This window comes from Pipra filicauda, unplaced genomic scaffold (assembly GCF_003945595.2).
Source record: "Pipra filicauda isolate LSUMZ 115617 unplaced genomic scaffold, ASM394559v2 scaffold266_size1643727_pilon, whole genome shotgun sequence".
Lineage (NCBI taxonomy): Eukaryota > Metazoa > Chordata > Aves > Passeriformes > Pipridae > Pipra > Pipra filicauda.
The window spans coordinates 1,460,548-1,512,109 of record NW_024104383.1 but is presented as its reverse complement, the minus strand read 5'-3'; the positions used below and the strand labels follow the sequence as shown (position 1 = coordinate 1,512,109).

The 51,562-nt window shown below is 54.3% G+C and overlaps 1 protein-coding gene across 1 annotated transcript; it reads right to left on the bottom strand.

Moving 5' to 3' along the window:
• Positions 1-15,706: 15,706 nt before the first annotated feature.
• Positions 15,707-46,679, bottom strand: HS3ST6 (heparan sulfate-glucosamine 3-sulfotransferase 6). The gene is made up of 2 exons (XM_027736160.2): positions 46,321-46,679; positions 15,707-16,781 (listed from the first exon to the last, which is right to left on the bottom strand). The coding sequence occupies exons 1-2, from the start codon at positions 46,677-46,679 to the stop codon at positions 16,166-16,168; spliced, it is 975 nt and encodes a 324-aa protein (XP_027591961.1). The 3' UTR covers positions 15,707-16,165.
• Between the last annotated feature and the right edge of the window lie 4,883 nt (positions 46,680-51,562).

Here is a 51,562-nt window from a genome sequence, read left to right as displayed (position 1 = left end):
TTTCACTAGCTCTAAGGGAAAAAAAATTGCAGCCTGTATTTTATAAGTGAGTTAAAATTCATCGTTTAAGATATTATTTGTATTGATTTGCACCCAGCAATCCCTGAGTTTTCAGGCCCTGAAAGGAGCTGGATCGAGCCATTTTGTCAATTTATATTGCATATAAAATCATTTTTTTATAAAATCAATACCCTTCACTTCTGCATCATGAAAAACTTTACTCCTGATGAGTAATTTTATAACCTCAAGGTCGTGGCTATTGAAGTTTTTAGTGTAGCCTGACAAATTCTCTGTGTTGACTCTGTATTACAGGACCTTTCATTTCTTCAATTAAACAGCTGAAAACGGACACCACCTGTGCTCTCGTATTTATTGTGTCTCTAAAGTCCTGATAATTATCCTGTGCTGATGACAAACATCATGCCAGGGAACTGACAGCCTGGGGTGAAGGGGGGGGTTAGGTCACCTTTTATACAGTGTCATCCATGGATCTAACTCTGTTCCATAAGTCTGAAGTCTCCAGTATACAGAATATGGCATTTTTTGTTAGTTATGTTGTTTTAGTTATCTCAGTCCAATGGACAAGCAGAATATAATGACCACGGTGACGTGCTCCTAGTCCAGTGGGAAGGAGAACGTGTGCACTGGCTGGAAAATGCTGGCAAAGGTACAAGTCTTGTTCTTCCAGCCACGACTGCACAGGTAAACCAGGAAAACAAACCTGAAATGAGACCTGTAGGGTGTCCACTGCTGCAGAAGGTGATAAATCAGGGTCACAGCCCGTGGACTTGGAGGTTTTGAGCTTGTCCAGCATCTCAGCAAGGTTTTGGTGGGACATAAGCACCTGCTCCAGCGAGGCCTTGCAGAACCGAGCTGGGATCTTGCGCTGTCACCATGGTCAGCACTTCCATTAGGTTTTGTCCAGGTTGAGCTGCTTTTCTGCCACAGGCACAAAGGGCAGGTGAAACCCGACGCCGCCGTGTCCCGTCCAGGGCCACGGGCTTTGTTCCATTTCAAAGCCACCAGAACAAGAATCCTGTTGTGTGTCCCCACGGCCTCACTAGACAGCTAATGATCGAGGGGGTTTGCTTTGTGGGTTAGCTCCACTCCTATTTTCAATGTTCATTTTGAAGAAAAAGCTGCTCTTTCCTTTCCCATGATAGCTCCTGCTGGGGAGACGTTATCAGGGCCATCGTGACAGGATGCACAAAGGCAGTGGATGTGAGACCAGAGCTCTTTCCCTCCGAGATGTGATCAGATGCTCCATTTCTAACTTGCAGACACTGAGCCAAGAACTCATTTGATGGACGTACCTGTCTCAGGTGTCACTGTGAATTCTGCCATTCACACATGGCACTTCGGGGGATGGTCAGGGATTTGGACTCCTTTGGGTTACTGTAAAAAAATAACATCTTTTTTTGGTGCTCACAACAAATAAATGTGTAACCTGACTTTATCCCACTGATTTACAGTGTCAACTGATTCTTCCTGTTAGGAACTTTTAGCACAAACGCTGAAGAGCGCCTGCAAAAACAAATGTTACTCAATTTGTACTCAGCTTTACTCGAGTTTTCCTCCTCAAATGACCTCAAAGTGATCTCTCAAAGAAATCAGCATCGTTATCTCCCTTTGACAACTGGAAAAACAGAGGCAAGAGAAAGGCCACAAGCAGTTTCCTGAGGTCCATGTACCACACAAGACCTGCTCCCCTCTCAAGCACTGTCCCCCATGGGAGAGCAACAGTATAAATTCAATGTTTTTCTGATCTAGTGCTTGATCCCTGAAAGCTCCGAGTGATTTTAACTCTCCAGCACTTCAGCAGCACTTAGCACTCTGTTGGATTCAATCTGTGATTGGCAGAGACTTCCCATCCACTGCTGCAAATTGCCCAGTCCCTGCTAATTAGGCCTTCATGAATAGATTTATTTAAATTACACTCATTGGCATGGTCAAATGCCATTTTGTAATTCACTTTAGCAATTTGTTATGTGACCATCAGGGTTTGCATTCAGGGAAAGAGCATCCAGTGCTAGCAGAGACATTTCAGAAATCGTTTTCTAAAGGATCTTCAAAACCAGAGCAATATAAAAATATTTGCTCTGCAAGTTTTCTGCTGCCCGCAGCGTTTACTGAGAGGGCTCATTGAATATTTATACATTCTTAGGACCCAGAGAATTGGTAAAATGGAAAGGGCAGACCCATAATTTTATGTAATTGGCTTGACTGAATGCATTAAAAGCAGCAAATTGTTGAAGGTATTCAGTGTTCAGTGGCTTTGGCTGATACCTGAACTGGCTGAGCCTTGGGAGCGCTGATGGAGTAATGATGGACATCCTCAGGAGCAGCAGTGCAGGTGCTGATGCAGCCAACAGGTGCTTGGTGTGGTCAGGGACACTGAATCTACATTTCTCCCTGTCACCTCAGTGAGTGTTTGTTCAGCTCTCACTTCCCCCCATCCCGGTCCCAGCACTGGATTCATCCCAGCGCTGTTCCAGTGGGATTTCCTCGCTCCAAGCAGCTCCATGACCTCCTGCAGCATGGAAAAACACAACCCAGAGCCTTAGTTTAAAATTAAGGTGAACCGTGGCTGGTTCCCACCCCATCTGGGCTAATTCTGACTGCTCTGGGCCAGGGGAGGTGCCAAGACCTAAGGCTGGTGTATCCACATGAGCCCACAGAGAGCTCAGACCCCAAATGCGTGTGTGAGCCAACAGGACCACGTGCCAAGGGCTCTCTCTGCACAAGAAAAGCCCCACTGCTGGAAAAGAAAAAAAAAAAAAAGGCTTTTTTAAAGATGTAAATCTCTGTGGACCATGTCAGACCTGCTCTTTCCAGCTGCCCAGGAAGGACAACATTTTGAAACAACAGCTGCTCTCAAGACAACAAAATCTCCCTGTTCTCTCTGGTGAATTCAGGTGGAGCTGCTTGAAACCAGACCTGGCCTTCCCCACAACCCGGGGAGGAACAGGAGCCCCTACACCAAAATCAGGTCCCCTCAGGTGGTCATTGCAGAATTACTTCAAGAAATAATCACCAAAACTGAAATCTAAAATCTTTTGGATCGTCACTAAGCAGATAATAATTAGCAGTGAAAAATTAGTAAATAAACATATCCCAGAACTAACCCTCCTGTGTAATTTTCATAGCAAAAATTCAGAATAAGGTGCCCATATAGGAGAGCTCACTGCTTGAAAACACTGACACAAGGCTTTTTTCTTCAATTCTCTTGCTTTTTTGCAGCTCACGCTTTGATTTCCCAAGATTTTAAATCTGCTGTTTAACTCGCCTGAACTACAGAGATAGAAAGTGCTTCTTTTTGGAGCCTTCAGGCTACAGAGAATAACTTTTCCTGCACATAATTTCAAACTAATTTAAGTGACATCAGTGAAATGACTTGGATTTTCATCACTTTCCCTAAGACCAGAATTTCCTCCTCCCTCTCTGAGCAAACAAGTGATGAATATTTTCCAACAAAACATCATGAATTAAAACATGCAACAATTAAAAATAGTTTTAGTGACAGCTCCCTGCCACTGAGGAATAATGCTTTGAAGGGGGAAAAAAGAAGATATTTAGCATTGTTGGCTGTCATTCAGACATTTCCAGCTTTTCAAGTCAATAAAACCAAACCCAAATTATATCTGGATTTCAGTCTGGGACACATGATACTGAGCAGCACCAATCAGGACACACAGGATAAGTGTCTTCCAGTGACAAAGTTGGGAAAAGCCCTTCCAGCCTTCAGTTGCTCCAGTTTCCAACCACGTCTAAAATTCGACCCCTGCCTGAGCAGTTCATAAGGAGAAAAACTTGGGATATAATTCCTAAAGACACATGGGGATGGCTGCAAAAGAAAACTGGGATCTTAGAGTGAATACAATTATTCCTCCACCGCAGAATCCAGTGAACTGAGCACCAGTGGAGTCCAAAGAGCCCGTCCAAGCCAAACTTCCCAGCACAAACACACCTCTGATCTCGTGCTGAGTGTTTGGCCCTGGCGTGGCGGTGGCGAGGCTCCCGCTGCTCGGAGAGCCAGGCCCACATCCAGCCCTTCCGAGGAAACCACATGTCAACATTCCCAGAGCCCGCCTGTCAGGCGGCTCGTTAGGGAACGCTGCAGACCCACACTGACATTTGGAGTTCTTATCCCTTAGAAAAACAAAACCTCCCCCCAAAGCCTGTTCAAAGTGCAAAGGTACAAGACCCGAGCGAAACGGGACTCGATCACGACATTTTCCCTTAAGAAAATGAACACTAGAGGTCTATCTAACAACTTGTCCCGGAAATACATATCCCTGGAATAAAATATTACAGACCTCTGCACACTGTACACCTCTAACTACATCCAGACCCACGGGCTTGGCAACGTGCTTCGTGTCTAACAAGGGTTTCTTCTATTTTTTGGAATTTGTTCTTCTCTTGCTCCACATTAGTATTTCCTTTCTGGAGCTTGTCCATTTGATTGCTGTCCTGATCCACGGGGCTCACTCGTGCACTGAACTACCCAGTCATGGAATGAAGGGGAAATGGGCATTTGCATGTGCTGGAGGCCAAATGTGCCCCTGCTGGAGCTCTGCTGCAGCCAGGACAGTTCCATTAAGGGTTCCATTGAGGGCAGGAGCAGAGGAGCAGATGGAAACCCCTCCAGCTCAGGATCCCATATCTTGTGGATAAATCATGGAATGGTTTGGGTTGGAAGGGATCTTAAAGATCATCTAGTTACAAACCTCCGAGGGAAACCTTCTACTAGACCAATCCTAGACCAACTTTCTACCCATCAAACCTGGCCTTGGACACTTCCAGGGATGGGGCAGCCACAAATCCATGGTTTCAAAGAGGCAGCAGGGAACTGGGCTGGGATGCAAGTGATGGGTTTGTGAGTTCCAGCCTTCAAGACTGATTCCCTTCCAAAGTGTCTCCCAGCTAATAGCAACAGGGTGACTTTGTTACCTGCACCTCACACTTTCCTCATTGCATCTTCCACACTCAGATTCTGGAGGACCTCACTGTAAATTCCCACAGAGTATTTATGCATAATACAAAACAGTCTTTGATTGAGATTTTTAGCTTTATCACTCTTAAAATGATAAAGTCTTCCAATTTCTGTGAGTTTGTTCCTCCCCCTTCCCTGCTCTTAACACTAGAAATAAGATAGAGCCCTGCCAGCCTGTTTCAATCTCCCCATTGCCACCTTCTCCAGCAAATCCCCAGGTCCCCTTTTGAAGGCTCCCATCTCAGCCAGACTCAGTGGAGACGTGGAAGGAGCACAGAGGGAAAGCCAAAAGGGAAACTTGAGGCACAAAAGTCAAGTCAGATGAAAGCGCAGCTCGGGCAAAGAGGGTGGGTAAGCACAGAATTTCTCCCCGGGAGTCACCGGGCCGGCTCGTGTGCTTCTCCCTGAGCACATGTGCAGGGCTGTGCTGAACCCAGGCCAAGTGCAGCGCTCTCGGAGTGCGGGCCGGATCCCGGAGCACCGAGCCCCGTCGCTGACTAACATTTATTCACAGCCGCGGGCTCTGCAGAGGGGCTGCCAAGCCCTGGCCCCGGAGGAGTTTTCGTGAGCGAGCAGCCAGAGCACAGCTCCATATGGCAGCGCCGGCTCCTCACTCAGCAGCTCTCCCGCTGCCAGCTCCGCGGTGGAAACGGCCCCGCACAGCAGAAATGTTCCAGCTCAACCTTCGTGCTGCAATTACCTTGAAAAAACTGCCAGATGAATTCCTGAAAATTCTTCCCGGGAGTTTCTTGCTGCCTGTATGACCAGGGTGGTCGTGGCTGCGGCAGCAAAGCTCCCCCAGGGCAGCACCCAAGCCATTCCCAGGTGAAGGTGTCTCCTAAAGGGTGTCCAACCTTAGTGTCCAGCTCCTCAGAGCACTGGCACATCCCAAGGCTGCCACAGAGGCGATGGAGTAGCAGGAAAAGCCTCTTATGCTCCTCTTCAGGCAACCTGGCCCTAGCACAGAGCTTAAGCTTGTGCAGGGACACATCCCTGAACCCTTCCCAGATAATGCAGACACGGGACAGATTTAGGAAGGGTATAAGCATGGCTGGGACAGCAATGGATGCCTTGTGCCACTGTGCAGCTGTTGTGCATTAACAGTCTCTCTTCGAGACAGTCAAAATGGGGTAGAGCTGACCAGGAAACCTCCCTTCTCAGAGCTCTTGATGCCTCACCTCAGTAGTTTTTCTTCCATCAAAATGCACAAGGGAAGATGCAATCCCTCAGTCACAGGGGCTGCCCTTTCCAGTGCCACCATTCATCCCCACACACCTGGGACTGGTGCCACCAAAGGGTGGGTGCACCCAGAAGCTCTTCCCAAGAGCTGACAGCAGCAACCACAGCAAGCAAACCCTCGCTACAGCAGAGACACTGTGCAGGACCCCTGCCAGCCCCAGTGCCAGCTATGCCAACCACAAGGACCCTCCAGAGACCCTGCCTGAGCCCCTCAGCACCACAGGGGTCCTGCAGCAGAGGCAGCAACTGCCCACCCAGGGACCCACAGACATCTCACATTCTCTCCATCCTTCACCACCCCCTCTTCCAAGGGGTCCCACATGCAATTAGTGACAGAGCTGACACTTTGCAAAGGTCCCCAAAGGCCAAGCAGAGCACTTCGAAGATCTGCCCAAGGACAGGCAGGAGTTGATGGGGAGTGTGGCCATCCCACACCTCACCACCACCAGCTGTTCCCACCATCTCCAGCAGAGCCCTCAGTGCCATCACCCTCCTTGCAGGGCCTGGGCATGTGGCAATGCCAGCAGTGACACCAGAGGGGTGAAAGCCACAGCAGCACCTGAAGTGATGTGGGCTTAACCCTGGCAGGACCAGACTCAGCCCAGGTTTGCAGGGAGCCCAGTTCAGGCTTATGGAGCCCTTCAGCCTCCTGCAGCCTCAGCCCTGCCATGGCACGTGCACTTCCTGCCAAATCAATAGCTGTGTCTTCCTAGTAAGTAATTGTGTCAGTGGGATGTTAATGGTGCACAGTGCTCGTGGTGTCAAGGCTTTTTTTCCTTTTTTTTTTTTTTCAAATGAAGCAAAGTCATTCGTTTTCCTCCCCCTTCCCCCTGCAAGCCTTCCCAAACGCGCAAAATGGGCTCCAGACCCACCTCCTACAAGGAAATGAGAACCAGCCCCGGAGGATCACCCAGCAAGAAGCCTCTGTTCGGAGATCTGACGCCTCTTCAAAGCCGGGGGAGCAAATGTGCTCCTACCTCCTCTGATTTATGAGGAACGGCTGCGTCAGCGATGGGGGAAACACTTCAACACTGCCAGGGGGAAGGGACAGAGCCCTCGCTGCCTGTGCTGAACAGCCCTGCTCTTACGAGAGTTTGTTTTCATATCATTAGGTCTCTATTGCATTTTGAAGGAAAACAAACAACCTGGAGAGTGCAGCACACGCTGCTGGATGATTTGCTCACTAGGAAAATAAACCCCAGAGCGGCACCGCCAGGACTGGCCGATGCCAGGCAGGACATGCCAAGGGGGGCTCTTGAACTGCTCGTGCCAGCCTGGGACTGTGTCCCCACGTGTGAGGGGACAGGGGGAAAGCAGGTGGCTTGCCTGTGCTGGTGGGACACAGCCCATAGCACCTCAGCTGGAGGCAGGAGCAGAGCCAGAGCCACGGGCAGGCAAACCGGCACGCTGGGAGAGGCAGGGGCAGGGCTCGATTCAGCGAGGGGCACAGCCCAGGAGCCTTGTTTGCTTCCTCCCCGAGTTGAAAAATCCTGGGTGTAAATTTACATCTGTTTGGTTTTAATTTCTGCTCGTGTCCCAGGGTTATTTATGCTTTTGAAATACAGCAGTAGGCACGTGTGTGGTGGTGTGTTCATGAAATACAGCCCCCTGCCCATGGTGCTTATCGATCAGTGCAGTAAATAATTCCAGCAAGCACAACTCACCCGAGAGAGCAGGGGACCTGGACGAAGGCTGCCCATCTGCCAGGGCCCCCCAGGGCTGACAGAGTCGCTCCTGAAATGCTCTTTTCCATCTGAAATGAAGCCAAGAGAGCCAGTACAGCTCCCCAGTGGGTCCTGGTGGCAGCTGTGCCCTGAGCTGGCACAAGATTCCCAGCCAGGATGGCCAGTGCTGCAGGGACATGGTTTGCAGCCCTGTGCCCACCTTGGGATGCTCCCAGTTCATGCCTGAAGGGCAGTGACCACCAAAAAGCAACTGCTCGACTGCATCCAAGCTGGAGCAGAGGCACTCAAGAGACACAGCCACACTGGGAACCAGATCCCCACAGCACCACACTCCAGGACAGCCAAAGAGCCACTGCTTGGAACAAAAGCTTTCTGCAGGGACCTTTTCTGTTTTGATTTGACCATGGCTGAGGAGGTGGCAGCAATATTAACAGCCCTATCTAAGCAGTTTCTCCATTAGCATCGGTAATGTCTGTGGAATGCCTGAATTCTTGCATTTTTTCCAGGGAAAAGGACACAGGGGGCTCTACATGATGCTCTCCATACAGAACTGGTATTTCCCTGGAAGCCCTCCTTGTCCTGCAGCAAATAGAGACCTGGGAAAGCCAAGCACAAGGCTGGATAGATTTAGTGTTGCTACACTGGGACTCATTTATCTTTGCTCAGGGTGAACCCACACTGTCCTCAAGGACGGGAGCTTAACAAGCAGAGTAGGAAGATCTGAAGCAGATCTTGACCTGATCTCAACCACACAGCTGTGCTGAACCAAACAACGTTGATTTATGTCAGCAAGAAGCCAATCTCTGCTCAAATCTGTGCCCTCTGCCACCAGCATTGCAGGAGCTGCCTGTCCATGGCAGGCAGAGCTCATCCCACCAACACAGCTCTCCCAGCAGCCCAGGGCAGAGCCAGGGTGGGACATCAACAGTCTGACTCCACCATGGGACACGCACACCAAGAGACTGCACCACTGACACGGCAGCCTGAGGAGCCTCAGAGTAAAACACAGACCCTCCTCTGGGGTTCCCAGGGCTGCCCATCCCTGCAGGATGCTGTGCCTGGTTTCAGGAGAGACCTCAGCACCACATGGTACCTATAGGACTGTCCCAAGGAGAACTCACACTCTTAGCTTTGCTGCCAAAATACCACTTCCCAGAGAGGATAACCTCGCATCAAACATCTCTGCCATGAAACCAGTCTGGGAGAAGCTCTGCAATCAGGGGCACCCACTGAGACACAACAGCAGTGATGGGAGTGCTGCTGTAACACCCTCAGTGATACCGGGAGCCCTAGCCCTACTGAGCCCAGCTCAGCCACAGCCCTGCTGAGCCCAGATCAGCTCAGGGCAGGGTTTCCAAGCAGGGTGGTGCCAGCCAAGCACAAAGGGTGCTTTCAGCAGCCCTGCTCAGTTTTACCCTTGGGCAATCATGATATCCCAATGGCCTCTCACCAGGGAACAGCTCCTTCAATTTAGAGTCAGACACCCTGGAAACCCAGAATTCCCAACCTGGGATCCCCAAATCCAGGCAGCAGAAGGTGCCAGATAGCTCTGCCTCCAACCAAGCCCCAGATTTGCACCACTGCCTGCACACACTGAGGCCTTTTGCCTTCCCAGGGTCCCCCCTTCTCGCTCCACAGGCACAAGGGGAGAAGGCAGCAGACACCCCATCTCCCACGCTGTCCTCCAGCTCAGCACCTGCTCCTTCCCACCACCAAGGAACCTTTCCCAGCCCCAAGGAGCTGCCACACCTTCCACCTCCTGCAGAACACCCCAACTCACTTCCAGGGCTGGAGGAACAAGTTGCCACTGCTGGAGATGCCCCCATGCACCTGGGACGAGCAGAGTGGGGGCATCAGCACCCCCCGTGCTCCAAAGCACCCCAAACCCCACAGACACCGAGCGCAGCCACTTCACCTTGGCTCGCTCCCCATGTAGGAGCTGGTTGCCAAGTCCAGACTTGGATCTAGCAACAGACTTTTGTGTTTTGGCTCATGGACCCTGAAAACAAGAGCTTTAATCATTGCTTGCTTTTATGCTCTGAGAGCCAAAATTGTCTTGTTAAATACAGTAAGTGATCAGTACTCACAGCAAAGAACATTTCAATGACTGCTTGTATGGGTAATTATTCCAGGCTTGCCTCTCTTCCCCTCTTGAGAAAAACTACGGAATGTGGAAATTATTGCGAAGCCTCTCCGGACTTGGAACGTTTTCTGCCGGTTCCAGGCAGCGCTTCAGCCTGTGCCTTCAGCATTTTGTGCCTGGTTGTGCCCCATCCCACACGCCAAAGGGTGCTGGTCCCTGGGCAGGCTGCACCAGGATCCCATCCTGCACAGGCAGGTTCACCACTGGGCTGTACTCAGACAGGTCTAATTAACCCCAGGTTATTACTCAGACAGGTTTAATTGCCTGTCCTAAAGGTAACAGGAATCTCTGCTGTGCCAGCCTTGGGGTGAGCCTGTCCTCCCCTGCCTGAGCACATCAGCACCCTTCAGCCAAGCCCAGAAAACATAGAGTTTAGGGGGTTTTTTTTCCCTGAATTTGGCCCTGAGTGGCAGCTGTGGATCTGTGCTTGGGCCCCCAGCTGTGCCATGGCCACAGGCAGGAACCTTTCTCTCCCAGTGCTCCTCTCCCAACCCTTTCTAATATTCCACTATTAAAGTTGCCTTTTGGCTTTTATTATGATTTTTTCCAGAGATAAAAGAGCACTGTAGGAGCAGAGGGAGCCCCAGCACCAACCATGTCACTGGAGCTGACAGTGAGGAGCCTCAAGCTGGGAGCACTGTGGCGAGGCCGGGGCACACAGAGGAAGAGGAGGATGGTGCTCAGTGGTGCATCACTCAGCCCCAACTCTGAAGGGACCAGGAGAGCAGACTGCACTGATATCTGCTCTGCTGGTCAGGGGATGTTTTTCTGGGAAAGAGGGATTTTTCCCTTGGAGCAAAACACTCTCAGCCAGGTTTGCATCACCTTCTCTTGTGCAAATGAAGCTCGTCAGGAGGTCTCAAGCATCAATAAATCCCCTGGTGAAACAGAGACAGGACCCCACAGCTCCCATCCCACTCCCACAGCCATGGGCAGCTCTGCTCTTACCTCCAAGGGGGATTTTGTACAGGACAATTCTGACAGTGCTGCGTGGGATGGAGGAAGAAAAGGTTCCAGGAGGATTTGGGGTGAGCAGATAAAGCTTAAAAAGATGGGACAAGTAGTTTCAGCATAAACAGCTCTGTGCAGGTTTATGTGCACAGCAGAGTCTGTCCCCAGCTGGCAGGTGGGAAATGCTGCCACTCTGGAGCTCATTCCTGCAGGTTTATTGCAGTAGGAGAAACGGGGCAGGTCCATCAGCTCCAATGGATACCTGGGTGCCCCACGGCACCTCCATCACCTCTGCCCCAGGGTCCCACAGCTGCCAGGCAGGAACTCCTGTACTTTGGGAGCTTCCACCTCCTGTATTTGTCTCCAGACCTCCCCATGACCCAGCCACAGCCCCAGGGCTGGTTCCAGGCCCCAGTATCCCTCCAGGGCTGGAGCAGGCACTCCCAATCCAGCATTCGGGTGTGAGACCACACTGTCCCCTCCAGCACCCAGTGATGCCACCAGTGCATTTCCCCCACCAGCTGCTCTGGGTGCTGCTTTAAAGACATTTGGGTGTCACAACCAGGCCAGAGAAAGGAGCCTTTTCCCTGTGAGGGCAGAGGGCTCCCTGTGCCCTCCACCCCATTTTTCTCTGCCCTGTTTTCCAGGAGGGGTGGGGAACCCGTCACCCGCACACAGGGCTGGCAGGAAGGGAGTCATTCCCGAGGAACATTGCTTCTAAACCACTCCAATATGGCAAGGCAATGTTAACCAGCTGGGAAAGCTCTTTAAAGACCCTTAATTAAAGGCTGGCTGTTGCACAAGCCCCTTTCCCATCCCCACCAGAAGCCTTTCCCAGTTTCCTGCCCTCCATCCCTCGCACTTTCTTTCCCGCTGGCAGCGTGCTGGGGGGTGTCCTCCAGCAATCAGCCCCTGCCGTCACATGGAAGTTTGAACTCACAGCAAAAGGGGAAAAAACGGGAAAACTCCCTCCCTGTTGCCCTTCAGGCATAGCTGGAGCAGTAGCTGCCTGCATGGATGGCAGTGGTGGGGCAGAGCTGGCATGGCTGTGCCAGCCTGGCAATGGGAGCATCAGTTTAATCATCTGCACCAGCACTCACCAGCCACGGGAAACTGGGAGAAATGAGGCTGGATCAGCCCCTCCAGCACTATTTCTCCCCTCTAACACTGTCCCTCATGTAATGAGCCGTGGTATCCTTCAGTGCCCCACCATTCACCAGCCCCAAAGGCTCCAGCCACCTCCCTCCTCCTGCCTGCTCCGTGTGTCCATGGCCCCTGGAAAAGGAGCAGCAGCAGCACTACCCCATCCCACACATCTCCCTCTACCCCACACCAATGGGGGCTACAAGATTAGGGCCTGGGGCTCATCTCCTGCCAGGGGAGTGTGGCCAGAAGGTATCAATTTATTCTTCCTAATGATATAAATTAGTTAAACAAGGCAACATATTACTGTTTCTAATCAAAGAAAAAATTTGGCATTCTCTCATGACGGCTGAGCACAACCACACTGCTCCATCCCAAACACCACACTGGCCCTGCAGCCCCCAAAAACAGCAAGAAGGATGCCCCACACCCCTGGCAATGCCCCCCCTTACCAGACAGTGCCAGCTCCTGCTCCCTGGGCCAGGACAACCTCTGCATCCTCCAGAGCTTCACAATCCCCTCAGGGCTTACCTCCCTCCCAGCTTTTATAGCCCCCAGGTGCCCCATGGCCCCGGCAGCACGAGCCTCACCTGGGGACTGTGGGGTGGGATGGATGCAGCCATGCAGGGAGCAGGGAATGGGGACAGATGGGCACTTTGAGGGAAGAGCATGGCTTTCCCTGTTGCAGGTTATAAACATTCCCAGAGCACATCAAGATGAAATGTGTAATTACAAATCAGCCCTGCTGCTCCTCATCTCCAGACCCACGCAAAAGCAGGGAAGTTTTAACTTCTTCCTTGTGGAGTTTTTTTTTTTTCCTGCCTATTTTTGTTCTTTCCCTTCTGTCCTCCTAAATTCGGTATGAAAGAAAAAGGAGTAAATAAAAATTTTGGAAAGCTCTTTCAGCCCTGCTCTTCCTGGCTTATGGAGCAGTTGGAACAGAGGGGGAGGCCCAGAGCACAGGAACCACAACGCTTTGGATAGCTGGATTTTCAAAACAAAAATGGGGTTAGAAATGGAAACTTTGATTAACTGAGACGGGGATGAAAGCTTCATTTCATACTTGGCTGCAAAGCTGGATCTCCATCACCCTCTTGCTCTGACATTTCCCCCATTTAACCTGGTGCTCCAGAGGCATTTTTCCAGCTCCATGAGCACAGGGGGTCTTGCCATCAACCCCTGAGCAAGCAGATGTGGGGACATCACTGCCCAGACTCTCTTCTGCCCCAGGAAACAGCACAGCTCAGCATCACCTTGTTACAACTTTATTTCCAGAGGTTTAGAGCAGGAAGATCCAGGAGGTTGAATGGGATGACCTTTAAGTTCCCTTCTGACCCAAACCATTCCAGAATTCTGTGACCCTGGGGAATGAAGCATCCCAGTGGAGAACACTGACTCCTTGAAACCCCCGTGACACTGGGTGGACCCACACCAAGCACAGCATGAGTGGGACATGGGTGCTGTGACCAGCCTGCACTGAACCACTTCGGACACACAGTGCTCTGCTGGAGCTCTTGAAAGCAACAGAAACACCCTAAAACTGAGGTGGACACAAGCCTGAGGGGGACACAAGCCTGTGCTTGGCTCTTTGGAGCCAGATTTCATCCTCTTCCTGCCAAAGCTGCTTTTATTGTCTTGATCTAATGAAGTGCAGACTTCACCTGGACAGACCCATAAGTGGCTCCTCTCGGAGGCAATGAATAAAAATACTTGACCTCAAGAGCTGCGGGGCAGCAATTAGTTTAAGCAGGGGGTTTGTGTAACACTTCAAAAGTCTTAATCCGTGCGGTCAGCCCTGGCACGGTATTTGCCAGAACCTATTGAGTAGTCTTAATGAGTCTGCAAAGCAAGCTTTCAATACATTTTGGGTCGCTTCAGATGCTTTAAATGGCATAGTCTATATGGTATTGTGCGGCTTTAGAAAGGGCCGGGCTTTAAAAAAGTATGGCTCCCTTTCACAGGGCAGACAGAAACCATCTTTCGAGCCGGGACCCTTAACGTTTTGCATATCAATATGGCTGGGGCTCAATGCAGTCACTGAGCTGAGAAATAGGATCACTATCAGCGTTTCCAGGCTTTCACAGGCACTTGGGAAACTTTAAAGCCCTTGGCGGAGAATAATTTGGTCGAATGTCGTGGCTGGAAACAAAACCTAAACAAGCAGAGCGCAGTCCATCACGGGGAGCTGCCAGCGCGGCTGACAAGGGGCTCCAGCCGCTCCGACATCCCACCCCCGGCGGGGCGGGGGCCGGGCCACCGCCGTCCTGGGGGGACACGGCCAGGGGTCCCTGCGCTGGCCACGGGTGCTGAGCCCACCCCAGCATCGCTCAGAGGGCTCTGGGCCTTCAACCAGCACAAAAACAGTCCTGGCTTCATCTCTTCCCGCTGCTCTCCGACGATATCCCAGTTTACACCGGTCATAAAGCCCCCCCAGGCTCTGGCACAACACTGGTGGCATCTGTGTTGGTCCCTGGTGCCCCTGACACCTTTAGGGATTGTCACCACCATGCCCCGTTCCCCACAAACAGGCCACTGTTTGCATTTAACTCTGACATTCCATTAAGCCCATCCCTGCACGTGTCACTCCTCCTGGGGCTGAACAGGAACATGTTCAACCTCAGCTCCAGCCCGGAGCATTGGGACAGAAAATACCGTCACCTCCACGGGCACAACGGAGGTGCCAGCTGGGAAATGGGAGCTGTGAGGAACAGAGCACTATGTGTGGGTGTAACTCCACCCTGGAGGTGGGAAGAAAGGGGCTGGGGGTGGTTGTGCATCCCAGGAGAAGTGGGACCTGCTGCCTCCATCACCCCGGGCAGCAGCAGCGAGGAGGGGAGGCACCTTGGCAGGATGGGCAGCTTTGGGATGCTGCACAATGGAAGGAGCCACAGCCAAAGCGTATTTGCAAACAATGCAGGGCCTGAGGGCCCTTCAAAACACATAATTAGCTCATTAAAGAGACAAATACAAGTCACTAATAAGATATTAGAGGTTAATTAAATGTTTTCCCCATCTTTAATTAAGGGAAAACTAGTTAGTACAGATTCAACTAATTTCTGCAGCCTCCTGTGATGACCCTCGATGGCTGCAGATTTAGAAATCTATTGAGATTATTGAGCTGACAGGGCAGAGTTTGGGGATTTTGTCTGCTCTGCTTGGGAATTAGGGGGAAGCAGGAATTTTCATCCTAAGGGTCAGAAATGCTCTGCTCTCTCAGCTGGGTTACTCAAGGGACATAGGAAAGGAGTGAGACACAACTCCCTCTCCCTAACCCAGACCAGGCATTTATTCAAAACTACTGCTGTTAATTGTTTTCTTAACTAGGCAGTTCCTACAGACCATATTCCACCTGCAAAACACCTCCCGTGCTCAGGGGCTGCTGCTCAAGGGGGCCTCACCCACCACCCCTGGGCCCTCAGTGCCCGTGTCAGCACTGGAATTTGGTTTAGCAAAAACCCACTGGTCGCCCGCCCCAGAGTCCAGCTGGTTTCCAAAGGTTTTATTATGGATGGTGGATCCACCATCCACTCCCCCCACACACACAGAGCCCCATCCACACACCCACACGTCCCCCTCGCCACCCGGAACAGTCCCGGTCAATACAGATCAGCAAGACTTATATGGAAGAATATTTAATCTGGTCAGGGTGGGGAGAGGGGCCATCTGTGGTTTTATTTCTTAAATATTTCTCTCTACTCCAGAAAAGTCCATTTCTTGCCAGAAAAGGTCCGATATAAATTAGAACGAAGGGAGGAGGTTGCTGGTGGGGCGGCCACAAGCATCCCTGGACCACGATGACCACGAGCATCCCTGGGCAACGACCATGAGCATTCCTGGATTGTGGCAGCCACGAGCATCCCTGGACCACAGTGACCACGAGCATCCCTGGACCACAATGACCATGAGCATCCCTGGACCCCGGCAGCCCGGAGCATCCCTGGATTGCAGTCCTGGCTCCAAACAGTGCTGAGCAGAGCAGATCCCAGCGTGGTGGAGTGCCCCGGGGGTGGCTCAGTCCCACCCAAAGTCCTGCCCTGTCATCTGGTAGAACTTCATGTTGAAGGGTCTGTAGAACTCGCGCAGGCGCTGCACCACCTGCGGGTCGATCCTGGGGTGGGGCCGCCCCTTGGACTTGCCCAGGCAGCGGGGTTTGCTGCCCTCGGGCTTCTTCAGGCAGGGGAAGCCCTTGGTCTCATTGAAGTAGAAATGTTTGTCCGTCACCACCCTCTGCAGGCCCAGGAAGTCCTGGACACGGCCCATCTCCCCCGCCGGGTCGCTGACGAGCCTCTCCCCACTGACGAAGAGGAATTTGGAGAGGGGGAAGTACTGCAGCCAGTTGTCCAGGTGCTTGGCGTAGATCCCGATCCTCACCGCACTCCAGCTCGTGTCAATCAGTCCCGTGCTGGTGTTTTTGAAGGCCAGGGCCTGGAAGGAGGGGATGGAGGGGTTTTTGGAGAGGGTCTGTGTGTAGTCCGAGATGGCCCTGGTGACCGGGTTCCGAACCACCACGATCAGCTTCGTGTCCCGGGACATGTTGTAGATGCGCCGAGGGGCCTCCTTGGTGACAAAGTAGCTGGGGGTCTTCTCCATGGTGATCTGCCCCTCCAGAGTCCTTGGCATCAGGCTCCTGGGGAGACAGAGGGGCACAGTCAGGGCTCAAAGCACAGCTGCTCCAACCTGATGCCACGATGAGCAGGAACAAGCCCCAAAACCTGCCCAGAAATGCTCAGGGGCCTCCCAACAACAACCCCTTCTCTCCTTCCTCTGTCCTGCCAGCCAGGGACACCACCTTGTCACACCCTGCTGGTCACCTCCTCATCTTCAAACTCCTTCCCAGGAGTCCCCATGTCCTGGTCTCTCCATTCTGCTCACCCCGTCTCAGTGTCCCCTTTGTCCCCTCCAGAGTCTGTCCCTGGGAAGGGATTCCCTGTCACTCTGCCCCACCAGCAGCACATCCAGGCTGTTGGTCCCCCTTGGAGGCTCCCCACAACCCCCTTCCCAATCCAAAAATCCCTTCCCAGGACACTCCAGGACCCGCTACACACGTTTTGGGGTGGGACCGGTTTTCCTCCCCAGCCTCCAGGCAAATTTCATGTCCTGGAGATGCTGACCCACCACCTGGGACTGGAAAGAACAAAATCCCATCACAGGGGTGATGCCCAAGCAGTAGCTGGGGATGGAGATGCCCCCAGGGCTCCCTCCTCCTCTGCCCCCAGCCAGCGAGCAGTTAAGGCCAGAAAAATACAGTTTCCTTCTAAAAAGAGAGGCAGGAAATCTCGGAGGGCCCAGCCATTGTGCTGGGGGAAATTCACTGCCCTGATTGTTCCCTCGTGCACTTTAATGAGGCATTAATTACCAGAGAAATTACCCAGCCATGTCACCCTGTGTGACAGAACGGGTCCTCCCTGCCACCAGCACAGGCACCTGCCCCAGAGCTCTTCACATCCCCCTCTTCCACTTCCAAGAAAAATCACAGAATTCTGGAATGCGTTGGGGAGGGACCTTAAAGACCATCCAGTGCCACCCCCTGCCATGGGCAGGGACACCTTCCACTAGCCCAGGTTGCTCCAAGCCCCGTCCAACCTGGCCTTGGACACTTGCAGGGATGGGGCAGCCACAGCTTCCCTGGGATCCCCATCCCACTGCTCGGAGGGTTGTGCCCAGCAGGGAGCTGGGTTCCCACAGCAGTTGGGGACAGGGACAGGCCACGCTGCAGCCAAGGCTGTGCTGGGGGGAAGTCAGGGCTCTGCCCAGCAGCATCTGTTCCTTATGTAATGGGAAAAGCTTGAGGTTTCTGGGATTTTTTCCCCTGGACTCAGGAAAGAACACTTGATTAAAAGCACTTGTGAGTGATGCTGGGCCCCGCACAGCTCCCTCCCCCAGACAAGAGGCAAAAGCCACTTGTGGCTTTCCCCCTCCTTTTATTTTGTAAATTTTTGCACAGTGCCAGTTTTTAGAGCCATTTCTTGTTCCCGGTGTCCTCTCCTGGCAGCACTCCATTGGCACCAGTGGGATGCCCTTCCAGAGGTCCCTAAATCCTGGGGCAGCCACGGGTCCCCATCCTTTCCAGCATCTTTTCCCCATCACCCCAAATAGCAGCACTTACCAGAGAGGCTGACTGACAGAGTTCCTGCTGGGAAGCATCCTCCCAAACCAGGATCAGACCCTCACACCCACACCTGTCCCCTCCCTGCTGTGCCCATAACCAAGGAAAACCCAACGGCACAGCCCTGGACCCACCGGGAGCACACCTCCTCCCTGCTGCCTGGCTCCCCTGCCAGCCAAGCATCCTCAGTCACATTCAGAAAGTGCCACAGGGTTTTCCAAGCTGCTTCCTGCAGCTTCTCCGGGTAACTTGCTGAGGCATCTCTGCAGCGCTTCCCTGGAGGCCACTGGGATTTCTGCACAGCACAACAGCTCCTTCCTCCTGCTCACCCACCCCAAATCCTCTCAGCAAACATGGGCTTAAGACCTAAACCAGTCCCTCTCCTCAGTGGGCAATAAAATGTTTATTATCAGCAGCAAACACTTGGGATGACGTGATGGGATATCCTGGAGAGTCCACACTAAGCCACAGCAGCACTTTCCTCAGCCTGTGCTCCAAACCCTCCACCTTCCACTAGCCCAGGTTGCTCCAAGCCCCGTCCAACCTGGCCTTGAACCCTTCCAGGGATGGGGCAGCCACAGCTGGAAAACCTCTCTTACCCCCCTCTTCCTTCTTGCAGAGGGACAAGGGTCAAGCTGATCCCACAGTGCCAAGGCCATCCCTAAGGGGCCTGTGGGGCAGAGGGACCCCCAGAGCCCCCCAGGATCCCACTCACCCACACCCAGCAGTACCAGCACCTTCCCTGCTCCCATCCTGCTGACCCAGGGCTCCTCAGCTCCCGGGAGCTGCACCTACTTTAATTAACCACACCATCCAAGGCTTAATCACCATGTAATTAACAGAGAATATTTAATAAAAACCCACATCAGGGCAGCTCTGTTTGCACAGGCACCCCCAGAGCTGCGGCCCCTGTGCTGGGGTGCAGAGACCTTCACCCCCCAAACTGCCCCCCAGCAGGGACAGCTGGGTCCCAACATCCCAGGATCCTGTCGGGAACAGCGGCCTCCAAGCACTTAATTGTGCAGCACCTCCTCTTCCTGAGCAGCTCAGTCACCCCCAGCTACTTGGGAGATAATTACGCAATTTCACATTATCATTAACTCCCTAATACTTTCCCCTAAATTACCCCAGTTAATTATTGATAACCCCGCTCTCCCTCCAGATCTGGCTTAAACTGGCAAAGAGCAGAGCGGGCTTTGTTATGCCCCACTTTAATGCAAACATTGGAAACTTTAATTAAATTTGCAGTTAATTCTTATTGACCTTAAGAGAACACCAGGCAGTGCCTACAGGTACGTGACACTGCAGTGGGGGAGCCCCAGGCAGCCTTGGAAGGAGTTGGGATTTCAAGAGGAGACTGTGCCCAGGAGGAGGGATACAACCCTTTTGTGATTTTTAATTAATAAAACAACTGGCATTTGAGAGGCATCAGAGATGGGATTTCCTACACGGAGATATTCAACATGTGAAATGTTTCCTCTGCTGAGGTAACGTGCAGGAAGTTACAGCAGATAAAATGATGATAAAAATGCAGAAATGCATTAAATACTGATTAACAGCCGTGGCAGGCAGGGAATCAAAGCAGACTTCAAAAACTGGGCCGACATAACTTTCCAGAGTTAATTGGTTTGTGATTCCTCAACTCTGGGACGATTTTGTTGCAGAGGAAGGAGAACTCCTCCCAGCACAGAGCTGAGAGCCCAAGGGATGCACCCTCAGGAGCTCAACCTCACTGATAAATACCTCTGCAGCCCAAAGCATCCCTGAGTTATCACCCAGGGCAGCTTCATGAAGAAAATTAACTCTATCCCAGCCAAAACCAGGAGAGCAGGACAGGCCCTGCCTACAATTCATCCCCACTGAAAGGCCAGGCAGAACCTTAGCAGGGATACAGGTCCAGCCTGTGCTGGGAGCACGATGGGAAACCCCAAACCCCAGATCAACCCCAGGGGTGATGGGGGCCATCACATCAGGGGGATGGGTACTGCGGGCTCAGGGCTTACAGGTTCTATATTACCACCAAAAAGAGATAAAGGGGCAAAAACCCCCTCTTCTCTATTATTATTTTAAGAAAAATGAGCATTGACCAAAAAGCCCAGACAAAAGGAGTGAAAGGAGAGGATTTCTCCCGGGTGGGACATGGTTGAGAGCTTTCTGCAGGGCAAAGAAAGTGACTCTTTCAAGGCACCAAGATGGGCCATGGGACGACGTGGGGGACAAAACCCCCGGGCAGGAGACACCCCGTGCTTCCAGAGGACCCCCTCCCTCCCAGGCGGGGTGACAGAGGCTCTGTGGGGGACAGAACCGTTTTTGTGTAAATGTAAAACAGTTTGGAACCGGGAGAGGGGGGACAAGGCTCGGGACAGATTTATCCTCTCCCAGCAGACACCCGGTACCACCCGGATCTGCATATGAATCACCCCCAGGCTTATCTCAGCCCCAGGGACAAGGCTGCCTTTGTGGCCCCACGGCAGCTATGAAGTTGTTAAACTGGAACCAGTTATGGAAACTCGGAGATATCGGCCTCTTCCTTCCAGGCAGCTCCAATAGCAGCACCTTTGCTGGGAAGAAAGGTGTGAGAGAGCAGGGAGGGGGATCGGATGTCAGGAGGGACAGATCCAGCCCCAGATCCCTGCTCCCGGCTGCTGGGGGACATCCCAGATCCCCCATTCCCCAAAAATAGCGGGGCTATGTGTGGGCAGCTTTGCTTACCCCCATCCCGGGCCACTCCATGACCTTCTCTTCCCAGAGAATGCTCCGGGGCATCTGTTGAACCTCTGCAGAGCTTGGAGGGCTGAGCTGGGAAGGCTGAGCTGGGAAGGCTGAGCTGGGAAGGCTGAGCTGGGAAGGCTGAGCTGGGAAGGCTGAGCTGGGAAGGATGCACTGGGAGGGCTGAGCTGGGAAGGCTGAGCTGGGAAGGCTGAACTGGGAAGGACGCCCTGGGAAGGATGCACTGGGAGGGCTGAGCTGGGAAGAATGTACTGGGAGGGCTGAGCTGGGAAGGCTGAGCTGGGAAGGATGCACTCACCAAGCCGCCCGGGAGCAAATTAGCCCATGTTCCTTTCTCCTCCTCATTACTGTGATATTCCCCCTCTCCTCCGAAGGGGCAGCGGGTCCTGCCAGTGCCCCCCAGCCCGCAGAGCCCCCCCAGCGTTCCCCATCCCCGAGCCGCCTCCATTATTTTTTGATTCTTTCACCAATTCAAAAATGTGCAAATGAGGCCGCGGCTTCCCAATCAGGCCTGGCCGGGAGCTAATTGGCTTTAAGCAGGGAAACCTGAATATGCTAATGACGGCAGTAACAAGCCCGCGATGCGCCTGGAAGGGGAGCCAAGCCCTGGGCTCCACCACGGGCTGACTGAGACACGTCAATTAACAACAAGGAAGATAATTTATTAATGCTCCTTTGCACCCCCCTGCCCTTTGCTCCTAATTACAGTTTGATACATGAAACACCGAGGAGGTTTGCCGGGTCCTGCTCCCAGCTGGAGCATCCCGGGGCAGCCCCCAGAGCCTCCTCCTGCCCCCCAGAAGCCCCTGTCCCCATTAAGCCATAGCCCAGGACCACGACTGGGGGGTCTCCAGAGGACCCCAGAGCTCTCCCACCACCAGACCACGGGGACAGGGTCCCTGGGCTGGGATTCAGGCAGATAAAGAGGTGCAGAGGAGGAGGAAAACGCGATGGACTGGGTGCTGCTGCCTGCCAGGGTTGTGCCCCACAGGGTCCAAGCCCCCACAAACCCTTCCTGAGGGGTTCCCTCCCCGGCTGGGCTGGAGGGCAGGAGGGGAGCAGCAGTGGGGGGTGTTGGGGGCTCTGGGAAGGGCCAGGAGCTGGGGAGTTTTGGTTTTGATGTAGCATCAAGATCTGGGAGATGAGGAGGGAAGGAAAGGGGAGAAGCTGGAGCCAACATTTGCATTTCTAATGGAGTGGCTGCTTTCACCAGTCACCCAACACCCAGTTATGAACCCCCACAAGGACTGGGGCCATGGGGGAAAACACATCTGCTTTGCCCACCTACAGAGTCCCCCAGACTTCTGTGTATCCCAATTCCCTGGCAGGAAGGGACAAAAAAGGCTGTGCCCCCCCAACCCCACAGTCCCCACACCAACCCCAGCTCCCACACACCCGGCATTTCCATCCCCATCCTGCCCACGTGTATGGCCAGAGGCTGCAATTAGGGGCAGCTCCAAGCCCTGAAGGTTTTTTCCTTGCATGGTTGTTCCAAAGGCTCTGGTGAATGCACATCACAGCCAGTCATTATGGAGAGCAGGAATCAGCCTTAACAAGGACACAGCTCCTTCCCTGCTCTGGAGCTACAGCTGTTTGGCCTCAGCATCCATGGGGGTTGAGACATGGGGTCCCTCCTCACTCCTCTCCAACGTGGAGCTGATATGGGGTCACCCCAAAAATCTGAGCAGCTGAACTCCCCACTGACTGCTGGGGATCCCTCACAGTCTGCACCACTTGGATCCCCCCGTGCTTGTGCCAAAAGGGGTGACCCTGGACCACGGCACAAAGCCCTGGGACTCCTGCTCCCTGCTGGGGTCCATAAAGAGCACCCTGGGACTCTTGCTCCCTGATGGAGTCACCACCCACAGCTACAGAAATGAGCACAGGGACCCCACAGTCCATGGGGACATTTCCTACCCCTGGAGCTCACCGAGAGATGGAACCACAGCAGGATGGTGCTGCCTCAGTGGCTGAAGGGGGATCTGAAGCAAACCCACCCCTGTGTTGAGCATCATTTCCCTTGCAACAAGCACAGACTGAATAACCATCAGCTGAATAACAAACCAGCTGAACCCACTGCTTGGCTTGAAACAGGTGGGGAACAGAACAGCTCCACGAACCCCCAAAAACCCTTCAGAAAATGGGGGCTGCCCAGGCATGGTGGGGCACTGAATCCCCAAAAGCCCTTCAGGAAGCAGGGGCTGGCACGTGCCCAGCTCTGGTGGGACGCTGGACTGGGCTGGTGCACAGCAAGGGCAGGGATGCCGTGGGCACACACGGCCTCTCCATCCCCCTGGAATGAAGCAGGGCTGCATGGCAGCAATTAGAAATCCTCTTCTCTCGCTGGCTCCCCAGTGTCCCTTTGATTCCCTGTCCTGGGGGCGAGGGGACAGCCTGTGGCAGGTGTCTTGCCTGTGACCCGGGTCAATCGAGGGCTCTGATCTCCAAATGACCCTTCCCAGCAGTGCCTGTGTAGCCGCGCTCAAACAGCTTGCAGATGAAGGAGCAACAGACTGGAGATGATTTATTCAGGAATTAAAGGTTCAGTACCCCTTTTAAAGGCTGCGCCTCGGCACTGTCAGCCTTCATTGCACACAATTAAAGGGGTTTGCTGCCCCGGCCCCCGCCCTCCTGCCTTCCAGGGGAAGGAAATCAAACAAAACCAGCCCCCCCGCCAAGCCCCGGCCCCGGGGGGGTGGAACTGTTGAAGGACTTGTGAACTCGGTGCAGGAGTGGCCCTGGATTCCAGCCTGGGAAGCTGCTCCAGCTCCGTTCTCTGACAGGGAACAGCTCGGCTCTGCCTGGGATGGGGGATGCAGGCACTCGCAGGAAGGGGTGCTCGGGGCTGGAGTCCTCTTGGCCCCTGTGGCATCGGTGCAAAGCCTGTTCCTGCAGCTGGGGCTTGGAGAAACACTCCTGGACCCCTCTCCCTTCTCCTGGTTATCCTTCCTCCCGACCCCCTCCACAGCTCAGCACCTCCAGGCTCGGAGCCGGGAAGGGTCACCTGTGACCTCACACCAGCAGGACCCAAACACAGCCTGGAATTTCCCTCTCACACCTGAGAGGGGAGATAAGGATAAAACCTGCCATCATCCTGATTATTTTCTCCCCTTCCAAGCTGTGGGAAGTGTGGTGGTTGGGGGGGGAGCGGCGCTCGCGGGCTCGAGCAGCAGGAATTCAATGAAAAGCTTCCTTCCTCTTAGGAAAAGAAAGGGAAGGAATCGGCTGGCAGCGGCGCTGTGATAATCCCTTTCCAAGGCAGTAAATTTTCCTGCAGCTCCCCCGGAAAGTAATCCGGCGGATTATTGCACCTTTCAGCACCACCAGCCTTTAAACAACGCTCTGCCCTCCCCAGGCATCTTGTGCTGCCTGACCTGACCTGCTGTCTGAGCGCGGGCAAACACAAATCACCCTCTCCCGCACCCACACACAGAGGACAGATTTTATCCCCCTGGTAACTGGGATCCTTTGGCGCTCCAATAAATAAGGAAAAATTGCTCTTAGGGGCTGTGCAGCTCAGGCTGGGGAGGGGAGGGGACCCCACAACCCTGATCTGATGGGTGTGACACGATGAAGGCACACTTAAGACAATTCCAGCTATTTTTTAATGGACCAGTTGTCCCCAGTCTCAATGCTCCAAGCAAGCTGTTCAGATGCAAAATCTTTTGCTGTTAAATAAACATAGGAAAAAAAAAAATCCCCGAGACCACTCTTAAGTATGTCTAAAGTCTTTGTTTTCAATTACAAATAAAACCCCACACATATTGGTTTTCACTAAATTATTCCCTGCAGCAATGGGCTGGTTGTTCCCTGTTTCCCACCTAGATGGAGGAGAGTACAGGAAGGGCATAAAAAGGTCACAAAAATCACTTTTTTTTGCAGCTTCAAAGTTACATGGGCAGAAGAAATGGGAATTCTTCCACTTCCTGATGCTTGATTGAACAAAAGGAAAAGGAAGGGACTTTAAAACTCACCCAGTGCCACCCCTTGCCATGGGCAGGGACACCTTCCATTATCCCAGGTTGCTCCAAGCCCCGTCCAACCTGGCCTTGGACACTTGCAGGGATCCAGGGGCAGCCACAGCTTCTCTGGGCAACCTGTGCCAGGGCCTCCCCACCCTCCCAGGGAAGAATTTCTTCCCAATATCCCATCTCACCCTGCCCCCTGGCAGTGGGAAGCCATCCCCCCTTGTGCTGTCACTACCATTCCAAGTGCATCCATCCCCTCGCTGCCACGTCCTGGGGGACAGTGGCTGCAGGCAGCTCCAGCCCACGAGCAGTGCTGGCCTGAGCCGCCAGCTCCCAGCTAATTAGCTCAGACCAATTAACGAGGGCACGGTGCAGGTGGCAGGACCCGCCCCACCCTCCGCAGTGCCGGGTCCCTGGGAGCCCTCCCTGCCCCGATCCCGGGGTGCAGGAGAGGGGCACCCCCAGCAGCCCTGCCCACCCTGCCAGCCCTGCCGACCCCGGGGAAGGCACCGGGACAGGAGCCCACGCTGGACACCCCGGTCCCGATCCCGCTGCAGGTGCAGGAGCAGCGGGAGCGAGGGAGGAAGAAAGGGGGAATCCACACATGTCTGCCAGAGCGAGACCTTCCCGCTGGCCGGGGACTGGCAGCTGCTTTGATTTGATTAACAGATGCTGACGAGGCATCGAGACAAGTCCCCAGAGCCATGAATAATTTCAGGGTATTTGTGTTTATTTGATCTCAGTATGGGGCTGGCCCAGCCCGGCCGGACCCTCGCAGAGCGCTGGGGAAGGGGCTGCCGGGCTCTCCAGATGGCCATTCCAAGGCCACCATGGGCAGGGCTGGCTGTCCCTTCCAGCCTGTGCCCTGGAGAGCCCTTCATCCCACTCCTCACCCTCCTCCTGCACAGCCATCCCTCCAGGTAAGGGGGTGATGGGGCCCCCCAACAGCTTTCAGGGAATAGAGAAGGTCCCCCCAGCCTCGTGATTTTTAACGTAACTCATTCCAACATTTTCAAGCCACAGTTTCTTCTCTCTTAACCGGGCAAAAATGGGTACTTTGAACTCCCTGGTTCCTGGGTCAGAGCTGGGATTCAAAGCTGTGTGCCAGGGCCATCAGATCCTGCTGGAATCACCAAGGCTCAGATGGAGGTTGGAAAGGAATTCCTCAAGGTTGGATGTAATGGCTTAGAAATCAAAGACCCTCTGAGTATGGGGTGAGCCCATCCCCTGCCATCAGAGCAACATCTCTCCAGGGGGGACCCAGGGGGGATCCACTGCCTACATCTCATGGAGGCTTCTGCAAAAATGCTTTCCCAGCCTGGCTCTCCCCTGCTGAACAAGCACTGAGTCCTGCTCGAAGCTTCAGCCTCAGACCAGCCACGAGTGGTTCTGAAACACATCCAGAAGTGTCTCATTTCTACCTAAGAAAACATAAATCAGTCCCCGCTCGTGAGCTGGAGCCAGGGCTGAGGTCAGCAGTGGGGCCGTGGGGATCCACCAGCACCATTTCCAGTGATGGTTTTAAGCTCTCTTGGCCAGATCCACAAAGGAATTTGGGATCATGAAGTTCACCAAGATCGCTGGTACTGCAATCCTCAATGCCCCTGTGGGGGGGATCCCCCTCACCGCCCCAACCCCCTGAGGGAGGAGAACTGAGCTGGTACCTCACTCCTCTCCTCCTCCAGCCTCCATCCCATCCTGCTGGGAGCATCCCCTTGTCTGGGGACACCCCGTGCCCCCAGCACCAAACCCCTACAGCACTGGACACCCATCCCAGCAGCAGGGTGTGGGCAGGAGGTGCCCTGGAGGGGACAGGAGGGGGGACAGAGCCAGCAGTGCCCCTCCTGCCCTCTCTATGTGGTGCTGGACCAGCCCAGCTCTGTCTGAGCCAGCAGCAGCTTCAGGAATGAGCCCAAAGCGGGGCCAGAGCTGCAGGGTTTGGCCCCAGGGAGGAAAAGCACCATATTGGTGCAATTACCTGAGTTTAGACAAACCTCCACGGGTGCCTGGGCCGGGCTCAGGGGTTGGCAGAGGAGCAGCAGCATCTGCAGCACCAGCTCTTGGCTGGGGCATCAGCACCCTTGATGGGCTGGGGCAGGGAGCAGATGTGGGGCAGGGGGAGGACAGGAGGGAGGATGGAGGCAGGGGGAGGACAGGAGGGAGGATGGAGGCAGGGGGAGGACAGGAGGGAGGATGGAGGCAGGGGGAGGACAGGAGGGAGGACGGGGGGGCAGCGATTCCACAGCTGCACATGGGCAGGAGGGGCAGAAATGTGCTGAGGCAGCAATGCCACGATGGCAGAGCCCTGGTCCCCAGCCAGGGAGGATCCAGGCATTCCCACTTTCCCAATAATGCCTTTGACAGCTCGGGCAGGTGATGGCAGAGCTGCTGCTGCCTGGCCCTGGCAAGAACCTGATGGCCTGGAACAGCCAACAGCTCTGCGAGCCCCAGGTTGCCCCGGGTTGATCCATCTGAAGGTGACGGTTACTCCCGACCCCTTGAGAGGTCACCTGCAAGGATGAGGGATGGAGCCAGGCCTGCCCAGCCCTCCTCACCACACCTTCCCAGGCTGAGCAGGGCAAAGGAGCCATAACTGCACCTCAAAGGAGAGAGGTTTCACCCTGTGGTTGAAGAGTAAAGCCTGGAAGGTGCCCAAAACCATCCCCTTGTCCTCCCTCCCGGAGTGGAGGTTACAACAGATCCATCAGTCAGATCCCTGCATCTCAGTGCCACAGGTCAGAGCCTCCTCCTCAGTTTTGGGGCCTCCCAGGGAAGAGTTCAGCCTAAAACCCCCTTGCCCTGGTCCCCATCTCCTCCCCTGGCTGTTGTGTCCCACCAAGCAGGTTCTGGCTCTCCACAAACACGCCCTCCGTGTGTCCCAGCTCACGGTGGCTCCGAGCTGGAGCAGCTCATCTGTCCCTCCACCACCCACAAAAACCCAGGAAAGGGTTTGTTTGGTGTTTGTCTCGGGTCAGATGCTGCCATGCTGCTCTTGTTGGGATGAAAAATACATCCAGTTTTCCACAGAAACAACAAAGATTCCCCATCTGTGTCAAATTTGTAATCCAGCCTGGGGGAAGATGGGAAACAAATTTAGCTCTTTTTTTTTTTTTTTTCCTATCAGCAAAAGCCTCATTTCCTGGTGAGGAGCTTCGCCCTGGAGCGTGGAAGGGATGGGAGCCACCATCCCTTGCACAGCCCAGGCTGCCCTGTGCCATCCCATCCCGTGGCATCCACCAGGACACCGGCAGGAGCCGGGTCGGGGGGAAGTGGGAGAGGAGCCCCGACATGGAGCGGCTGCCAAATGGTTCTTCTCCCCAGCAACCTGCTCAACCACTTCCATCTGTGTGAGGGGCTCCCCTGCCCAGCCTGCAGCCCATCACATGGGACCTCATCACTGTTTCCTCCACAGATAAGGGAGAAGCCTCAGAAATCCAGCCAGGCTTGGCCGGGAAGGCTCAGGGATGCTGGGAATGCTGCTGGGAGCCCAGTGGGGCGGCAGCTCAGCCTCCTCCCCTCACACTGAGCCTCAGCTGGTCCCCAGGCGAAGGAAGTCCCCCACTGAGGAGGGGGACAGGGGTGGATTATGCTCTTTGCTGCAAAAAAAAGGAGAGCTGTTTCTCCAGCCCCTCGGAAAGGGACTGTGGAGACGTTGGGAAGGCTCAGAAATGTCCCAGGCCAGGTTGGATGAGGCTCGGAGCAACCTGGAGCTAGTGGAAAGTGTCCCTGCCCATGGCAAAGGGTTAGACTAGATGGTCTTCAAGGTCCATTTCAGCCCAGACCAGTCTGGGATTCCATGATATGGAGGCTTCTCCAGCTTCCTGAGGCATGGGCAGCTCCCAGCTCCCTGTCACCAGCACTGGGGATGGAGATGGAGGTTCCATCCACCCAGGGTCTCTCACCCCGGCGTTATTGCTCCCTTCCTCCCTCCCTCTCTCCAGCAGGAACAACTGGGAATTCTCTAACAAAACATTTCTTCACTGGAAAAGCATTGGTTTGTGGCAATCGTGGCTGTTTGTGGGAAAGAACTGGATTTTGACTATTTTTAGCCTGGTTTCCTAAGGAAATGTGGCTTAAGCAATCACACGGTCTGTCTGCCCGTCTTCCCCCAGCCAGGCTGATCCCACCGGCCAATTCCAGCCGGATTTGAGGCAGGACGAGGATCCAAAATAGGAAGTTTGCACATTTCCACGAAAAGCTGCAGCTGAGTGGTGGGCAGGACCCCAACCACCATCCACAGCTCAGGGGAAGGCAATTCCAACACAGCCCAGAACCAGCAGCCCCCCCACACCAGCCCCATCCACAGCAGTCCCACCAGGAGTTCCTTTGCTGGGCTTCAGGCTCCCCTGCTCCTGCTCAGAACCAGGGATCTGGGTGGGAAGAGATACGGAGGGAAGAGAACACACCCTTTGCACCTCAATCTCCTTTGGAGAAGCTGTAAAAACTTCAGTACCCTTCCCATGAAGCAGCCCCCCAGGCAGCCCCCATTTGGGGGTGTCCCTGTCCCCCATCCCAGGCAGAGCCATTCTGCCAAGCAGGAGAATCCTCCCTGGAGTCAAGGGCTGGACTCTGCCAGGCCTTGGGCATCAGACATCCATCAGAAGGGTCACAGTGCTGACCCCATGTCCCAGGGGAGTGCCAGTCTCCAGGGACAGCCCTGCTGGTTTGTCCCCAAATTGCCTTTTTCATAAGGAAAAAAATGAGCACATTCCAGCCTCCCGGTGTTAGTGTGTCTCACTGCCACAGCTGCTCTTCCTGATGGGAAGGATATCCTGGGATTGGGCAAATCCACATTCCCGTGGGCTCCTCACTACCCCAGAGCCCAGCACAGGACCACGTGGGCACTCACTGACCCGCTCAGGCAGCACTGGGAGCAGTTTGGTGTTCCTGGGGGAGAGGGAAACCAGCAATTGCAGCAGCCTGGAGTTTGAATCCATTCCCCATCTCCTACAGCATCACCCCATTCCCATCCCTGCCCAGACACGTCAATACCTGAGTGGTGATGGATGAGCAGAGGGATGATGGATGGGACCTGCAGCCTGACAGGCAGATCGATCCCTGGATCCCTGCACAGCCAGCTTGGGACTCAGGGAGCCGAGCCCAGAGCAGGGCTGTGACCAGCATGAAAGGCTGTAATAGGAAAATTTCTTCCCCAAAAGGGCTGTCCAGCCCTGGCACAGCTGCCCAGGGCAGTGAGGGAGTCCCCAGTCCTGGAGGGATTTAAAAGCCCTGTGGATGACACCTGGGGACATGGGTTAGTGGTGGCTTTGGCAGTGCTGGGGGATGGTTGGACTCGACAGTGGCAGGACCCAGGGAGCCAAGGCAGCGACCAAACAGGGCTCTCTGTGTGGCCCTGGGATATGGGAGGGGGATCTCCCCAGCCCACGGTCCCGGTAGCTGCTGCAGGACCACAATTTTCTCTTTTTTCCCCTTTTTGAATGTGGTGGAGGGAAAATCCGGGGCTGTGTGGAGCACAGGGAGCGGCGGGAGGCCAGGAGGTGTTCCTGCCACCGGCACCTCCGGCTGCTCTGGAGAGCGGGGAGGACACTGGGAGCTTGTTTGCTGCTGGACTCCCGCAGGGTGGGATGTCAGGAGCTGGCAGGAGAGTTGCCAAACTCCCCCCCCCCCCGCTGGTGACAGGCTCTGGGGTGCCAGCACGGCCCCCCCACCCGTGGGACACCTTCCTGCAGTGTCCTTGTCCTCATCCCTGCGGCCGGTGAGGGGGAGAAGGCACTTCTTGGGATGATCCCTCAATCCCCCCAGCTTTGAGCCCTGGGCTGGGCTCTGCCCACCCTCATGCCAGGGTGGTGACTGCAAAGGAAGGGGAGGCTGGAAACTGGGGAGCTGCCTCTGGAGCAATGCGGCTCCGAAGGGAATGATCCGGGAAAGCCTCGGGATCAGAGGGGCCAGTGGAGGGGCATTAATCAGAACCACAGAATTGTTTAGGGTGGAAAAGCCTCCAAAACCATCGAGCCCAACCATCCTCCAGCACTGCCAAGGCCACCACTAACCCAGGTCCCCAAGTGCCACATCCACAGGGCTTTTCAATCCCCCCAGGGATGGGAACTCCACCCCTGCCCTGGGCAGCTGTGCCAGGGCTGGACAGCCCTTCCCATGAGGAAATTTTTCCTGATATCCAGCCTAAACCTCTCTTGGCACCACTTGAGGCTGTTCCTTGGCTTGTTACTTGGTACGAGGGACTGACATAAAGCCACTTTGTGCTCTGTTTTCCAGGATGGGGGGCAGAAACGGGGCCCCTGGCAGAGCCCCCCCACCTCTGAGGACACCAGACATCCCTCCATCTGTTGATTGAATTGTCCCCTCAGATGGATGGACAGACGGACAGACAGTCCAGAAAGTGCTGGTTGCTTCTCCTTTAGGGAGAAGTGACCACAGGGATGGTCTGTCCTGTGATTTGGGGGTCAGGACGAATTCAGGATTAAATTTAATATTGGGGGGAAAAGGTAATTTTGACCTTCCAGTAAATTGTTTTTTGCCCTGCACAGCAGCAGCTTTAAAGTAAAACACAACCCCCAGAACAAACCCTTCTTGAGGCATTCCCGAATAGGGTTTTTTCCTGGTTATTGTGGAAATTTAGATCAGAAAACGTGTTGGGTAAAAATATTCAATTCCCCACAGCCTGCAGAGCCTCATCAAAAATCCATTTGAAGTATTACTCTCAAATCCCTCATGGCAATGGGATATTTTAAGGTCAGTTAAACTTATTATTCACTCAAGATTTGCTTTCAGGTCCCTGCATATTTCAAACAGATTTCCCCCCATCTTTAGCCCGACTGTGTTACAAAAAGCCCTTTCCCCCCCCCTTTCTTTTTTTTTTCCCTGAAAAGAAAAAAAATGTTGTCAAAAGAAAAGATCCTAATCAGAAACAGCTTCTGAAGCCTTAAAAGCCGCTACAGTTTGTACTTGTTACCAGAAAACATCGGCGCTATCGCTCGATCCCTAAATCCCTTGACTTCCAAAACACTGCATGGAGCTGTGCTTGGAAAAGAAGAATTAACTCGAATTTGTTTTTCTTATTTGCAATTCATTTCCTTGAAACAGGGTTTACACACAGATTTATTTTTTCTCCCTCGCTTTGTGCAAGGAAAGAAAGCACTTCAAAAACTGCAGCCTGTGTTATTTTGGGATTATTTAGGATTTCCAGCTTGATGTAGCTGCAATTTCTGCCCCTACCATGCCCTTCCCCTCAAAGGACACCAGGAACTTTGGTTGGTTGGGGTTTTTACATAAAGATCACCTAAACAGTACAATTATTTAATTTTAAGAGTGTCCCCACCTTGGGAGGAGCTCATCAGCTCTTCCAGCAGCAGAGACAACCCCCGAGGGATCAGCTCCCAGATCCATGGTACCTGCACAGGGTCAGCAGGATCTGTCTCCAAAGAGACCACACACCCTCCCTGAGTGCAAAACAACCCATATTTTAGAGAAAATACAACAATATCTACTTTTACAACCGTCCACAGAGACACTGGACAGCTGATTGTGAGGTTCTGGAGTAGCACAAAGATCAGCCTTTCCCCTAAACCACAAATATCTGTTTCCAGCCTGGAGAAGAGAAGGCTCCAGAGAGATCTTAAGCCCCTTCCAGTGCCTGAAGGGGCTCCAGGAGAGCTGGAGAGGGACATGGGACAAGGGATGGAGGGACAGGACAAGGGGGAATGGCTTCCCACTGCCAGAGGGCAGGGTTAGATGGGATATTGGGAAGAAATTCCTCCCTGGGAGGGTGGGGAGGCCCTGGCACAGGTTGCCCAGAGAAGCTGTGGCTGCCCCTGGATCCCTGGAAGTGTCCAAGGCCAGGTTGGACGGGGCTTGGAGCAACCTGGGCTAGTGGAAGGTTTCCCTGCCCATGGCAGGGGTGGGACTGGATGCTGTTTGAGGTCCCTTCCGACCCAAACCAATCTACAGTTCCATGACCAGCCTCCCCTAGGACCTATCCCAACTCCTGCCAGGCTGTTCAGACCCTATAACACATGTGGGATGGGGACAGGCACTTCCAAAGCCCCACCTCCCCTGGATAGAGGGTCACCCTTTCGAATCATCAGCTGCTCCCTGAATGGTAACTCAACATTTATAGCCCAGATAACAACTCCACAAATCCCTGAAGGTCACAAACAGCATTAAGAGCTCTGCCCAAAGCCATGAGTAACGTGGCCAGCACAGGAGGCAAATTGAGCAGGGAGGAAAAGATTGCAAGTGCCCTAATCTTGCTCCAGAGAGCAAAGACTTCAGAAATTATTACAGAGTTCTTAGTGTTTCCAGCCATCTGGCCTGCATTTCTCCATTTGCTCAATCAGACATATGTTGCTTTTATCCCTACCCCTGCCAGCTCTCCCCTGTTCCCTGAAAACATGTGCATCCTCCACTCTGCTCATTTCCAGCTCAGCTCAAAGCAGAGGCTGCGAGTTCAGCACTGTGAAGGCTTCCAGCAGGTGAACAGGCCTGTCAGAGCCTCTTCCATCTCCCACTTGTACCTAAAAATCACTGTTTGCCCAAAATAAGGCAGAGTGAGATGTGATTCCAACTTGGGAAGTCCTCTGCTGCAAAGCAGCATCACTCCACTGAAGCCAAGAGGATCCTAACAAATCCTGCCAGGCAGGGGCTGGAAGGGGAGATCTCTTCCAGCTGGGAAGCCATGGAGGATCAGAGCCCCCAGAAAGAGGGGTGTCCCTCAGATCCCACACTGCTCTTCAGCCATATAACACACAGGCTCTGCTGGACACTGACACCTGGGATAACACGTGGGATAACACATGGGATAACACATCCAGGCCGTCCCAGTCAAGGTGGGACCTCAACCCCTCTCCCATCAGCCCACTTTTTGCACCTTTCACTTCCAGTTGTGATTCCTTCCCTCTAACAAGCAGCACCTCCGACCAGGGGACCAGAAACCAGAACTGCAAATAATGGGATAGGAAGGGAGGGAGGGGAGTGTTGCACTGCTCCGGCAACACAGGCTCCCACCACCTGAGCCAACTGCATCGCCCTGGGCCTCTACACACTTCTGAGGGCAAGAGAAGGAGGAGATCCAACAGCCTGCCCAAGGACAGCCAAGGTGCCACAGAGTGCTGGAAGAGACCTGTGAGCCGTGGAGGCTCTTTGGGAGCTGCCATTGCTCTGGAGAACACAGAGCTGTTGGTTGGGGTCAGGCTGAGCTCCCACCAGGCATGAAGACTCCAGCCCTGGCTCTTTCAGCACCTGGAGATGACTTGCTTTCCCACAATCCGACCCTCATCCCCCCCAGCCAAGCACGTCTTCACCTTCCCATCAGCTCTGGCTGCACGTTCCTCTGCCACGAGGCCACGGCCACGACCTCCCTTCCAGCAGGAACGGCCTCTGCGAGTCCACAAACGGGGCAAGGAGTGAATTACATTTAATTACACACTGTCCAGGGCCTTGGGTATCCGGCCAAGTGTTCCCAGATGTGCAGGGCTCTCCCTCAAAGCGATCCTCAGGCTTCAGGGCCTCCCTGGATATTTAATACGTTGGGATCTGGGGTGTGAGGGTCAGGGACGGGGGTTTCCATGCAGATGCTACAAATCTTCTCTACTCTTACCATCACCTTTTAATAACACCATAAATCATCAGGCACTTCTCAGGTGACCACGTAATTGCCCGTTTGTGTCTCCGAGCAAAACGTATCCGGACTCTTCCTCTGGGCTGCAGGGAAGGAGACCTGCTGGGAGCAAACTCCGGGGGTTTGCGTGCCCCAGCTCTCCTTCAGCGAGTCATCTCCTGGCATCTGCGCTTCAGCTGCCGTGTGGCAGCACGAGGAAAGGCGAGTAACTGATACAGGAAGATTAAAAAAAGGTTGGATGGGTCTGTTCCTAATGTGAGCCTTGCTGCTCGCAGCCCTTTGATTGCAGCACAACTAAGAGATGGAAATTCACTGGAGGCAAAGGAATTAATTAACGGGAGAAGAAAGGAGCATCAGTCTGCTGGAGTCCTGGCGTCAATTCTGAGACGGGTTTTGAAGTGGCAACAGTTTCCCCTGTTCTTTAAAGTTGTTCTACGTCCTGCACGGGCACTCCAGGAGCTGACATGCAGCACGTGTAGTGCCTCCTGCTCATGAGGTGACTCAGGTGGCACAGGACAAACCTGCCTGTCTGTGGTGGGGACACCCAGACACTGCCCCAGCATCCTTCCTCTTCCTGCTGCTCCCACCTGCTCTCCTCTGATCCACTGAGACCTTCAAACCGTGGTGGAGCCACCACCCTTCACCGGGCTGTCAGCACTCACTTGGGGCTGAGCTGCTTTGGGAGCTGCTTTGGGAGCTGGTTTGCATCTCCAAATGGTTTCACAACTCTGCAAGAAATGAATGCTGAGGTTTTGCTGCAGGTGAGAAGAACATTAACCACCTTCAGCCAAACTGCAGTTCAAACTGGGATTGTTTCCAAACCAGCCGTGCAGATACATCCGGGCTGTGGTTCTCCAAAGCTTCCTCTGGTTCCTGAGGCAGTTTTCTTGTCTTCAGGACATACTGGCTTCACACAAGAACTGAAACTCTCCCTGTCCCATGACTCCAGGAGCTACAGCTCAAAAAAATCATCAAATCTCTTCAGATTCCCAACAAAATCAGGAGAGCTCCCACCCTGCCCTCCACCCAGATTGTACTTTAAAAGTTTATGTTCAGCTGCGTGCAAAGAGTGGGATCTGTCACTGGGAGCTTCCCAGCTGAGCTGGGGAGGGTTTCACAGCCAGATTTCTTTCCAAAGGTCACTGGTCACCCTTCCTCTTCATCCATCAGCTTGGCTCCAACTTCACCCAAGCAGAAGTGTGGGGTTTGGGGGCTGTTTTTCAGTCAGGGCTGGGTACATCACACACACAACTAATGGTCCAAGTCATTGGCCCACGATGCCACGAAACCAGAAACCCACTAACAACAAGGTTGTTACAGGCAACTTGTGCTGTGATGCTGACATGAGGTTCCCACAGCTGGACACAGCTGGAGTTAGGTGGTCACTAAATCTTTAAGCCTGAATTTGCCTTTATTTAAAGAAAGTTTGCCTAGAAAAAAACTCTTTAGAAAAGGTCTGGCCCCATCAGTGATTAATGCTGTAAAGAGTCACTCATTCCCAGTTCCTGCTCAGTAATTCAAGTTTTATGAACCTCTAAGATGACAGAGGCCTTGCTGTGATCCCTGCTCAGCCCCGTGGATGCAGCACGTCCTCACACACTCCCTGATGCTCCTCAAAGCAGAGGAATATTGATTTTTAATGCACACCCCCAGATCAGACCTGGACAAGGCCATCCCTCGTTATCTGCCTTGTAACGAGGTGAGGATCAAACTGAGAGGCAAGGACACGGTGGGTGGGTGGCACCAGCACCAAACGTCCCTCATCAGCACAGAGAGGAATTAGCCAGCATGTCACACCCAGGACTCATCCCACTGGGACTCATCCCCTCCCTGAGGCTGATGGCTCTGAGGCCACCTCTGCTCCCCCATGGGATGAACTGAAGCACCAGGGATGAGCTGGACTCGCTGATCCCTCCCAGCTTGAGATATTCTGTGTTTCTGTGAGCTCCACAGGCTCTGGGCACCCCCTGCCATGATGCCCCGGGGTCTGGGGAAGGTTTGGGTGATCGTGGCAGTGCCTAAAACAGCCCAGAGATCTGCAGTAGAGCTGGGGTGGAGGGGACTGGGGACACCCTTTGTCACCAGCTGGAAGGAAGTGAGGGATGTGGTGAACCTGGAGAGACACGATCACAGCACTGGGGACATGAGAGACATGGAGCCATCTGGCAGGGGCAACACCAGGATAGAACTGTAACAGAACCAAAACCCACCATCCTCACACCTAAGACAAGCTCTGAGCTCCAACCTGAGGTGGACACAGAGCCCAGCCATCCGTCCAGCAAACCTCCTTCTTCACTCCTGCTCAAAATAAATGTCAAAGCATGAAGGAGCCTGTCAGGGGCAGCCAGGACCCCAGGAAAACCTGGGGGACAAGGGCGGGATTGTGCCCAAGCACAGCCCCCTGGATGGGGGCGCTGGGATGCTCCACCGTCAGACCCTCATCCCCGATCTGCCTCCCCCGTCCCCGCGGGGCAGGATCGGCCCCTCCGGGCTGCCTCTCTCCCTTCTCCCGCTGGCAGCAGCCCAGCCCTGCCCGCCGGCCCCTTTGTGCGGCGGCGGCTCCGGGGCCGGCCGGTGGCAGCGGAGCGGATGCGGGTTGTCACGCTTGGGGCTCCGACACCGCGGGGGGACGTCCCGCTCGTCCCTCCCCCCCAAAACGGGCTTTTCACGGAGACAAACGATCCCTTCCCTCAACAAAACCTAAATTCTCAGCCGAAAGTACTTGGCAGCGGCCCCCTGAAATTTTTCTCAGGCTTGTGTGGCTTCGGAACGCGACTTTGAGAGACAGAGGAGCAGCCGGAGGAAGCGGCCGATGAAGAAGAAGCCGCCGCGCCCCCGGCTGCGCGTCCCGCCGGGCTGTCGCTCGCAGGGATGGAGCTGCCGGGCAGGTCCGAGCGGCTGGGAAAAGCCCTTCCTGGCCATCAGAACCAGCCCCGGCCCCCGAGAGCCCCCGGGGAGCGGAGGGGGGTCCGGCAGCCCCCCCGGCGCCGCTCTCGCCAGAGGCAGCGCTGAGCGATCGCGCTGACAGGCTCCTGATCAATGGCACTTATCGAGCCCCTCCGCGCTCCCGGCAATTGGAGCGTTTCTTTCGCTTCCACCCTTATCGACGTTTCCTCCCTGGCAGGGGGTCCGGGGGGGTGGGGGGGTTGTCACTTGGAATTACGGGGGAGCTCGGCGGGATGGGGAACAACGGCCGCAGGCAGCTGGCAGGTGGAGGCAGAGGAACCCTCGGGGCACGATCGGCACCCACGGGAGCCTCCAGAGAGGGAAAGAGAAAATCAGATCACCCGATGCAGGGCTGCTGGGGTGGCAGAGGCACTTTGGGATCCTGCCCCGACGGTGAGGAGAGGCGGCTCTGCCTGGGGCTGCAGCAAGAGGCAGGACCCTGCTGTGCTTTGCTCTGGGGTTTGATTTCACCCACAGAGAGAATTACGGAGTCATGGAATCATTATGGTTGGAAAATACCTCCGAGATCATCGAGTCCATTCCCCCAGCATTGCCAAGGCCACCACTAATCCATGTCCCCAAGTCCACACAGCTTTTAAATCCTTTCAGGGATAGAGGCTCCACCCCTGCCCTGGGCAGCTGTGCCAGGGCTGGACAACCCTTTCCATGAAGAAATTCTTCCCTAATATCCAACCTAAACCTCTCTAGACACAACTTGAGGCTGTTTCCTCTTGCCTTGTCCCCTGTTCCCTGGGAGCAGAGCCTGACCCCCCTCTCTGGCTCCCTCCTCCTGTCAGGGAGTTCCAGAGAGCAAGAAGGTCCCCCCTGAGCCTCCTTTTCTCCAGGCTGAGCCCCCCCCCCAGCTCCCTCAGCTGCTCCCGGTGCTCCAGACCCTTCCCCAGCTCCCTTCCCTTCCCTGGACAAGCTCCAGCCCTCAACGTCCTCCTTGTCATGAGGACCCCAAAGCTCTGAGGCTCTGCCCCTACAGCAGAGCCACCCTGCCCTCAGCTGAGTGCTGCTGTGGGAGCAGAGGGGGGCTGGCAGCAGGCCACCCCTCCCAGCCCCGGGGTTTGGATGCTGTGGCTCCAGAGCAGCTGGAAGCTGGGAGATCCCCACCCAGCAGCACCACACAGTGCCAGGAAAGAGGCAGGGGCGGGATGTGGCCTCTGGGGACGGGATCTGTCACTTTTCTCGTCCCTTCCCATCAATCACCAGCAGCTCCTTTTATTTATTTATTTATTTATTATTTGCACAATACAGCTGCTCATTCGTGGCTGAACCAGCCCAAAGGGTGCTGATGGAGCAGGGGAGGAGATGCCAATTCTTCATTCCAGCTACAGAAACACCTCCACGTGTGCCCACAGCCAGGTGTGCCCACAGCCACAGCCACACACACAGCTCAGGGGCTAAGGAATAAATCAATTCCAAGTGGTCACTCAGCCTTTTCCTGCCCAAGGACGTTAACAAGGTCACATCCTTATTCTCTCCAGACTAATGAGTGAAGATTACTAATAAGACCTCAGTGACAAGTGACTATATTAATGTAATTCTCTCCTGCTCATAATCAATTTTTTGTGTTAAGATGCAGAGTGACCCTGGTCACCTGGGATGCTCCTGCCACCTCCTCACTGTGGAGCTGCTGGACTGTGAGAGAGGAGTTTTATCCCCCTCGTGTCCCTGCCTTGAGGTTTCCTTGGTAGAGCACACAAATCACGCCCAGGAGGAGCCCAGCAGCTCATCCCCCTCCCCAAGTGCTACTGTTCCCCAGGGCAGCCTAAACCATTCAGTGCTGGTGTTTTAATAGCCCAAATAGTGAACATTTTCTGCAACTGAAGGCACTTGCAGCCGTTTCACCCCCTATTTCAGTCTCAAGGTGTGCTGGTCCCAGCACTCCACCTGCTCCAGGTCCCAGCAGTTGGTGTCACCAGCAGCACGTGCTGGAACAGGGATTTTTTTTTTTGGTCCATGGCTCTTGACCATCTCAGCCAGGCAAAGCCTGGCTCATCCCTGCTCTCTGCAAGCCTTGGAATCACCAGGGGTTGGGCATGACCCCCGTGCCCTCGGCTGACCTGCAGGTTCACCCTCCCCTGGCTGTGCCCTGTGCCCTGGTCACCACCCCAGTGCCCTGACTGCCCTGTTCCCCATCTGCCTTTCAAACGAGACTCCAAAACAAGAGGGACTCACTTAAGAGGTGTCTGAGTAATTTTGCAGACATTTAGACCCCCATGATCTCCCCAAGCTGCCTCTGGGCAGAGGGAGAAGAAGGAGAAATCCAAGGAGTCGCTGTGAATTTTCCACCCAGGACCATCACCACAAAAGGTGAGTGTGTAAAACCTCAACACAGCCATTCCAGGATTCTATCAACTCCCACATCCAGACTGTGCATCCTCCTGCAAGGAAAGACTCCTCTTAAACCACTGTCCCAGTGGTGCCCAGGCTGGACCAGCCCTGGTGCCTCCACCCCCCAGACCAGGCTTCCAACCAGGTCCCACAGAAGCCTCTCAGAACATCCCTCTGCTCCTCACTTTAATACTGCAGCCATCCCAAGAGCTGGGGTGTGGGGAGGGATCTGCCAGGCTCAGGTCCCACCCCACTCCTGGAGCCCTGTCAGCACCATCCTGCAGATATGGAGCATCCATCCCTCCCACATGGAACATCCATCCCTTCGCCGCCGGCTCCCTAAGCAGGAGGATTTCCACAGCCCTTTGAAAAGCCATTCAGAGCTAAGTCTTGGTATTAAAGGTGGCCTTTCCTTAGGCAGGTTTTCAATCTCTGCCCGAGCCTGTTGCAGCAAAAAGTTTTTTAAAAGGTCAGGAAGAAGCTTTTAAGCAGATTTGCCAATTAACTGTTGTAGCCCCCTCCCCTCCCCGACAGGAGCTGCCGCCTCCATCCCCGGGGACGGTAATTACTGTTTTATAAATAAGCTTTGAACTCGTCTAAGTAATAGTCTCTCCTTGCATAAAAGCACCCTCTAAATCCACTGGCCTTTTCCACCTTCTGTCACTGCATCTAAAAATAATCTGGGGGGAAAAAACCAAAACCATAATACTTTTAAGAAACTCCGAAACTCTCCCTTTACTCTGCAAGGATGATTTCTCCAACCCCTCAATAATTAACTAACAGAAACTCTACAGCTTTCCTGGTTGTTTTTGAATTTTTATGTGATAATGAATACATTTTCCAAAGTTCTGTGGAGTTACATGTAGGTGATTAAAAAAAAAAGGCTGTGTTTCAATATTTCAATTTCTAATGAGGTTACAAGAGAGAAACCAGGAGAGCACAAGAGCAAAGGACATGAGTGAAGAAGCCTTTTCCAAAGGTATTAATTCACATGATATTATTTTTTTTAACTAGCTCTCTGATTTCTAGGTGTGCAGCTTTATATATATATTTAAGCAGCCTGGGGTAGCAATGCTGACAGACCTGAAATCCTTTAGGAACTCAGGTTACTCCTGCACACCCCCTGCCCAGCCTGGATATAAACCCAGCATTTATTTAACAGAGACAGAGACAGGGAAAGCATTCCTCAGCCAGGGAAAGCATTCCTCAGTTGGGAAGGCCACGGCTCGTTCCACTCTGCAAGTCACAGCTTTTATCCCCAAAATCGCAGCCAACACTAACATGCTGCTTTAATCACTTGAGCCTGACACTATCTGTGCAGCAGCACATGGAATAACCCGACTTCATTTTGCCTTGAGGCTGAGCCAGGCTCAAATTCAGGCTCACAGACCTGCTTGTATCAGCAAGAAGCACTTCGTGGGATTTGGGAACAAAACTTGGGAGTGGCCACATGGAAACAGGGGAGTAATGTCAGTGTGAAAGTGGGGAGCAGAAGGGCTGAGTCAGGCTCCAAACCCTCACCCATCTCCTACTCTGTGTCAGGGGGGAAAGGCCCCCTAAAACAGGACAGGCACAGCCCCTCTCTCCCCCTGCCCACAGTAATCTCTGTCAAGGAGCCCTTTAAATGGTTTCAAATGTTAATTCCTCATCGTGGCAGTAAAAGCTATTTTTAATCCCACGTGAAAGCAGTTTGCAGAAACCCAAACTTTGCATGTATTATGGATTGCCTCCCAAGTCCAGGCAGAGCTGGACATGTGTTAGGGAGCAGAAAACAGGGGCACATCATCAGGGAGACCGGATGCACCCAGCACTTAAGCCCAGTCTCAAGTGTAGAGTTTGGACTAAAACACTGCACAAAAGCCAATCAAAAATACTATGCCTTAAATAAAAGCTTTAAAGTATCTGGTTCTTAGTTAAAATTAGCTTTTTCTCAGGTTTCCTGCATGTTCTCTTTGTATTTTAGGTTTTATTTTCCAAACACGGGGGTGCGAATAAGGGAAGCTGAGACAGAAAGGTCTCATTTTTGAATGGAAGTTAAAAAAAGAGAAGAGATTGCAAAGTAATGAAGCCAAGAAGCTGCAGGGCTGAATGTCTGCAAAGGCACCAGGAAAACAAGGGCCACTCTCAGCGCTGAAACCGAGTCCATCAGGAGAGCAGATTAGCCGGTGTCAATGAATAAAGATAATGTCCCGGAGCAGGTCTCAGTGCATCGCCATCTGACTCCTGCAGGATTCCTTTGTCCCTTCCCACCTATGTGTTTCTTAAATGCGCCTGTGAAAAGCTCTCCCTGCAAGGCGATCCAAGCCCGGTGCCAAAACGCAGCCTGGCGACTCCAGAGGAGCTGATTTTATTCAACAGCTCAGCGCTATAGAGTGTCTTGATCTGTCTGTACAATCACAACACACACAAAAACCCCTCAAGGCATCTACTTAGCTCCACTTTTCAACTGCCAATAACACTCACAGCAAAAGTCAAAAGAGCAGCGCCGGAGCCGCGTCCTTTCCCTGCCGCTCAAAGGCTTCGGGGTTGCGAGGTTCCGAGATAACAAAGTCTGGCTCAAGAAATCCTGGATGCCTTTCAAGAGCGTTATTGGCTCCTATGAATGGGTCTGAAGAAAGGGAGGGGGGTAAACCCCACACATCCCATGGAGCAGCTCTCTGCTCCCCGTCCGTCTCCCCCGGGCACAGGGAGATGTGCCGGGGCTGGGACATCCCGGCGCTGTTCCGGGCACAGGAGCACAGATGGATGAGGAACCCCACGAAAAGTTCCTCGCCCCTCTTGCAAACCTGCACGGATCAGAAGGGAAAATGATAACAAAAAGCTAAATTTGGTCTCTGGGAGACTTGGAGCTCCGGGCTGGCTCTGCAGGGCCAGAGGATGCGCGGCGAGGATTCCAGCTCCTTGTGTCCCACCACACCCGGCTGAGGAGCTCCAGCCTGGCCACTCACGAGTCATCCCATAGTACTTTTTAATACTTGTGGCCCAAACTGTAAGAAAACATGGAATTCTTTACAATTCCTATGAAATGCAGTGTGTGCCATCATCCAGGGCACAGCTCACACAGCACAACCCCGACGGACACACGGGGCGGTGGGAGCTGGGCCCAGCCCCACTCCTGTCTAACTCTTTCTTTGGCTATTGGAAAAAAGGAGGAAGATAAGATGAAAAAGAGGGCCTGGGATAATAGATCATGTGAGGAAACACAAGACAGAGGAAAAGCGTCACATTGAGCTGATGTTGCCACAAAGTTTTGGCAGATGGAGATGAGGAAACTTCTTTGGACAAGCTGAGCGCTCTCCACACGAATTCCCTTAAACTTGAATTCCCTCAAACTCCCTTTTATGCAAACCAGCCTCTGCAAAGCCCCTGTCCCAGCACTGCCATGTGTCCCAAAGCTGCTGTTACCCCCATTTCTCCTGCCCCTTTCCCCACAGTCCCAGAATTCCCGAGGTTGTGCCGAATCCCAAGGCGAGACCGATGGAGCGGCCGGAACCTCTGCGTGGGAAACAAACCAGCTCTGGCAACCAAAGAGGGAACAATCCATGCAAAGATTCCACTACGCCCCCGAAATGTCACCAGTGGAGCAGAGCAGTGTCTGCTGGAGAGCCCATGGGAGCCCCTGCACAGGGATCGTACGAGGTGTGAACACCCCGAGCGCCCCAAACGCCACCCGGGAGCCCAAATCTGCTCGGGGGTCTCTGGGCTGGGAGCAGGTGCTGTCCCACACACACCCAGGGGGTTCCGCCCCTTAAATCCCTTCACCCCGCAGCCACTCAGCCCACAAGCACCATTTTCCTCAATTCCCACAGGCCGGGGCAGGATCTTGCCCTGGTCCCTCAAGCTGAGCAGCTCCTCAAAGCTTTGCAATGAATTCCTGAATATCACAGCAAACATCTGGGATTCCATTCAGTTCTTACCATTTCCCTGCACCTACATTCCCATAAAGCAGAGACAGAGAGACAGTGCCAGGCTCCCAAACAGGACCCTCACGCCCCCCAAAGTGGGGCAGACACACCAGCATCGCCTCTTCTTTTTACTCAGATTTTCTTCAAGCAGCGCTGAGTGCCAAAAAAATTAAACCAGTGTTTTTTTCGAGGATAAAACATCCCATAATGCTCGGATTAGCCATTAGGTAATTTATGCTGCAGCCTAGAAAAGGTGTTTAATCTTCTTAGAATTAGCTCAACCTGTAGTAACTCAAGGGGTTCTGAATGAGATGCTTTCGCAGAACATTTTCTTTTCACTGTTAAAAAAAAAGGGATTTTGGGCTATTTCAAATTTAAATTAAATAAAAACAATCAGTAAGAATAAATTATTTCAGTCGGTAGCTTATAGTGTAAACTACTCATCACCCACAAGCAGATACTCCTGACACAGCAGCGAAATAGCTACAGGACTGAGCTTCCAAGTAAGAACAAAATAATTCTGGAGCAGTATTTCCAAGGGAATTTTTTTTCCACATTTTCTCAAGACAAGCAGCGACCTACAGGTGCCTTCGGGCCAAATATCTTGGCGCGAGAAGCAGTTGGTGTAATTTTGGTTTCCTAGCAAGTTCAAATATCTTAAAAATGTTTACACCACTTTTGAGATATTCATTGGAAAAACCTGAATTTCTGTCCAACTTCTCTTTTGCTTCACTCCAGCTCACCCCAGCTTTAAACATTTAGCTCTGTCTGGTTTTCCCAGGGAAAGAAATCCCTCAGTATAGGCAAGGTCTTGGGAGAAGACAAAACAAGAGGCAAAGAGGAGAGGAAGCGAAGGGAAATAGTTGTGAGTGTGATTGAAAACACACTTACTCTATGCAGAGTTAAAGCAAAACATCTACTGATTTTTTCCTCCCTCCAAAGGATGCAGCTTCTCCCCAGCCCAGCGGCCGCTTCCCCCGCTCCCAAAACCTTCCCCGCTCCATTTCTCCGAATTTACCACAACCATATGCAGAATCATCTTAAAACATCTCGCTGGTACCAGGCCAGGCTCCCTGCAAGCGCTTACAGCACTGAAAACTCCCGGCACAGCCATCCGAGCTGAGATTTATTTCTCCTCCTCTCTGTGGTCCATCCTGCGGACGCCTCGCTGGGCTACGGCGAGAGATATGAAAGCGTTCGATCTTCCCCGCTTTAATTATGTGCTCCCAGTCATCAAACTCCCATTCTGCCAAGTGAGATCTATCTTGCAGTCCTCGCCCCAAAAGATTAGTTATCATCATTATTGTTTCTGGAGCAGCACAGACACAAACGGTGCTGAGGAACGAGCTAATAAATCACGGGGATATTAACGCAGCCGTAAAAATAAGCGCCGCTACTTACTGGGTTTGAAGGTGTGTTAAGCCCTAACTTTACAGCCCAGATGTGGGCTCGCAGAGCTGAAACTCTGCGGGTAAAATTACCACTAAAATTATCCTTTCCATTAAGCACGCTGATTTTTCACAGGTTATTATTCTGGCGAGGATGGGGAAGCTGCAGCCGCCCCCAAAACGCAGGGAAACATTGAGAGCACGTAAAGAAACACGGTATTCCCGGGGGGGTTGGGGAGCAGGGGATGGAGAGGCAGGAAGGACAGGGAGAGCTACTCCTTTTATTATTTTCAGATGTTTCCCCGAGAACACCGCAGCGCTTTTATACATCGACACATTTGGACTCTCTTCAAAATAACGGACCAGATTCCACCACCGACTTCAAGGGACTTATCGCTCCGACTCCGCTTGGCCCGGCCGCTCCGGAGTTGGCCGGGAGACGGCACTTTAATAGACACCACATGCACAGTAGCTGCTCTTCCGAAGGCTTTATCGCCTGAAGAGTTCAATTCCACTGAAATCCTCCAAAAACAAACTCCCTTGGATCACTCCGGCTCTGCCTTTTGCCACAAACCCACCGACAGCGATTTACCCCCTCTCCCGCTCCCCGTTCCGAGAACAGACATGATCAAGCCCGAGATCCTGGTTCCACGCCAATAAAACAATTCCTAAAGAAACCCGGTGGGACGGCTGAGGTGAAGTGATAAAGGTTAAAATCGCAAGGGCTGGAGAGTTAAGAGAGCAAATTTTTGCTGCCGGTTTCGTCCCTGGCCGGATGGGATGCGGGATGGGAGGCGCGGGGACAGGGAGGAAAAGGAGGATGTAGGGACAGGGGGAACACGGGGGTAGGAGGGACACGGAGGGATACGAGGACAGAAGTGACGCGGGATCGGTTCTCACACTCGCACCGCTCCCGACTTCAGCCGCAGCCCCGCAAAACCAGCCCCCAGCCCCTTCTCCAGGCCAGGCGAGGGTCGGAGCTGCCGCCCCCCCTCTCGTCCCGCCCGGGACCACATCCCCCTCCCCGCTTCCCCCCTCTCAGCCCCTTCGGACCCCCTTTCTCTCCCGGCACCCGCCGCGCTCGGACCAGCCTGTTGCAGAGCCGCCCCGTCCCGTCCCGGGCGACAATTAACACCGCTCGGCGCTTAATTACCCACTGCCGGGAGCCCCCCGCGCCGCGCCTCTTACCTGTACCAGCGCAGCCCCTTCTCGTAGCACCTGTCGAAGAAATGGGGCTCCGCGCCCACCGCCCGCACCCCGGGGTGCGCCCGCAGGAACTCGAGCAGCGCCCGCGTCCCGCCCTTCTTCACGCCCACGATGATGGCCTGGGGGAACCGGCGGCTGCCGCCCCCCGCGCCCCCCGCGCCCCCCGAGCCCCCCGGCCCCGCGGGCAGCGCGCCGGGCGCGGGCAGCAGCAGCGCGGGCGGCAGCGGCTCGCAGGGCCCGGGCAGGCAGGAGAAGAAGTAGGTGAAGAAGAGGATCATGGTGAGGAGCAGCGAGGCGCGGCGGCCCCCGGCGGGTCCCAGCAGCCGCCCGCTACATCCCATCGGGGGCCGCGCATCCCGCACCGCCGCCGCGCCCCCCGCGCCCCCCTCCGCGCTCCCCCGCGCACCCGGCCCGGCCCCGGGCCCCCCGGACCAACCTCCCCCCACCACTCCTTCCCCTCCCGCGCCGCCCCCACGCCCACCCGCGGGGCGGGGGAGGGCGAAGACACGCGCGTGGGGGCGGCGACGCCCCGAGGAGGGGAAGGGAGGGGAAGGAAAGGAGGGAGGGAAGGAAAGGAAGGAGGGAGGGAGGGGACTGGGGGGGGGGGGGCGCGGCACACGCGGGGGGCACATCCGGGGTCCCCCCGGGGACAGGGGCACCCCACGCATGGGGGTCACCCTGACAGGGCAGCCCCCACCAAGGGGAAGCACTCCCGGTCCCACCGTGCCGGGGGACATGCTTTCCAATATTTCCCCAGGTTTTCCCAGGTTTTTCCGTATTTTCCCTTGATTTTTCATGTTTCCCCACATTTCCCCACATTTTCCCACATTTCCCCACGTTTTCCCAGGTTTTTCCATATTTTTGCTTGATTTTCCACGTTTCTCCATGTTTTCCCATATTTCTCCATGTTTCCCCACATTTCCCCATATTTCCACACATTTGCTTGTGTTTTCACATGTTTTCCCATGATTTCCCTCATTTCCCCATCAAATTTTCTTCTTTTATATTTTCCCCCTCTCCTTATAATTCCCGGGGCTCCGGTGGGTGTTCGTGGCCGTTGGCATCATGGAAAGGGCCCCACCAGGGAGGCTGCAGCTCCAGCTCCACAGTGCTGTGGGATCCCAGGCAGGCACCAGGCTGGAAATAAACGGGCACAAACCCCAATACCCTGGAAATGCAGCTCCCAGGCTCCCACTGCAGAAGAAACAGCCCCTACGTGCCCGTGGTTATTGTTTGGGATGGGAAGGCCTGTCCTGGATTTCCACCCGTTCCCCGACACATTCCCAAACCAGCCCAAGGGCAGCAGCTGAGGTGATGTGGGTGAAAATCCACGGGTGATGGACGATGGATTGGGATGGTTCCCTGGGATGGTTCCCAGGCTTGTGCAAAGCCTTCCTCCTCTCTCTCTGAAATCAGCACTGTCTTAATTAACTTATTAAGCTTGTGCAGTGACAGGGCTGCAGGGTGACAGGGCTGCAGGGTGACACAGCTGCAGGGTGACACAGCTGCAGGGTGACACGGCTGCAGGGTGACACGGCTGCAGGGTGACACAACTGCAGGGTGACATGGCTGCAGGGTGACATGGCTGCAGGGTGACATGGCTGCAGGGTGACATGGCTGCAGGGTGATGCAGCTGCATGACTGTGTGGCTGCAGGGTGACAGAACTTCAGGGTGAAAGGGCTGCAGGGTGACAGTGGCAGGGCTGCGGGTGTGGCTGCAGGGTGACAGGGCTGCAGGGTGACAGGGCTGAAAGGATGACACACAGTGACACGGCTGCAGGGTGACCCACTTGCAGGGCTGGAGGGCGACAGTGACAGGGCTGCAGGGTGACAGAACTGCAGGGTGACAGCTGCAGGGTGACACAGTGACAGGCTGACATGGTTGCAGGGTGACAGGACTGCAGAGCTGCAGGGTGACACGGTGACAGGGTGACACGGTGACAGGGCTGCCTGGCCGCAGGGTGACACGGTGACAGGGTGACAGGGCTGCCTGGCTGCAGGGCTTTGTGCCCTCTCGTGGCCGGCCCGTCCCGCACTGGAGCTTTTCAGCGGGAGGAAAGAACGGGAGATCCCTTCTAGCTCCAAAGGCGAAGGTTCCCCGGGGAAAACCGAGCAGGAAAGATTACATGCAGGAAGGTAATCTGTTCTCGAGAGCAGTTTGATAAATACAAACGCGTCCAGAATCCGTGGCGTGGCACTTGCCAGCTCTTGTTGGGTTTACGTAAGGATTGGAAATAGGAACTGTTCCACGCCGGGCGGGAGCGTCGGGAACGGCTCCAGCTCCCTGTTTGGGTTGGGGGGGGGAATGTTGTTGTTGGAAAACGCCAATTTGTGAAAATGGAAACGTTTGGCAAGAGTCTATCCATTCTGACACACTTGTGTCCAAGCAGAGCCAGGGAGTCTCTGGAAAGGCGGGAAGGGGGAGAAGAGCATTCCCACCCTCCTCATCCTCAGTGCAGGGCACAGAGCTGATGCCACGGGGCCTCTTGGCACAGCCAGCTCCCCCCCGGGGCGGTCGGAGGAGCAGCATGTCTTCCATTCTCACCTCCGAAATTGAGGGAAAAGGCTTAAAACAGGAGCTGGGGGCTCACTCCAGGCACCACAGTGAGGGCAGGAGGCACAGAGGCTCCGGGGGGCTGTGCTGTGCCCGGGGCCACCCCAGTCCCGTGCTGGATGAGCTGGATGAGCTGCAGGAGGGTCCTTGGATTCAGCTCAGACCCCATTGGATAGGAACCAGCTCCTTGCCTTGCCTGCAGCTCAGGCAATTGAGGACAACCAGCTCAGGTGCAATTTTTTAGCAAAATCAGGACATTTTGGTTGAAATAAAGGAGTTCTGCAACAAGCAGCTCTGCTGCTCCCCCTGCTCGGTGCCCTCGGCTGGCAGTGGCCACCCAGGGGTGGCTGTGCAGGGCATGGACCTTGGGAGCAGCACAGTGTGGAGCTGTCACAGCCAGCCATGCCTTGGGAATGGCACTGAGAGGATTCATCCTCACCCCTGGGATGAGCAGGGACAGGCACTGCCATGCCCTACGTCCTGGCATCCCACCTTGGCATGCTCCATGGAGGGTCTGGAGCGTGGACAAAGGTCCAAGCTGGCTGGGAGCTCCCACAGCAGTGATGATTCCTGGGCTGCCAGGCTTCCAGGGGGTACCAGAGGTGTCCCAGCCCGTGGGATGCTCAGGGTTGGTGTCACTCCATCTGTGCAGACCCAGCACCAGATCTGCAGTTTGCCTCAGCTGGGAGTGTCCAGTGGCCCTTTCAAAAGGCCGTGAGAGCTGATGCCAGGAGTAGTTGTGCACATAAGTGTGGGTTGAATTGGGTTTTTTTGGGGTGGGTTTCCTTCAGCCGGGTGTATTCCCTCTTCTCTGTGCAAGCTCAGCCCTAAAGGAAAGAGACACCAGGACAAGGGAAGCTCTGAGGACAGCCATCCCCAAATCCCCCTGTGTCCCATCCCAGGCTCACCTGGAGTCAGCTGTTCCCATTGTGGGCTGAAATCCTGGTCCCAAAGCAGGAGAGGGTCATCAGGGGCAGCCCAGTGACGAGCCCTGAGGGCCAAGCACAGCAATATCAGCACAGCACCACGTGAGCTCAATGCCCCCCTTGCCCACCCTGTCCCCCACCCCAAATCCAGCAGGATGGGACTCCTGCATCCCAACCAGCCCTCTCAGCACCACGACCCTCCTCCAGAGCCCCCCCTCTGCCGCAGGCAGGCGGGAGCCGCAGCACGGGTGCTCTGGGATTTCCCAAAGTTTGTTATTACAATGAGAGAAAGGAAAGGGCTCAAGGGATCAGCAGGGATGAAAAATGCTTTGGGAACACAGGAGATCATTTAGCAGGTCACCTCCACGGCGGGGTTTGCCAGGCTGATAAAGGCAAGCAAACTTATTAAGGCGCTCACAGCTTGATTCGAAACGGCTGCTCCAAACAGCCAATTACTCCGGGCCCTTCCAATCCAATTAGGAAGGCTGTTTCCCTGATTATGGTGGTGTGTTGTACAAATACAGCTCAACTCCTCGGGTTCAAAGAGCAGCCCATAAAAGGGAGCTCGGAGAGAGGCAAAGCAGCACCAGCAGCCAGGGAGGCAAACCCCATCCCTAGGGATGCAGGTGGCCCTGTCCCCAGGGATGGGGGGTGCCCAGGTCTGACTGGAAGAGCAGCCCTGTCACCATCCCTAAAGCAGCTCAGCCCCTCCAGACAAGGAGACAAGGTCACTGTCCACTGTGGTCCCCACCATGAGCTGTCCCTTGAGTCATTCGGACAGGGATGTCACTGGGATCTCTGGCAATGCTGCCCCGAGGGGCTCAGAAAAGGCCACCCCTTGTCACCCAGCTCAGCTGACCTTTCCCCAGAGACCTGTCAAGCTTTGAGGTTTGCCCATGGGGTATTGGAAAAAGCCCATCATCATCAATGTCACATTGCAGAGGGATTTATCCTGATCCTGCAGGGGGGAGTGGCAGGTTTTACGGAGGGAGAAACCCAGGTGGGATCTCTGCCAGAGCTCACCAGGGCCAGCAAAGCCAGGGCAGATCATAGAATATCCTAGGATATAAGCAAGGAGGAGGAATGGGTCCTGTCTCCTTCTGATTAGGATCAGGAGTGCTTGGTGCAGCACACGGAGCTGATCCTGTCTGCTCCGGGTTTCCCATCACCCGGGGCAAAGGAGACACCAAAACTCATCACCAAGGATGGAAAACCAACCCACAAACCCTCGCTCCAAGGAGCTGAGCTGGGCTGGGGGGACCAGAGGGGCCAGGGCTGAGCCACAGCTCCAGCAGCACCAGAGCCATCCCAACCCTCACCACAACCACTCCAACGGGTTCGCTCCAGAATCCTGGCACGGGGCCACCGCTGGGGCGGAGCCCAGGCCCTGTTATTAAAACGTGTGACAGCAGCTCAAGATGGAAAGTGAAGTTGTACATTCTCCATCTGAAACTCCGGGAGGAATTTCAAGCAGGGGAATGCAATTTCCAGCCTGGAGCAGAGCCAGCAGCACCAGGGCGAGATTTTTCTTAATATGGCTTTGCAAAACTCGAGCGCAGAAAATCGCCCGTAGCTACAGCGATGCCGGGGAGCAGGAGACGGCCCCGGGCCGGGAGGAGGAGAGGGCTTCCTGCAGCAAAAACACCCACCAGCTCCAGTAAGCTGCTGTCCTGTCACTGCCAGGACCTTTGGTCACCTCAGCTCCCCGCTCCAGCCCCGTCTCCGCTGGGATTTGGGGCTGAGC

Excerpts from the sequence above, each read along its gene's own strand:
- HS3ST6 (XM_027736160.2), bottom strand. The coding sequence starts at position 46,679 with ATGGGATGTAGCGGGCGGCTGCTGGGACCCGCCGGGGGCCGCCGCGCC. Across the intron at positions 16,782-46,320 it reads AAGGGGCTGCGCTGGTACAG|GAGCCTGATGCCAAGGACTC; the intron begins GTAAGAGGCGCG and ends CTGTCTCCCCAG.